General features: G+C 43.1%; 1 protein-coding gene and 1 non-coding gene across 2 annotated transcripts; both read right to left on the reverse strand.

Annotated features, from left to right (window-relative positions):
- Positions 1-10821: 10821 nt before the first annotated feature.
- Positions 10822-50671, reverse strand: LOC147611227 (2-cysteine peroxiredoxin, chloroplastic-like). The gene is made up of 8 exons (XM_086785358.1): positions 50489-50671; positions 50274-50333; positions 46984-47065; positions 46740-46819; positions 46311-46436; positions 14372-14485; positions 14018-14084; positions 10822-10868 (listed from the first exon to the last, which is right to left on the reverse strand). Exons 1-8 carry the CDS (start codon positions 50669-50671, stop codon positions 10822-10824), a joined length of 759 nt encoding a protein of 252 aa, XP_086641484.1.
- Positions 11077-11202, reverse strand: LOC147611228 (small nucleolar RNA SNORA11). Its single transcript, XR_015263993.1, has one exon. It is a non-coding gene; the product is annotated as a small nucleolar RNA SNORA11 (small nucleolar RNA).
- Positions 50672-72089: the final 21418 nt, after the last annotated feature.

Raw genomic sequence — 72089 nt, forward strand, 5'->3', positions numbered from 1 at the left:
CCTGGCATCCTCAAATGTCTACACACAGGTTATCTCTGACTTCCCATTTAGCTGTTCAAACAGTTTGGGCATTTACTGTTAATTTGGCATTCAAATTACTGTGCATAAGTTATCCCAATTTCATCAAGTGTACTATCACACTCGAATTATTCCTTTTTTTTTTCAATAAAGGCATTTTTAATATTGAAGAAAAACGAGACAAGTTACAAAAGCTGGCATCACAAAGCCAATTACAGGCCGAGATTACTCACTATCCTAGGCAATCAGCAAAGAGCAATGATCCTCTGGGTCTCTATCCTAGAATCTACAGGTATTGGAGCTTCAGCACATAGCTTAGATCCACGTTTATAAGATATTCTCTCTTCTCTTGAAGCTGAAGAATCTTGACCTTATCTGAGACATTCTTAGGAGTGCTTCCAATAGGGCCTACCAGTTTTGAAATTTTGGCCTCAATGTCAGTGATCTTCCTCAAGTAGAACCTCTCCCCTGCAATAATAAGGAGACTTTTGAGGGAGGAGGTATTGCGGGTATCACTGTTGTGTAGGGCCGCTAGTCTTTCAATCCAGAAGAACCAGAGGATCTCTGTTCTTAAAACTGTCCATAGTTCAGTAGAGCAACCAATGGTTTCCCCAATGAGCAGATGCTTCCAGGATAAGCAAGTTTTCCCCCAACTGGCCACATACTCATTGAGTTTCTTTACCATTGGTTCTATGTTAGGGCACAGTAGAAAAATGTGAACATCATCTTCTTCTTTGAGGCATCTGGCACATGATCCATTTCCCTTGCCAAAGACTAGAGCTTTTTTCTGTGTCCAAATGGCCCTGTACATGATAAGCCAAGCAAGACAAGCTTTCTTAGGTTCCACATGTATGCCCCAAAGTGATTTGAAGAGGAAATACCACTGGCTCCTGTCTTTGAGGATATTCCATCTTTGATTTAGAATACAATGGATTGGAGGGGTATTCCACCTGGGAGGAATAGGCCAGATACTTGTTTGGTTAATCCACTGGAAAGCCTTCAGCTTAGGGGGGTCTTCAATTGTCATTAACCACCAGTCTTCTCGATGCCATAGCATCAGCCTTTTGCCAATAATGTCTAGTTGAGAATCTGAGAGGTTGTACTTAGCAATGAGATCAGCCCTTGATAGCCAGGTTTTCTTATCCCAGTCCCAAAGGTTACTCCATGTCTTAATGCCACCTAAATGAAGCTTCAGTGCCTCTTCCACATCTTGAGTATCAACTTGAGGCAAGTCAAGAGCAGGCCACCAGATGGAATCGATGGGGTGGATGCCCAGCGTGTCCTTGTAGTCTGGGGATGGCATCAGCTGGGCTTTTACTTTAAACCAAGCCTTCCATAGAGAGATCAATAGCTCTGATCCTTTAGGGGTTATCTGATACTTGCTTCCCAAAATGGTTAGAAAAGGGAGCTGTTTCCATCTGTAATGACCTTTAAGAGCAAACAGATGGTTTTTCCTATTAAGAAGCCAAGCCCAATTCTCATCCGGGGACATTAAGCCTCTCAGAATCCATTTGGCTGCCATTCTGTCAGCCATATTTTCAATGTCCAGGATACCCAGCCCTCCAAGCTCAGTGGGAAGGCAGCAGAATTCCCATTTTACTTTGGCCACTTTCTTCACCCACGGGTCTCCTCCCCAGAGAAAGTTCCTGCAACAGGAGATGAAGCTTTTCAAATCTTCTTCAGGAGGTCTCCAACAGCTCAGGAAGTAGATAATTGTGGGGATAATAAAATGGTTCAGCACCATCTTCCTCCCTGCCATGTTAAGTTGCCTATTCTGCCATTTTTTTAACTTGATCTCTATTTTTTGCATGATCCATTGCCATTTTTTCTTAAGGGAAACTCTGAACCCCATGGGTATACCTAAGATCCTAACTATTTCCCCATCTTGGATGACCTTGCAACCCTCTAGAAGCAGCCAGTTAGGCGGGGGCTGTATACTAGTTCTGATACCAGTCTTGTTATGGTTGATAACTGAACCTGAGGCCTTACAATAGGTTTGCAGACAATCCCAGAAGGCCCCTATACTGCTCTCCTCATTATCAACAAGTGCATTGGTGTCATCCGCAAACATTTCAGTGCAAACCTGCTTACTATTGCCAAGCAGAATACCTTTCATTTCTCCTTTGTTGATTCTGTCTTGGACAAGCCAATTAAGTCCATCCGCAGCTATGGCATAAAGGAGGGGGGCCAAAGGACATCCTTGTCTGATTGATCTAGTCAGATGAAAAGCTTGAGTGAGGTCCCCATTGACGCATACCCGAGCTGTTGCATTACCAAGCAGTGTCTTTACCATACTGCAGAACCTTGAGCCACAGCCCATGTGTCTCAATGCATCTATCATATATCCCCAGTTCAGTCTGTCATAAGCTTTGTCAAAGTCAATTTTGAAGAAGATGTAATCTTGTTCTGATTCTTCAGCGAATTCCATAGCTTCCCAGAGCGTAATGATAGTGTCTAGGATATATCTACCCTTGATAAATCCTTTCTGTTCCTTACAAATCCAATCATTCATGTGATCTTTCAGCCTTAGAGCCAACACTTTGGCAAAAATTTTATATGCACAGTTTAGGAGCGTAATTGGTCTCCAATTGGTGATAACATCCTTATCATCCTTCTTATGTATCAGCTTAATGATGCCAGCATTGATGGTTCGGGGGAGGGCTTCAAAGAGAAGGGCTTCTTTCCAAATTTCTGACAGAGGCTCTATCAAAGTGTTTTTGAAGGCTTTGAAAAATTCCGCTGGAAGACCATCATTTCCAGGGGATTTTTTGTCTTTAAGCATGTCAATAGCCCTGGATATCTCTTCTTTTGTGATTGGTTGGTCAAGCCACTGAGCTTGTTGTTCTGGCACTGTTTTAATTCTACACTGCTCTATGAGCTTAGTTGAGGCAGTTTGCTCCGCTTGATTTGTCGTAGATTCCGAAAAGAGACTTTGGAAGTGTTGGGCTATCCAAGCTTTATTCTCCTCATTGGAGCGCAATTGGATGCCTGAACTGTCTTTCAAAAGGGGAATGGTCTCTGCTGCATGTTTCACTTTTAGCATTTGAAACATTTCTTTGGATGGTCTGTCAGCTTTACCAGCCCACCACTCTCTGAAAAACAAGGCACTGTCCTCTAGTTCTTTGTCTTCTATTTTATGGAGGTGAGCTCTTGTGACCCTCAGGGCAGTCTGAGCAGAGACATCACCAAGGTTGACCCTGTTCTCAAGTTTTTCAATCTCATCTAGACACTCTTTTTTCTTCTTCTCTCTTATCTTTTTGACTCCTTTCCTAGCACAAATGAGCAAGGATTGTGTGGACTTCACTGCCAAAGACCATGCCTTAGCGGGGGTCAATCCTAAGCTAAAGAAATGATCCCATATTCTCTTCACTTCTGCTTGTACCATGGGGAGTTTAAAGAGGGAAGGGTCCGTATGGAACCACTTGCAGCACTTTTTCTCATCAACTTTCTCCAGAGACGCTAGAATGGGATAGTGATCTGACAGGCAAGTGTCAAAAATGGCTTTGCATTCCACAGTAACAAACATTTTGCACACTTCCTGACTGACATAGCATCTATCAATTCTAGCCTTCCTTAATAGATCACCTGTTCCATAGTTTTGCCAAGTAAATTGTCCTGGTATTCCTATGTCAACTAGGTTGAGCTGTTCCTTGCATTTGCTCCAAGCAAGTTTTTCCGCACCTGAGATAAGCTTCCCCAATTTATTGAATCTATCTTCCTCTAGTTCTACCATATTCAGATCTCCTATCAGAATGACAGGTCCATCATACTCCTGCATGACTGAATTCCAGATGCGAGCTCTTTGAGTCTGCGGGCAGTTTGCATACATGCCTATCAGAACAAAATCCTCAAGTTCAAACGCCACCCATTGGTCAAGAGGGTCGACTTGGATATCCCTGATCTGGTTCTCCCATCTAGGGTGCAACCCACAAGCTACCCCTCCAGAGCCTTGAGGGTGAGCGGTATAAATCCATATGAGATTTTTATCTATTGCATTCAGTCTTTGGATGAGATTATCTCCACTGACTTTAATCTCCGTCAGCACTACAGCATCGACATCACCATGTTGTTTCAACCATGCCTTAACTTTTTTCCCTTTATTAGGGTCTGTAAGACCTTTGACATTCAAAGACAATATCTTCATGGAGGGGGGGCTTGGTTTTGTTTCCTCTGTCTTCTATTCTTATTTGCATCTTTGGGGGAACCCTCCATTTGTACATGGTTTCTTTTGAGATCTATGGATATGTCCATGGCATTGTCTGAGGTAGAGGTTTGTCTTTGTTGCTGCTCCTTCGTTTTCTCTTGCATGGAGTCATCCTCTTCTTGATTTTGGGTATCTTCCAGATTAGCCATCTCAGAGGCCAAACGGTCCAGATTGAGCTGATTAACTGGAATTGAATCAATAAATTCCTCATCTGAGTCTGAAAGATCAGGTTTGTCCAGAAGGGAATAGAAGTTAGCTTTGGGATTTGATGAGTTGTTCTTCTTCTGTTTGAAGGTCTTTCGTTTAGGGGGTGGAATAAATCCATCGCTCTTACCCTTCCCTATCTGGGAGTCACTACCGGAAGGGTTTTCAAAGGTGGACAGGTTACCAGTTGAAGTAGAGGCTGCGTTAGCTTGCACATCCTCCATAGCTGAGACCTTTTGTAAGGCAACTCCGAGGTTGGACTGTTTTTCCTTCTGAACTACATTTCTTTGTGGAGCATTGCTCTTAGATGGAGCTTTTGAGGGACATTCTTTGATGACATGCCCTTTCATTCCACAATGGAAGCATGCATTCGGGAGATGCTTATAAAGAACTTTTTGCTCTATACTGAATTCTCCACAATTGATAGAGATGGACTCCTTTAAGGGCTTGTCCAGGTCTATCTCAACCAGCACTTGAGGGTGCCAAGATGGGTTGATAAATGACTTCGGTCTGTGACCAAGAACCCTTCCAAGGGAGCCTGCAATTCTGTCAGTCCATGGGTACATGTGGTAAGGCAGATCCGGAAGCTCAATCCAAACCGGGCAAGTGGAGAGCTTAGGCCCACTTGCTGAGAACTCTTTTGTCCACCTGAAAAAGCAAAAGGGTGCATTCCTGTACATCCATTGGCCTGCTCCCAGAATTTTGAGAGCCATTGATCTATTTTTGAATAGGAAAAGGTAGTACCCTTTAGGTAGGATTTGGACAGCTTCAATTTCTATGTCCAATGGCCTCCACGTATCTTCCATCCATTTTTTAAAGTGGTCCACCGGAGGTCTAGGGCCGAATAGTAGGCCAATAAGACATCTTCCTGAGTAGTCCGCCTCCACATCCCGAAGTAGATCTAGAGGGAGATCAACTTTTACAGTAGTGGAGCCTACGTTGGTGAGGTGATTGGTATCTTGCTCCATGATATCCTCAGGGAGTATTTGAGTTTCCTTGTGAACATTTGCTTCTCCTAGCTGGCTGTTGAGGACGTGTATTTGGCGATGGGCTTCCTCTAGCTGGAGTCTCAGATCCATTTCAGTGACATTCGTCCATGGCCCTTTATCTTTGGAGCTGAGCGGGGGCCACGACCCTATTGGTTTCCTTAAATATTCTCCAGATGAGAAGGCTTGGACCAGCCCTGCTACTGAGCCTTCCATGTCTCTGAGAGTCAGAGTGGGTCTCGGCCCCGTCTGATCCTTGATCAACGACATATGGGACTCCTTATCCACTTCCAGCCCGAGCTAGACCCAAATGAAAGAAACATGCAATAAAAACAGACACAGCAAAGGACAGGGAAAACCGCAGTTTGCAAAAACCTTGATTGCTGCACAGCGGTCGTACCAAAGGAGAACTCCTTTGAGCCAGACACCTTTGAGCTCAGCGATCGATCCAATCTCCCTAAACCTGCTTGACGGCTTGCATAAAGAGGGCGTCTCCTCAGAGAACTTCAGCAGCTTGAGGGCGTCTCCTCAGAGAGCTTGAGGGCGTCGAGTGAGCTCCCCTACCTTCCCTCTCCTCTTGCCAATGAAGGCAGACCGCCCACCAAGCTTAGCGATGCCCACAGCAACGTTTGCTGGCGCTCCACCGGGGGCCTTCTTGAAGTCCGGAGCAGCCGCAAGAGAAAGCCCACCAATCGTCGGAACAAAATCAAACAGCAGCTCCCCAAACGATGCCACCAACGGATCTCTCCCCTCCGGCAGATCGCGATCGAAGAGCTTGCTTTCACTTGCGCATTGTTTGCACAACCACTCGAATTATTCCTGCTGTTTCAAGGACACAACTGTCATAACTGTGCGGCATTTACTCACAATGCATTCTCCGTCTTACACAGTCACCAGTAGATTGAGACTTATCACTTTTTTTTTTTTCCTGCGTCACTATGAATCAGTTTGCAGTCTTCTTTTCATTTAATGTTGACAACAGTGCATCACGCTACTGTATTTTATCAGGGCGGCCAAATGCCCGTCGCTTTTTCTTAATCAATATTTCTTTTCAGGCCTCTGTCGCGAATTTTCACAGTTCACCACTTCTGCTGTCTTCGCATCTCCACACGAGTACAGCCAACATAGACTTCGCAGCCGTTTTAATTCATCCTTTATCAGGAATTTCTGAATACCGACATCGTTAGTTACTTCTCTGTTTATTCCCCTGTATCGCGACTGCACTCGCGATTCACTTCTGATGTATAAGTGAGCATAAGGTTATATCTGCCCGGTCGTAGTATTTCTAGCCCATCGCGCAATAGAAACAGTTGCGCCTGCCACTTTGGTAGGGGAACAAAGATACTTGCGTAAGCCTCAAGCCATAATTAATTGATCGCAAGGACTTCAGCAAGCTTTCCACATCGCGACGTTAACTGCGGCGGAACATTCTTTAGCATCTGTCGCGTCCGTCCTCAATTTGGGACTCCTTCCCGTCAATTCTTTTCTAGACGACAGTTAGCATTTTTGGGCCTTAAATTTATCCTTGCTTCAGGTCGTTACATAATTTTCCAAAGGGGTATGAAGCTTGGCGTCAAGGATCAGTTCCTTGTTCTTCTGTTATTCACAGATTCAGCGTCGCGTTTATTTTACGCCGCTTTTCCCTTGACTAATAGCACTAAGGCTGCAATCAATTTACCACTTATTCGACGATCGCGATTACAATTTTCCTCTCTCTCAACTGTTCGTCAGTTTTCTTCAAGGCATCTGCCCCCAGTAACAAATTCGTGTCCTACGCCTGCATCCTGCTGGGCATATTACTTCTGCACAAATTTTTTTTCCATCGATGTCAAACAGAGTCTTTGCTCAGGGCGCTTCCAAGACCGTCATGATTCGGGGGAACCATGAGGCTGAGCTCTGATACCACTAAAACCATAAAGTCCATTCCAATTCTTGATTACACAGGCAGAAATTATCAGAGATAGCAGCACGACTCAATTTTTTTTTTTCATTTCCTGCTCTTTTTCATGGCTTCCTGCATTTCATACATGTGAGAACTGGGCCACACACCAACTAGGATCCAGGGCAACTGCTTTCCTGGATCCCCCCTTGCAGGTTTGATATTATTATTGCAAGAAAAGTAACTTACAATTTTCTGTAGAAGCAGCTGTAACTAAAATCTAAGAACTGAGAACTAACTAGCTGTAACTAAAATCTAAGAACTGAGAACTAACTAGAATCATTTCAAGAGGTGAGACTTATCCCAACCCTCTAAAAATAGTAACTGGCCATGTGCCTACACAATAGTCGCTATCTGCTAGGTACAAGCCACCTAGCTAGCTGCCGCACACACATTGGAAGCTACTTGCGCGCGCTCGGTCATATGAGCCTTGGCAAGCCGGTGCGAGGGTCCCGCTCTTTAAAATCCTTTTTAATTTCACCCTGGGTACCTGTAACAATACTAATGGCACCATCCAAGCGCACATTAATTGTTAGCCTTGCATGCATCATTAAAAATAATAAACTTGACTAATCCTAGTCACAGTGGGCGTCCCCACACACATATATGTGTACACATAATAATATATACTTGGTTGATCCAAAGTCAACCTACTTTGACCAAGGTCAAACCTCTTTGGCTGAGGTCAAAGACCTTTGACCGAGGTCAATTCCTTTGACCGAAGTCACACCGAGTTTCTCGATGATTTAACATCAATCCCTTGGGCCGGTTCCCATTAACTTTTCCGGATTTCTGGATTTAACCACTTGAGTCGGGCCCCATTCTTGTTCTTCTGGATTTCCTAGAATTTCAACCACTAGGGTCCAGTCCCCCCTTTTTATTTTCCTCTCCGGATTTCTGGAATCAAACCACTTGGGTCCGGGTCCCATTCCTTTTTCTTCTGGATTTTCTGGAATTTAATCCACTTGGGTCCAATGCCCCACTCTGGGAATCCTCCAAATCATTTTTAAACTTTGACTGGGTCACTTTGACTTTGACCGGGTCACTAGCACATTAAATGTGCTTGTTGGAAATCCTCCCCTTTTAATACTTAGAATCCTTTAAGTCTTTCGGAATCCTCCGAGTTCTCTGACTTTAATTAAATCATTAATTAAAAGTCAACATTACTTCGACCATTAAAAATATCCTTTGACTAAAGTCAAACTTAGTCAAAACTTGGTCAAACCACTTTATTAACCTTGGGATATCAATAAATGGTGACAGCATGCATGCACAAGTGCTCTCGGAATTCCTGTGCTAACAAGAGCTGATTTCCTGAGTCCGGTTGAACATTAGTTGCTCCCGGAATTCCTATTTACACAAGAGTCCACAATATTCACGCGGGAATAAATTCAATTACTTTAGAGTTTAAAAGTACACAATAAAAAATCACATCCCTATGACAGTTGGAGTAGACCTATCCTAGTTAAGCTTCTTGTTAGAGGCTTGACTTTGGGAGATCATCCATGGAAGCAATTTCTTCTTCATGGTATCCACCAGTGTACTCCTTCAGCGGCGGGCTAGTGGACATGGAGCATCAGTTGGATCTTCTTGGCGGATTATCATTGTGAGCCTTCTTCACCTTTAGTGAAAAGGCTCATTCAGATCTTGGATCTCTTCCACCAGTCTCTTATTCGTGCAGTGCCTTCCTCTGTGGAGGAGATTGCCCGTTAGCCTATCTTTCACAACACTTTGATTCGGTATCAAGGTGTGGTTTTAGGAGGTGAGCAGAGATCCAAATTAGCACAGTGGCATTCTCACGGCTTATGCTCTATTGGTGATTGGTTCAAGGGAGAACATGAGATTACAAAGGAGGATATTATTGGTAGATTTGGACCTCTGCCATAGACTTCAGATTATGAGAGCCATTCTCCAATTATGGAGAGAGAGACTTATGGAGGTTCAAGTGGATCCTCCTACCCCAGTTTGGTCAGAATGCATCATGAGGTCGGCATTTGTTGTGAAGTGAGACTGGTTCTTGCACCTTTGATTTATTTTTATGTAGATACATCTCACAGACTGCCCCCTTCATAACCTCTACATTTCTAGGACCATCAGGATTTGGCATGGTAAAGGATCATAGTCCTAGACTATTTAGGGAAAGTTTGGTCCCTTGATCCTTCTTGTCTTGTTGTTACTGAGAAGCCTAGATGGAGGTTATGGATTTATCAAGGTAGACCTCTCTCTCAGTTGCACTGGGACCTAGGTGAGTGATCATAGCCAGCTCCTTAGGGTGTAGACTTGTCAGTTCCCTTCTTTTAGTACTCGACGGTTACATGATTCAACAGAGGAGTGTTTACCATCAGCCTACTGATTTTCATCATTGTCGGGCTTAGGGGATCACAGAGCAGCTCTTGGTTTTCTTCTGAACTCATTTTTGGGGACTTCAGGAAAGTTTCCTACTCTCTTGCTCACAATTCATAGAGGGATTCCAGTTGGCTCTTGGCATCACTAGATGGGCAAACCCTCACTATGTTTGAGGAGTAAGCTCGCAGAAGAGTCCTACAAACATTGTTTGTAGAGCTATCACAATGCAGGACCGGTATTTTTAGATTGTTTTCATTCGTCTCATCCGACTCCTTTATCATGACCCCGGGTGCATCTTTATGGGGCAGAGCCTCTAGAGCCTTTTCCTTATATGAGGCCGAGCCTAGGGATGGGGGTTTCTTCATGCAGAGACACTTGAGACGTGGTCCCACAGAGTTGAGCATTATGGATTGCAAGATTTATTTCAGATTCCCGTCCTAGCACTGGATTCTCTACCTTCTTTGGCTGGATCAGCCTGGGAGGTGATTTCTAGTATTACATTGTAATGTCGTTGAACTGATTCATGTGCCATACAATGCCTCCCAATGTGTTCCAGACATGTTACGATCTTGAGATTGCAGTACCAGTTACTGTCTTCCTAAATCAAATACACCAGCTAACAGTCACTGCAACACCGTAATAAGAATACTGCTCCGTCCACTTATCCCAGGGTGAATGCAACCACATTGTCAAGTAGCTGAATATAGATGTTTGTGCACTGCGTTTCTGTCCGCACTCCGGAGATGCAGGGCAGATTCAGCCATAATGAAGGCTGGCACCTACCTTAATGATGTTGTTGAAACTATTGGATCACCTAGCTCGCTTGCAGCAAGCTTAGTGGTTATCGCTGGTTACAGAGTTATAGCTTATGTGGAACGAAGAATATATTTTTCAACTAGATTGTTCATGTCTTCACAACCTTCTTTGTAAGCCTGATATGTTTTGGCATTTGTAACAATCACTTCAAAATTTACAAAAAATCATGTACACAACATTGTAGCAATTGGTAGGAAACATTCATCAACTTCATGTCAACCAAAAACACCAACAATTCTTGTTTTGTCTTCATACCCCATACACTTGGCAATGTTTTGAGTCAAGTAAACATAACAAAAATATATTCCCTAATAATATATTTTGCTAAGCTTGGGGTCAGAAGTCATTGATCTGTCTCCAGCATAGTCACATGGGAACGCCGTTCCACTGGTGCGGAACGGGGGAACGTGGAGGAAGCCACCTTGGGAACGGTGGAACGTGGAGCAACGTTTTTTTTATTTTTTTTCCCTGATTCGCGAAACGGCAGCGTTAACGATTTTTTTTTCCCCAGATTTGGCAGCCGGCAGCGTATCCGTTTTTTTTTTTAATAAAACAGGTGCCCAACATTTTGGGCACCCTTTAAAAAAGGCCCAAAATTTGGGCCTTTGGGCCTTTTTCAAAGGGTGCCCAACGTTTGGGCCTTTTTTAAAGGGTGCCCAACGTTTTGGGCACCCTTTAAAAAAGGCCCAAAATTTGGGCCTTTTTTAAAGGGTGCCCAAAACGTTGGGCACCCGTTTTATTTAAAAAAAAAACGGATACCTGCGTTGAGCGCCGCCGCCGACCCCTAAAAAAAAAACAAAACAAAAAACGAAAAGATTATGCAACGTTAAAAAAAAACGTTGAAAGACGACCTGCAGGCTGCCCTGCAACGTTCAAAAAAAAAACGTCAATATCAACGTTAAAAAAAAAACGTACCTTTCTGAGAACTTATAAAATCCTGCACAGTGCAGCTGCAAGTACAGTGTGCATAGCCAAGTACAATCTCTCTCTCTCATAGCCAAGTACAATCTCTCTCTCTCTCTCTCTCTCTCATATAATGCCTCCTAAGGGAACCAAGACAGCTTTCTCTCTCTCATAGCCAAGTACAATCTCTCTCTCATAGCCAAGTACAATCTCTCTCTCTCTCTCTCTCTCTCTCTCTCTCTCTCTCATATAATGCCTCCTAAGGGAACCAAGAGAGCCAAGAAGAACGAAGCATGGTCATGGTGGGATGAGGTGGATATTCTTGAGGCCAATCAAGGCGGAGGAGCTAGGAAGTGGAAATGTCGCTATTGTGGCAGCACCAAACATGGGGGAGTCAACCGAGTTCGAGGTCACCTAATCCATGAGCCGGGACAAGAAATCCAACCATGCTTGTCAATCTCAGCTGAGAAAAAGAGAGAGCTAGAAGCTAGGCATAATGAAGTGATTTTTCGTGCTCCTCCTCCAAGAGCTATGGCTGCGAACCCATCATTCTTTACAACTCCTTCAAGCAACTTCTCCACATCCGTAGGCTCTTCTTCCGTGCATCAACCGCCACCCCCCAAAGGCACGCAAAGAACTCTTGCGGGTTCTTGGAATCCACGCAAACGAGAAGCCGTGGATGCAGCTATTGCAAGGTTCTTCTACCATGACCACATTGCTTTCAATGTGGCAAGGTCCCCTTATTTTCGGGAAATGGTTCGTCTCATTGCTGAATTTGGACCAACCTACACTCCCCCTTCTTCGGAGAGCCTTCGAACCACGCTTTTGGCAAAGGAAAAGGAAGCTGTTGAGCAAGCCATGCAAAACGTCAAGGAAGGGTGGCAACGCAACGGTGTCTCCATCATTAGTGATGGATGGAGTGATAGCCAATCTCGCTCCATCCATGGCATCATCGCATACTCTCGAGGGAACACATTTTTTGTGTCTTCCCATGATGCCTCTCCAACGGGCAAGTATGCCGACGTCATCGTGGAGGAATGGGCAGAGGCAATTGAGCAAGTGGGTCGTCCTCAAGATGTGATCCAGGTCATTGGTGATGGGGAGGCCTCAAATCGAGCTGCAAGCGACCTTCTTTTGGCAAGGTATCCACACATCACATTCACTCCATGCATTGCACATGGCTTGAATAATCTTCTGAAAGACATTGATGGTCTTTCATGGGTAGCACCATGCATAGCAAAGGGAAAAGACATAGTTTCATTCATCACTCGGCACACATTTAGCCTCTCCGAGTTTAGGAAAAGATCCCCAAACTTGGATCTTAAAAAATATTCGGAAACTCGTTTTGCATTTATTATGCTAGAGAGGCTAGTTGCACTCCATAACATTCTCAAGCAGCTTGTAGTGAGTGATGAGTGGAGCACGTGGCCCACTGCCCGTAGCACACAAGGAACAACTTGTACACCCACATCATGGATGCTCCTTTGTGGGTGAAGATTGAGCATGTTGTCAACATTACGAAGCCCATTATCTACATGCTGCGTATGGTGGATGGGAAAAAACCTTGCATTGGCAAAGTTTATGAGGGCATGGACAAGATGGTGGAGCGTATCCTTTCTTTGGAGCCCGACACAACAAAGAAGGCAGAACTTCAAAGTTTGTGTCAAGCAAGGTGGGACCGATATCACTCACCAATGCATGCAGCTGCATTTGTGATTGATCCAGAGTTTCAAGGCAAAGGCCAGGAATCGGATGAAGAAGTCACAAATGGCTGGGACAAAATCCTTGCCAGATTGGTGCCTGATGCTATGATGAGAAGCAAGATTAGAATTGATTTGGAAAAGTACAGAGCAAAGACAGGTAATTTTGGTTCAGCAGATGCCCAACAAGATAGGACACTTATGGGAGGTGCTCTTTGGTGGGAGAACTACGGATCGGGTACTCCAGAGCTACAACGGCTTGCAATGCGCATTCTCAGTCAGAATGCAAGTTCTTCTCCAATTGAGCAACTATGGAGTGTTTTTAGCCATGTTGCCTCGAAGAAGAGAAATCGGCTACTCACTACCAGAACAAATGACCTTGTGTATGTGTCAGCCAACTTGCGACTATTAGCCCAGGTTGCTAGTGGTGACTTTGACCATGAGAGCTTCATAGATATGGAGCCACAGTCTGAGTCGGATGATGACGACCCTCCACCTCCACCTCCACAACCTCCACCTGCATCGATGCATGATGCATCTATGGATGATCTAGCTGACATCTTTGCACCTATTTGATATCACCTAGGACTTTAGGTTTCTTTGTTCTTAGCTATCTAGCTTTCACTATGTGGCTGTACATTGTACAAGCTATTGTACTTCTGGTTTTCTAAATATGAACAAGGTCATTGAGTTTGCTATCAAATTCTTGTCTCTTTTTGTCTACTTTCAATTGTATATTTGTCTCTTTTTGCCTCCCCTGCTTTTAATTGTATATTTGTCTACTCATGTGTATTGAAATATGATAACGTGTCGTTCCGGATCCCGTTCCGGATTGCAAGGGGTCCCGTTCCCGTTCCGGATTGGCCCCTCGTTCCCATATCCGTTCCCGTTCCCTGGTGACTATGGTCTCCAGGCTTCCAACCAGCAGGGCAGACCTGATCGGGGTATTGCTGCACATACTGGATTGCCTGAACACAGCAGAGCCAGCTCAAAATATACAAATCTCACTAAGGAAGAACAATGACTGTCAGTTATTAAAAATGGCACAAGGGACACTGAAGTTTTTTTAAAGATCTATATAAGCCAGCATACACATTATGGAACGCTATAACAAAGAAGTAAAGTAGATCAACTGACCATCATCCGTCCTAAAAAAGGTATAGTTTTGAATGAAACAGAACTCTCACACACCATTTCCTGTAAAACACATTTACAAAATATAAAGTGGAAAGTATCTTCAACCTCCAATACTCACTTGTAGAGTCCTCAAAGTTTCATCCACACTCCTTCCAAATGCTAAGTTATTGACAGTTACATATTGAATGATTCCAGACTTGTCGATTATGAACAAGCCCCTCAAAGCAACACCCTGTCACATCAAATAAATCTACGCAATAAATACCAGTATTACACTCAGTTAATCACATCCTTGCATTCCTGAAATTACCCATTCATTTCCCATAATTACATTTCAGAAATGCTGATTCCTTGGAAATGGGAACAAGAACCCTTATGAAATACCACTGTATCATACACGATACCCTAGATGACATCAAAATAAGTTTTGTTTCCCAAAATGAGGCTCTCCTAAAAAAGGGAGTCTTAATACAGACATAGATGGAAACTTTGCAGATGGAATGCCTTTGTGATTACATGCACATGTAGCTTTTACACTGATGCACAGTTGGGTTATTTATTCATGTTCATTTTACTAGAGTCTAGGAGGTGGTGTCATTGGATGTTTTGTCATTTTGGGACCCTTCATTCTCCGTCCTTCTCCTTGTCGGCCAGCCACTGGTACAGAAGTCTGAAACTAGGCACTTGCAGAAAGTGCAACATCAAATCTGCAAAATGTCATTATGGCTGCATCGCCAGTTTATGGCACTTTCAAACAAGTCTGATCATGACCTGCCATTTTCCAAGTTGCAGATCTTGATGCTACATGAGTGCTACAGCTTGCTGCTGCTTGCCTAGATTCTGCTTCACATATGCTTTAACTCTTTACTTATTCAGCTATACCTGCAGCAGTTCTCTCCTTGCCTCTGGACACATATCTGAACTTGCTTGCAGCAAATCCCCCTTCTTTCTCCATGCCTAATCCAGTTCCCCCTCTCAGTATGATCTCCAGCAGATCTGAGCCTTCTTCCATGCAGCATTCCAGCTTTTCCACGCAGCAGATCTCAGCCTCATTTTCCCTCAGTTTGCACCCTCCTACACAGTGCTTTCACCTGCAGATGTCAGTTCCCTTTACAGCAAGCATCACTCCTTATCTGGAGTGCAAGAGGATGAGGTAACTGTACTGAGATGTGACAGTCAGAGTTACATGGCCATTGCTAAAAATCCAGTGTTTCATGTACACACGAAACATATAGAAATCCAATATCACTATGTGCATGAGTTGATCGAGGATGGGATAGTGAAAATGGTCTACCGTCCAACAGAGTAGAATGGAGCAGACATCTTCACCAAGGCACTCGAGAAGGATCAGCTTCAAGCTTATCTTTAGAGACTTGGCATTGGGCCGAGAAAGTAGTTCACCTACGGGTGGACATTCAGGGGGGGGGGGTGCTAGATATGCTCAATGCCCCACCCTCGTGACATACCTCGAGTGGTTCATGGTGCTTAAAGTTGTAAGGCCCCCGTTATGAGGAGAAGCTAGGTGTGAGCCCGTACATTGGATGGATCTTGACTTGCATGTCAAATGAGGCCTACCATGAGACTGTTGATGGTAGAAAGGTGACCTACGTGGATCTAGCCTATGGGTTAGGTAGGGCAAGTAAGCTGGTAGCACAACGAGGCACATGGTCTCAATATGTGTGGAGCCCCTTGCTCTCATTGGGGTTGGGAAGCCAACTAGCGGGGGTTTGGGAGCAGGAGCCCCTGAGGCGAAGGTATAATAATGTTCCTTGAATATTCTATGGGCGATTAGTCTGTCCGGCTAGTCGGTCCCCACCAACCACCGCCTTTGCCGACCTTAGGCTATAAAGAGGCCACCTCCCTAGTCCTCTGGTATTAAGTGATCCAACGAATAGCCCTTCATCTAGCATCTGACTAGATCGCCATCTAAGCTCCACTGTGGAAGCACACGGGTGAAGGGAGGCATCATTTGTATTACTTTGAGTAATGAAAGAAAATCATGTTCTCCCCAGTTTGCCGAGTACTCTTTATTCTTTGTTCAGTTTCTATTCCGCTAGGCCGTGTATTTTTGACAATACTAGTATATTTGTCTCTCACAAAGACCTACTAGTTTTTAATACCATTTTCTCCACGTGCACAATTATTTTCATCTATGATGCACAAATTATATTTGTCTATGTACTTAAACTTTGTTGGGTCGGCTGCTGCTGCTCGCCCAGGATCGATGCAGGATTTGTAGGACCTTTGGGCACTTTGCCAGGGATTGCCCACAGAAGAAGAAGAGGCCAAGAGCACCTCCAATTCCTGTTGCTAGGCCGACACATCCTCCCACTTCTAGGTGGGTTCGTGTCAAAGTGGTCCCTCCACCTCCTGTTCATCAAGAGGGGCCACACCCTTTTTCTTCCACTAGTCTTGTTGGACTTGAGGACTCTCGTGTTTCAGATGCAACTGGCACTCTTTTGGTACATGTTTAGGCTGCTGACCCGCCTCTTGTTTCGGGTATAGCAGCTGACCCAGGTGGTCCTGTGTCGAGTGCAACTAGTGGTTTTCTGGTACATCTTCACGCTGCTCAGCCTGTTACTACTGTGGCCTTCCCACAACATTAGATTTTTTCGTCTCCTTCTACTCATGCAAGGATCTTGCGCATGCTGGCTATTGGGTTGTTGGTCAGAAACTCCTTTTCACCCTTGGCTGAGCTAGAGGGTGAGGAGATTACCCCTCCTCACATGGAGAAACATTTGTGGGTATTCCTATGGACAGGGTGGCTCCTTAGGGAATAGGGACTCTTTCTCCAAAGTATCCTACTCTCTAATAGGTTTACAACAGGAAACATGTATCCTCCCACTGAGGGTTTTCGTCCACAAGGTCGGGTAAGGGGTTGCATGCTTCCTCATCCCATTGATGAGGGTTGCCAGTTGGGCCTAGGCGGTATTCCTCACCACTGTCATAGGCAATTGATTCTGAATCAACTTCATGCAAGTGTTTATGGAGGAACCATTGATATTTTGTTCTTGCAAGAGCACAAATTGGATCTCAGAGATTGTGCATAGTCTGGAAAGATACTTTCTGGTTGTACTTATTGGTCTCCAGCTTTTGGCACGAGGGGAGGTACTTGCGTTTCATTGTCAAATGCTCCACCCCTTCTTGGTGGGTCATGGTATTATCATTCCATCCAGAGTGCAATGGATTATTCTATTGACTAGGGGTCGTAAAATTGGTTTCCTTAACATTTATGCCCCCAACAATAGAGGTGCTTGTGTCCTTTGGAAGGAACTCCTTTCTTGGGCCCCTATTGCAAATTCCTGGATTATTGAAGGTGACTTCAATATGGTGGAGTTGCCTTTAGACATGAAGGGAGGCAGAGAAGGTGGTATTCATTCTCTTCAGAGGGCAGCCTAGGATACATTTCTCTTTCACTTCAGTGGCATAGATGCTTGGTTAGAGGATGCCTTTATCATTGTATTCTTGGTCAAACAGGAGGCAACAGGGACCCATTCATGCATGCATACACAGATTTTATGTTGGTGATTGGGCACTTGATAGAGGTGGGCCGGTGTTTATTGCCCTTGGTGTTTCCACCTTTGATCATCTCCCTGTGGTTCTAGTCATTTCAGATCCTCCACGAAGAAGAGGACACTCTTCTCGAAATGCCATGTCTTGTGGTGGACTCGGAGAAGAAGGGGGATCCCCTCCATTCCCTAAGAAAGCTGGATCTCCTACAAGTGGCAGCCCGGGAACCCCCTTGCATGCCAGCCCAAATGGCCATGCAACCTGTCCAAATACTCGTCAAAATGTAATAAGGGTGGACTTGGGAGCCATCTAGTGCCTTAGCGCATGTAGCTTTTTTTCAGGAAACAAGTAATATACTCAATTCAAAAAATCAATTATGTACAATTGATGGGAGAGCAATGACTCTATCCCTAGGCTCATCCATATCAGCAAACAACCATGGGGGTGGACTGAAGTGCCATATCATCCCGTGGGCAATAAAATGAAAAAATAATGAGCAATCCCAGGTCCTCATAAAAGAGATCAATCTATCTCTAACAGCAATAAAGGAACCTGTACATTGCTCCCCTCGATAGTGAATATCATGTTAGCCCAAATAGAAGCGAGTATATCTGCAACTGTGGTATGGTGACCTCCCAGCACATGCAAACATCTCGAACACCAAATCCGCCACAATGCAATACTAGAGATGACCTCCCAGGCTGAACCTACCGATAATGAAGGCGAAAAATCTTAAACTAGGATGGGAATCTAAAAAAGATTCTACGAATCCATGGTGCTCAACTCTAAAGGACTACGTCTCACATGTCTCTGCATGAAAAAGCCCTGTCACCTAGCTCAGCCTCATACAATGCAAAGGCACACAGGCTCCACCCCAAAGAGATGCTCCCCAAGTTATAATGAAGGACTCGGATGAAACAAAAGAGAACAATCTGAAAATGGCAGTCCATACCGCCAGGGCATTGTGACAACTCCAAAGACAATGCTTGCAGGACTCCTCTACGAGCCTGCATCTCAAGCGCAACGAGGGTCTGTCCATCTGATGAAGCCAAGTACCAACTGGAGTCCCTCTAGGAATAGTGAGCCAAAGAAAGTAGGATACTTTCCTAGCACGACTAATCGCTGATAAGTGACTCTGGAAGGAATTCAATAACTGCTCTCTCACCCCCTAACCTCTCCAATGCCAAACAACACAGGGCTGATGATGAATACTCCTCTGCTGAATCCTACAACCCCCCCTCGTCCAATACTGAAAGAGACAATACCATGTGCACCTTGAGGAGCCGGCCATGAATTCTCTCCTGGATCCCAGAGTAATTGGGAAAGTGGTCTACCCTAAAAAATCCACAGCCTCCATCTCCGCTCCTCCGTAACAACAAGATGGGAGGGGTCAACGGACCAGACCTTCCCTAAACAGTCAATGAACTTCATCCTCTACCAAACCAAATCCTGTTGGTAATGTGGTTACTATGAAGGGGAAACCTGTGAGACGTGTCAACTGGAAAAAATATAAAGGAGTAGGGCCTAGCCCAACCCCAGAGCAAATGCCAGCCTCGTTAAACAACCTACCCAAACTAGAGAAGGAGGATCCTCATGAAGCTCTGTAAGTCTCTCTCTCCATAACTGGGGAATGGCTCTCATAATCTAAAGTCTATACACAACAACAAGAGGTAGAGGTCCATATGAGTCAGTAATGACCTCCTCTAAAAGCTCATGTCTGCCCCTAAACCAATCACCAACAGAACATATGCTCTGCGAGTGCCACTGAGCAAGTCTGAATCTTTGCTCACCCCCCAAAACCACAACCTGATAACGATAGGTGTTCTCATATAAAGGTTGACAAGCAATCTCCTCTACAGATGAAGGAATTGCTCGGATGAGAGATAGTGGCCAAAGATATCCCAAATCTGAATGAGCCACTTCACAAAAGGTGAAGTGGGATTAACATGAAAATCCGCCAAAAAGATCCAGGAGATGCTCTCAGACCACTGGTTTGCTGCGCTGAAGGAGTGCACTGCTGAATAACATGGAGAAGAAATTGCTTCCATGGGTGGTCTCCACAGGAGTCAAGCCTCTGACAAGAAGCTTAACTAGGAGAGCTCTGCTCTGACATTTAGGATCCAAGATTCCCAGTCCTCCCTACTATGATGTGGGAAGAGTGATCGTGTCACAAGAAACTCTAGCTCTAGTATCTGCTGAGCCATCACCACCACTCCAAAGGAAGTTCCCAAGAAGTCTCTTTACCTGTCTGATACTATCTACATGGAAGCACCAACACAAAGCTACATACCACACAGTGGCTCACAAGACTTGGTTGAGAACGCTCTACCAGCTAGAGAAAGCCTTGCCGTACTCCAATACAAGCTTCTTTTTTATTCTCAAAGACACGAGCAAATTGCGGAGAGGTAGATACATAAATGCCAACCTAAAATCCCAAATATCTGAAGTACCTATGGGAGCCTAGACAAAACCTCTGTCTAAACCCCAAACCAGTGTATCCTCCTGTGTACACATCCAAAAACCTTTAGACTTATTCCAATTAACAAGCCCACATGAAGCCAGTCAAAACTTACCAATAGATGAGGAATCCAAAGTCAAGCTGTGCTAGTCACCTCTGATTGTCAATGAAGTATAGTTTGCAAACTCAGTATCTAGAAGCTCATGATCTTGTTTAAGAGGGAGGGAAAGGCCCAAGGTGCCCTAATTGGTGGCCTGCAAGAAATATCCCATAGCCTGAGCCACAAAAAGGAAAAGATAAGGTGCAAGAGGACAGCCATGCTGAATTGATCTAGAAAGCTGAAACACAGGACCTCTACCTTCACATAGAACCATCCTGCTGGCTGAATGACTATATAGAGATGGTACCCATAAAATCCACCGATCACTGAACTCCAATATCCTCATGGTACCTTCTAGGAAACTCCATTCCACTTTGTCATAGGCCTTCTTAAAGTTGAGAAGGAGCATTGCAATGTCCTGTTGACTCCCCGAGCCCAATAAGTAGCCTACCAGGGCAAGGAACATTATCCAAGATACTCCTATCCTAAACAAAGCCAATCTAAGTGATTCTAATAATGTCCCATAGGAAAGGTCTCAAGCGGAGAGCCAATGTCTTTGCTAAAATTTTATAAGTTGTTCGAAGAAGAGTGATGAGTCTCCAATTCTTGAGAAGATTCTTGTCTCCCCCTTTTGGGATGAGACAAATGAGACTAGTGCATAAGGACTCCCCCAAGGAACCTAATTGGAGAGCCTCCTGAAAAGAGAGAAGAAGATGAGAGCGAATAATATCCCAAAGAGAAGTGAAGAAAATGGAGATAAACCATCCTCTCCTAGGCGTCTGTCAGTAGGAAGCTCCTACAAGGCATCCGAAAGCTCCTATGGAGTGAGGGGGCAATCCAACATAACACTCATCCTCTCTGTGACTATTTGTCGGATGTGTCTCCAAACAATCAACCACATCCATTGTAACTGGGCCTACAGTATAAACATAAGACAACGAAGATCTGACTAAATCACCCCTAAGATATCAACACGTCTTCGTAAACTATCAGAGGAGTATCTTTGACCAATGCCCTGAAAAAATCTCTAGAGCATCTGTCTCCTCTCTGCACCCAGAAGGTCTGCTGAGAGTAAAATCTGAGCCCTCCTGCCCTGCAATCCTCAAGACTCTCTTGGGCTGCAGTAACCTGACCTCTGATAAAAAGGGAGTCCGGAAAACTCTGCACAAGGCCCTGCAAGGCAGCGACCTCTGCCTTGACAACTCTCTCTCTCTCAATCTATGCTTTTCTTTCTCTTGCTTTTCTTTTAACTGACATGCACCGCTCACTCTTTGAAGAGCTCTCTACAACCATGGCACCCAACGCCCCACCAAAGGAAGATCCTCAGAAGCCAAGCACCCTGAAGAAACTGAACAAACTATGCATCCAGACATAGAAAATTCGGGACTTTAATAGAGCTTGGACTCCCCAATCTAGAGGTGGGCCAGATCTCCAACAAAGCTGGAGCATGATAAGAAAAAACATATCTTGGAATGATTTCCACATGACCGCCTCTAGCTTGGCCCCATTGACCAACATAAAATTTGTCCAACCCTAGAGCAAGAGAGCCATGATGAGAGCCTGACAAAGAGAACTGTAAGCTGTCAGATACATGAGAGAAATCATCTAATCTGTAAGCATCCAGGAGGCCTGCATGTAATGAGAGTCTATCCCACTCGACTCTCTATCTGATAAGCCTCCCTCTGTCTGACCTGATTTGTCTTCAGAGAATTCAACCACATTGAAATCCCTTCCAACTATACGAGTATCTACTTGAGGGAGAGACTCTTTGAGCTGGGTCCAAAAAACCCCCCTCTAACCAGGAGAAGTAGGAGCATAAACATTGAGAACACCAACTGTGGTATTCTCAACCTGAAGAATGACAAAGATTGCTCTACTCTCCACTAGGGATCCCTCCTAAAGAATGTCTGAAACCCACCTGGCTAAAACTGAAATGCAAACTCCTCCCCTAGTACCATCCTTTGGGTTCCAGACTGACTTGCTTTGGCCCACCAATCAATCAATGGCGTCTCTGAAACCCACTTGGCTGAAATTGTAATGCAAACTCCTCCCCTAGTACCACCTTTTGGGCTCCAGACTGACCTGCTCTGGCCACCAATCAAAGAACGGCATCTATCAATCCTTTCCTGAGAAAGCTTGTGTTCCTAAATACGTACAAAGTTAGGTTGGGAACCCAAGGATATCGGACGAAGAGAATCTCTAAGCAGCCACAAGTGAGACTCCCGCCCTGTGGCCCTCAGAATCTATGAAAAACCTTTTTCCATTGAGACCCCTTACATTCCATGATAGAAAAGACAACCTAGTCATGGAATGATTGAGAGGAAGAGCCAGAGGCTACAACATGAGCATCCATTTGGGGCTGTGATGACCATAAAACAGACTTGACTGAAGGCCACAACTGAGAGCAATGAAATACAATGGCATCCTCCAGAGGAAATGAACAGCGGCGAGAATGAAGTCCCTTAAAATTAAACCAACTGAAACAACGGTCCACCGACATATTGCCATAGAGTGCAAAGAACATAAACAACAAAGCCCTGCCATTGCCCTGAGTGAGTCTCCAAAGGCATGAATGAAGCTGAGAATCAACCAAGCTATGGACAATCAAGTACGTGTCATACAAAGCAACTACTTCGCAATCTCTCTGTCAATCAAGCCGGCCGACCACAACTCATAGCTGTGAGAGCAAAAGTTTCCTGAAGGGAAAGAAAGGAGACCCTCTCAAGTTGCAACCGTGGAGCCGAGTTACTGCTCTATCTCACCTAACTGCATGCAGAAAACCGGAACCAACTCCAAACGAGATTAACTCTCCACAAATCCAAGATCAAGGGCCGACCAAAAAAGAGACAGATCCCTCTCTGCATATCTCCTAAAAGCACTGAAGGGGGTGGCCTCCCGAAGAGAAACTCTATAAAGAAGAACCTTCTCTGGAGGGAAAGAATCCTCAATGAGGCTGGAGATCAAAGTGATGGACTCTAAAATCCCTCTCTTGGAATAAGTGAATAAGCGCTCTCAAGATCTGGCAGAGCCCCCTCCCTCCTAGAGAGAGCTAAGCGGAAACACTCATAGGGTGAGGGAGAGAGGAGAGAGACAGGTTTGGTGTGTGCTCAATCACCCTAATCTTCTAAGTCTATCATTATATATATGATGGGTATGTATTGTACATAGGGGTTTTAATAGGCAGAGGCCTTTACCTCCAACAACCTCCCACTTAAAGGCCAATGTGCCTCTGAGCGAGAACAATCAATAGACATACTATCCAATACCCATCATATCTCTGAGACATGCAAACCTCTTAGATGGTAGATCCTTGTCAGAAGTTCTATAGGATTGTCATCCGTAGGCACCTTGACAAGCTCAAGCCACTTGTCCTCAAGTACCTTTTTGATGAAATGATACTTGACCTCAATGTGCTTGGTCTTCGCATGAAAGACCGGATTCTGTGCTAGCTGTATAGCACTCATACTGTCACTATGCAACAATGGAGTACCAACTGTGACTCCAAAATCTCCCACTAGCCGACTAAGCCAAATAGCTTCCTTGCAAGTCTTTGTGGCTGCAACATACTCAACCTCTATGGTAGAGAGTGAAACACACTCTGTGCACGTGACATCCATGACACTGCACCTCCAACAAAAGTAAAGACATAGCCGAAAGTAGACTTTAACGTGCATGAATTGCATAATCTGCATCTGTATATCCCAATACACATGCATCTCGCCTACCAAAGCATATGCACATCTCTTGCATACCTCGCAAGTAACGCATCATATCCTTCACTACCTCCCAATGCTTCTTGCCTGGATTTGCCATATACCTGCTAACAACTCCCACTGCAAATACAATGTCGGGCCTTGTAGCTATCATAGCATACATTAGTTTGTCAATGGCTGATGCATAAGGAACCTTAGCCATCTTGGCCTTCTCACCATTTGACTTCGGAGTATCTTTCTGGCTGAGTTTCACATACGGAGGTAGAGGAGTACTCAATGCCTTCCCCCCACCATATTAAAATACTCAAGCACTTTGTGGACATACTCTTTCTAGGATAACCATAAGAGTCCTTGTTTTTTGTCATGCGTAATATGCATGCCCAAAATGTGTCCTGCATCTCCGAAGTCCTTCATGTCAAATGCCTCATGCAACTTGGCATGAATGCCATCTAGCTCATAGCTATTCCTACTAGCAAGCAGCATATCATCCACATTAAGAGTATAACCAGGCTGCCATCTACGGCCTTCTTGGTGTAAAGACAGTGATTTGACTCACCCTGCCTGAAGCATTGAGATCTCATGAATGCATCAAACTTGTGATACTATTCCCTCGGTGCCTGCTTAGGCTCTTCTTAAGCTTGCATACCAACTTCTCTCTACCTTTTTGCACAAAACCCTCAGGCTGCTGCCTGTAGATGTCCTCATGTAAGTCACCATGAAGAAAAGTAGTTTTGACATCCATCTACTTCAACTCCATGTGCTCTTTCGCCACCAAGCCAAGCACACATCTGAGTGGTCATCAACACAACTGGCGAGGATTTCATCAAAGTCCACACCCCTTTCTTGCTTGAATCCCTTGGCAACTAACCACGCCTTATACTTAGGCACTTTATCATCTATGACTTTCATCTTGAACACCCACTTGCATGGAAGCGCATGCTTCTCTCTTGGCAAAGAAACAAGATCCCATGTGTCATTCTTCTTAAGTGAATATATCTCCGACTGCATAGCAAGCTCCCACTTGCGCTTGTCATCACGAAGCACAGCTTCCTTATAGCATCACGGTTCTTCACTTTCAGTCAACATAACATAGTCTGCGCTCGCCTGGCACAAATCTATCTGGCGGCCTCGACATTCTAGTCGACCTTCTCAAAGGCATGTCAACTTGCTGTCCATTATGCATATTAGCCATATCCGGCTCATCATATCCACCGACTGATAAACTATCATCTGCCCTTTGTTGTGAACCACTAGGAGTACCTGGTTGTACCATTTGATCATCATTGGATGCATGAATAGCTTGCGTTCTACCATGATGTGATGTAGAATTAACATCCTGAAAGGTGACCCTGTGCATTTCAACATGTTTGATGGGTGTCTTATGCATCTTCTTCTCATTGAAGACCACATCATGGCTGTGTATGATCATTTTGCCTTCTGAATCCCAAAGATGATATCCCATCTCTCTACTTTCACTATAACCCAGAAAGATGCATTTCTTAGATTTTGGATCTAACTTCTTCCAAAGCTCTTTTGGCACGTGCAAATGCCTCAACCCAAATATGCGCAAGTGATTGTAAGAGGGCTTCTTGCCACTCCATGCCTCTTTGGGAACACTACCATTCAAATTCTTATTTGGTAATCTATTAATCACATGCACTGTAGTCTTCAGTGCCTCAGCCCAAAATCCACCTAACAAACTAGAATGAGAAAGTATACACTGCATCCTCTCCTGAAAAGTCTGGTTCATCCTCTCTACAACTCCATTCTGAGCTGGAGTACAAGGAGTAGTAAGCTCCCTCTTTATGCCACGTGTGTAACAGAAATGTTGAAACTCATCAAAGACACTCTCCACCATTATCAATCTGCAAGCATCTAAGCTTTCCATCTGTTTGATTCTCAATCAAAGCCAACCATTTTGTGAAACACACTGAATGCATCGCTCTTACGAGCCATAGGATAAGCCCAAACTTTCCTGATTGCATCATCAATAAATGTGACAAAGTATTCAGTCCTGCCTAATAATCATGCTTGCCACACACATTGTGTTCATAAAATTCATAATCTGAAAAGCTCAAACTCGACACACAACCCAAATGACATAAGATTTTCATTCCATTCTAACCCATATGGCCCAATCGGCAATGCCACAAAGAAGTACTTGGTTGCTCGGTTATACCAATAACATGATCAGAAATACCTGATACATGCAAGGGATACAATGTCCCACGTTTGGCACCTCTAGCCAAAACCATAGAGCCTTTCTGAATCTTCCAACTCTAAGATCCAAAGATGGTCTGATAACCACTATCATCCAATTGACCGACTAAGATGAGACTCTTAGTCAACCTGGGTACATGATGTACATTCTTCAGAGTAAATGATGAACCATTGGCAAATAAGAACTTGATGTCACCCACTCCCATTATGTCAAATGCATAGTTGTTTCCAAGATGAACATAGCCATGCATTCCACTGTCCTAAGTGGTGAACCAATCCCTATGGGGAGTGACATGAAATGAAGCACCGGAATCAAGGATCCAATCTTGTGAATATGCATCATCTGATGTGGCAAGTGCTTCTACAGGTAGACTAGTCATAAACAATATCTCATGGTCACTATTAGTGGTGACCGCATTGATTTCCTTAATCTTTACTTTTCCTTTCATGTCAGTATCTTTTGGTCCATCTTTATTCTTCTTTGCATCCTTTTTCTTTTCCCTTTGCTCTCTTTTCAATGCATAACACTCACGTTTTAGGTACCCCTTCTTGCCACAATGATGGCACTTGATATCATTGCAACTGCGTAACTTGCCTCTATCATAAGACTTTCCTCTAAACTGCCTTCTACCACGATCAACATTTAAAGCTGCATCTTGCTTGCCATGATCTATAGACTTCTTCTTGATCTCTTCTGCAAGCAAGCTTCCAACGACATCATCAAAGATCAGTACTCCGCCAGGTGCAGAGTTACTGATAGCAATGCGGAATGTATCCCATGATAATGGCAATGAACATAGGAGAAAAATTACCTTAATCTCTTTACCAAAGATCAACTTTTGTGCCTAAAGCTAACTAAAATTAATGTTGAATCTATTCACGTATGATGCAATGGTTCCACCCTCTTTCAATCACAGCTCAAATAACCGCTTCATGAGATAGACTTTGTTTGACGCAGTCTCTTTCTCATATGTAGCACATAGCTTGTTCCACAGATCATGCATAGTCTTCTCATTGACCACTGTAAAATAGACTAACTCAGCAAGATGAAGTCTGACAGTAGACTTTGCTAATGCATCCAACTCATTCCATTCATCATATTCCATTCATCATCTTTCATGTCTTCTGGCTTTGTAGTTATCTCCTTCAAGGGCTTTAACTGCTTCTTTTAAATAAGCACATCCTGAATCTTTGTAAACTGTAAGTTTTTGCAATTTTGTGAGCTCTATAACTCTTCGTGCATAACTCAGATGAAAAAACTTGCAAAACAAAGTTTACAGCTTGTCCACTAATCTAGGACTTCTCAGTTAAATAAGCACATCCTGAATCTTTGTAGCACATAGCTTGTTCCACAGATCATGCATAGTCTTCTCATTGACCACTGTAAAATAGACTAACTCAGCAAGATGAAGTCTGACAGTAGACTTTGCTAATGCATCCAACTCATTCCATTCATCATATTCCATTCATCATCTTTCATGTCTTCTGGCTTTGTAGTTATCTCCTTCAAGGGCTTTAACTGCTTCTTTTTCCAAAGTGAGAAGTTCGTGCCGTCGAACTTCTTGATGTTGTATTATATAGTTTGCGCTCTGAATGTGACAAAGACATGACGCACAATACTAATAGAAAAGATCACAAATCCTAGCAAAAGTTAGACAGAGTTTCCCCTGCAAAACCTCAATATATCCACCTCAAACCGAGTGCCAAAATCACTATCCAAGTGTCCAATCACAAATTCATAGACCATTGCAGCATGTACTGACTGCACTCTGACAAAATTCTCATGTCACACATGCATGTGCTGACATCCATTGGCATGTATCACTGTCAAACTGATATATCTCTGCAATTCACAAATATAAACCTATAGAACTAGGAAGAGAGAGCCGAGCTCTGTGACGAGGGAGTGAAAGGCCCACGGGGTCGATTGTATGTTATGAATGCAAGGAGCTTGGAAAAAGAATGTCAGAGGAGATCAAACTCTATGTAAAATATGACTTTTTGCAATTTTGCAGACCTGATAACTTTTTGTGCGTAGCTCGGATAAAAAAACTTTCAAGAGCAAAGTTGTAGCAAGTCCACTAATCTCAAACTTTTCTATTCAAATCAAAGGCCAATTCCACACAAGAAAAACGAAATTCAGTCCCAAAACAGGCTGTTCTGTCATGCAAATAGTAGCAACAGTAATTTTTCTTTGTAAACTGTAAGTTTTTGCAATTTTGTGAGCTCTATAACTCTTCGTGCATAACTCAGATGAAAAAACTTGCAAAACAAAGTTTACAGCTTGTCCACTAATCTAGGACTTCTCAGTTCAGCCAAACGCTCAATTCCACACAGGTGGAGAGATAATTAGTCCCAAAAATGACAATTTAGTCATGAAAAAAAAAAAAGCATAAAATTCTACCAAGTTCTTGCAATAACCACAATTCCCTTTCAGAATGCAAATGTAACACATGTAATAGTACTCCACTGTATATAATCCTCAGTTTCAACCAAATAAAGGCTCAAAGGCATCAAAACTGAAGAAAATTCTTGCTCAATAGGCATTCGAATCAGAGTTCTTGCAAAAGTTCTCTCCCACTTCAAAATAGCTTTCAAATGAATGAAAGAAGCTCAAATAGCATGAAACCATGAAGCAACAACCTCTAGTACTCGGAGCAACAGGATCCCTTCAGAAAGTAACTCGTTTTTGCTTCCAAAGGCCAAAAAACAGCAAACTACAAGATGGAATCACATTATAGCAGGTTATTTTTGCTTCCAAGGGGATAATAGATGACTTCCCCCTCTCAAAACAAGTAACAAATTGTCTGGGAAGATGGAGGCAAGCTGTTGTATATACACCAAATAGTAAAAACGACCAAGTGTATGTCAAAATACAGCTCCCACGGGCAGTAGCAAGCTCTGACAAGTTGGGCAAAAGAAGGAGGAAACTTCCCAGGCAAAAAATGAGCGTTTGGAAGTAAGGAGATGGTTGGAGATTGTTGCTATAGCCCAAAAACAAGATCTATTCTCTTTGTTTCGAAGCTCTAGAGAAGGAGAAACACTCCCACATGCTTCCACAGCAGTAGGAAAGCAGTGGGCAACAAGAAAGCAAGGAACAATGGCTTTGACACTAGTTGAGAGAGAGCTAAGTAGAAACACTCATGGGGTAAGGGAGAGAGGAGAGACACATGTTTGGTGCGTGCTCAGTCACCCTAATCTTCTGAGTCTATCATTATATATATGATGGGTATGTATTGTATATAGGGGTTTTAATAGGCATAGGCCTTTACTCCCAACACCTCCTACACAGCAAAACAATATCTAACTATCTCCTATGCAATATACTCCTAGCCATCAGGAAACATAACTGCACTAGGGGAAGGAGAAGTGGGCAAAGAAATCGGATCCTAAAAGGGACAAAGATTGGCCACAAAGGAGTGGCAAAACCATCAAGCTGTAGGCATGACTCAGTCTGTCCTCTGTCTAAGCCCGGCTCAAGGAAATATTGTTGATCCTCCAAGGTGGACGGCGTGACAACTGAGTCGGTAGTCAGGGCAACCTCCTGCATAAAAGAGAACGTAGGGTCCTCCTACATAAAAGAGAACGTAGGATAAAAGGAGACATCCAAAGGAACAACATTCTCATGAGGCACAACCCTGTCAATAGCCTCATGAAAAGCATCCACAATGAAGCCATCCTGCAGAACAAATGAGACGCTATGAGGAACAATATCCACGTGAGGCAAACCCCCAACTTGGGTCTCTTGAAATGCATCTCTATCCATCTAAACAAGCAGTAAACCGAAGTCACTACCCTCTTGACGGACTCCCTCTAAGCCTACGGAAGTCTCAAGAGGGGGTCGCCTCCTGCACAACGGATGAATCCGATGACGTCTCTGCCAATGAACTGTTGATGTCTCTGTCTAAGCATCTGTCTCATCCTGACTTGCCTAGAAAAAATGAGCTCTCCAAGAGGGCTATCTACTATAAGGCAGTGGGAGCCCTCCTGGATTGTGGCTCGAATCTGAAATGAAACCTTTGAAGGGATGGCTGAAGTGATTGGAACCGCTGGAGCGACAGAAGCCTCAAAAGAAACAACAGAGGGAATTGGTGACTGAGAAGGTGGTTGAGGAGGAGCCTTCCCTGGCTCTGACTGATGGTCAGGACAATCTCCAATGAAGTGACCTCGTCTCTGGCAAAAGAGGCACTGATCTAGAAGGCCCTCATAAGAGACCTTCTGAAGTACCACAATCCCTCCTCTTGAAGATCGAACAACTTAAGGAGATCCTCACTCTAGGGACTTCTGTGCCCACAAGAGAGTGAGCATAAGAATGTGGAGGATCTGGAATAATAGTGTAAGATTCCTCCCCCCAACCCCTTTTTGATGTCTAGTATATTCCCCTGTAATCAATTCTTTTTCTGAAATATAAGAGATCTTGTTTGTGACTGTTTTAACCTAGAGAGAGAAAATATGCTAGAGAGAGAATATTCAGATTATGAATATTTTTGGATAGAAAATTAACTCATCTTATTAAAATAAGTTCCCCTGAAATAGAAATTCAAAAAGAATTTTCCAATGTGCAATTGGAATTAAATGGAAATAAGTATAAAGAACCTTAGTCTAAGGGTCTAGATTTTCAGAAATTTTTAGATTATGGTCCAATTAAGGTTCCTATGGGCCAATAGCATCAATCCATGTGTAGGGAGGAGATAAATCCAATTCGTAAAAGAAGATACCCAAAAATGAGTAAATGCTCACATAAGATGAAGAGTTGAAAATGTACAAGGTTTATTAGTAAATAAACACATATGTAAGGAAGGGGAGTTCTTTAAAGGAGGTGCATATTTCACATAAGATGAAGAGTTGAAAATGTACAAGGTTTATTAGTAAATAAACACATATGTAAGGAAGGGGAGTTCTTTAAAGGAGGTGCATATTTCACATAAGATGAAGAGTTGAAAATGTACAAGGCTTATTAGTAAAAAAACTATGACACATATGTAAGGAAGAGGAGTTCTTTAAAGGAGGTGCATATTTCACATAAGATGAAGAGTTGAAAATGTACAAGGTTTATTAGTAAAAAAACTATGAACAATAAAATTTTGACACATATGTAAGGAAGGGGAATTCTTTAAAGGAGGTGCATATTTCACATGCTTGAATGAGTTTTAAACTCAAAAATAATGTGATATTTTTATCTCTCATCTCTCTTGAACCAAACCAAATCAAAATGGAACCAAACCGAATCAAAAAGTAACCAAACTAGGTCCAAATCTAGTCCAAATTCAACCAAACTGACTTGGAAAATTCTAGAATCAGTTTGTTTGGTTAGGAGCTCAAATCTTCCTATAAATAGAAGCCTCCCCTTGTTGAAAAAAATATAGTGTCTTATGCTTTGTCACTCTACTCCACCTAAGTCAAATTAGATAGTGTCTTATGCTTTGTCACTCTACTCCACCTAAGCCAAAATATATAGTGTCTTATGCCTTGTTACTCTACTCCACCTAAGCCAAAATATAGAGTGTCTTATGCATTATTACTCTATTCTACCTAAGCCAAGAGTTGTGAATTCTTTAATAATTCACTAGTTTTTTGATACTTCTCTCTTTCTTCAATCCCCATTGGTGGCTTCATCAACATACTAAACCAATTGATTGGTTGGGGGCCTCTACCGTGAATAAAGAATCAAGCAAATTATAAGGTAAGTATATTGAATTTTGATCTTTCTATAATTTCTCAATGATTCTCTCTTCTCAACCCCTCTCAAGCTTGAGAAGTTTAATTGGTATGGTTTTTTTAAATGCTATTGAAGTTAATTGGTGAATAGTAGTGAAGAGTTACATAATTTAATAAATGCTATAGAAGTTAAATTCTATTTATGTTTAAATTCTAATGGTTTTTATGTAATTTCTCTCTCTCACTCAAGAAATGGTCATACTCATGAACCATTCTCAATCCAAATGAAGCTTTTCATAAAGCCTTTCCTTAATCCAAGATTAAGCTATGCTTGAGGCCAAATTAATGGCTTTTTGCTATGCTTTTAGTTTATGCACATTGATGATTCAATCCATTATGGATTGATGACCCAATTAGAGACCATTCTAATTGTTTTCTTAATGATCCAATTAGAGACCATTATGGATTGATGATCCAATTAGAGACCATTATGGATTGATGATCCAATTAGAGACCATTCTAATTATTTCTTTAATAATGAGCTTTATCCCTTAGAAAAAAATTGAGATTTATCAGTCATAGTAGCGGAGCTATGGCAAAATTTTTATAGAAATTACGCATAAAATAAATTCATTCAAAGTATAAAAAGAGGAATTCCTACCATATTCTAGGAACTATCATCCTAGATTAATTAAAAGAATTTTATTATGCATGGAGATGTAGATGTTGCATGTAGATGTAGATGTATGGATGTGAGTGTGAATGTGGAGGTGGATGTATGCATGGGACGTGGATGTATGCATGTAGAAATAGATGTGTAGATGAGGATGTAAATGGAGATGTGGATGGATGCATGTAGATGTAGAGGTATAGATGTAGATGTGAATGGAGATGTGGATGTATACATGTAGATGTAGATGTATAGATGTAGATGTGGATGTGGAGGTGGATGGATGCATGTAGATGTAGATGTATAGATGTAGATGGGAATGGAGATATGGATGTATGCATGTAGATGTAGTTGTGAATGGAGATGTATATGTATGCATGTAGATGTAGATGTATAGATGTAGATGTGGATGTGGATGGGGATGTATGCATGTAGATGTAGGTGTATAGACGTAGATATGGATGTAGAGGTGGATGTATGCATGTAGATGTAGATGTATAGAGGTGAATGTGAATGTGGATGTGGATGTATGCATGTAGATGTAGATGTGTAGATGAGGATGTAAATGGAGATGTGGATGGATGCATGTAGATGTAGAGGTATAGATGTAGATGTGAATGGAGATGTGGATGTATACATGTAGATGTAGATGTATAGATGTAGATGTGGATGTGGAGGTGGATGGATGCATGTAGATGTAGATGTATAGATGTAGATGGGAATGGAGATATGGATGTATGCATGTAGATGTAGTTGTGAATGGAGATGTATATGTATACATGTAGATGTAGATGTATAGATGTAGATGTGGATGTGGATGGGGATGTATGCATGTAGATGTAGGTGTATAGACGTAGATATGGATGTAGAGGTGGATGTATGCATGTAGATGTAGATGTATAGAGGTGAATGTGAATGTGGATGTGGATGTATGCATAGGGATGTAGATGTATGCATGTAGATGTGAATGTACGCATATAGTTGTGGATGTATGGATGTGAATATACGATTATGATGTGAGGGAATCTGAAGTGATGAGAAGGAAATGATGTGATGGGATGAGTATACATATAAATGGAATATGGAATAAGTAATGTAGATTGAGGAGGGATAATGTGGAAAAATGAAAGTTAAAATAGAAATTGTATTGTAAACTGTTTGTAAATGCTGTTTGTAAATGCTGTCTGTAAATGATTGTTTTATGTCAAGAATGCTGGGGGGAGCATTTTGACCGTCTTGTGATTAAGGTCGTGATGAGAAAGTTGCAACTGCTGACGGGGAGTCAATGAAGGACGTCTCGCGTAGCAAGGTCGGCCGAGGTCTTGACCAGCCTCGGTGCGATTAAAATGGTGAGCTTCCGGTACGGTGGATGAGGGGCCAAGGAAGCGACCTATGCGTGAAGCGCTAGGTTACCTGCGAAGGATCCTAGAGGGTGCTGACCATACGGTGCTCGGGCTCTGGGTTGCCTAGGATACCCACGCGTGCGTCGAGGAAGATATTGGAACAGAGTTGGAGTTGTTTTCTGAAATCGAGCATGGATCTGGTTGATTGACCTTGCTGGTCTTCAATGGATGAGTCCATGGCTCCTTATATGGATCTGTTGGTTGATCTTGCTGATCTTCAACGAGAGTCCATCTTGTTAAGTGATTATATTGCCAAGTATTATGGGCTAGGAACTATCGAAACGGCTCCTGAGCGTTCTAGTTGCCAATGATGCCATAGATACTCTGATGAAGGAATGATGGGAAATTAAGAATCAACTGGATAAATTGGAAGATGGTGATCAATGATACTATGGTTTTATTAAAGGATTGTTTTAAACTAGTTGAATCTGGTTGAAAAAGGCAATTTCATATTGGGTGTGTGAGTGGTGTGACTAGTTTTATTTTGCATGAACATCCGGCTAGGGGGCCTTGGAACTCTTTTCCTTGGTACCCGGGACAAAACCTAACCAAATTTTTAATTGGATCCCATCACTACAATGGTTGGGCGGTTGGCTAACCCATGGGATTGGATGGGGTTAGGCTGGACTGATGGATCCGTAAATCGAGACTCAAACTTTTGTTTTTACGATAGAAAAAAAAAAAATCTCGGACAGAAACTGTTCTATGGATAGGAATCAACGGCTGTGCCTCTTGAATGGGGAAAAAAGCGTTGATCCCAATGATCCAAGTGCAAATTTCTTCCTTGAACTGACTAAGTATCTTATAGATGTAATCGGATCATCTCGATCAGAAATGATCTTGACTACGTTAGAGTAAAAAGTTATCCTGGTGGAATCGCCCGTGCTTTCCGGTAGAGGAAGTTTTTCCGGGTTCGGTTTTGGAACAACCGACGGATTAGTCTCTTATCCGGATATCCGTGGGCGAGGCCCCGAGTGTGGGACCCCTGTCCCGCGCGAGAAGCGCTACTTCCGCTGCCAGTACCCTGAATCCGTTGCTCGGTGGGAACAGGGATCTTACAAATAGTACCTGCCTCTCTAGCCAGATTCTCTACTGCCGTCTGAGTAGAAGTGATCTCAGCTGGAAGGCCTAGAAATAGCATCCAAAAGTAAACCTACCTTGGTCCCAAAGAGGAAGTAGAAAACCCCCTCCGCCAAGGCCACAAGTGGATAAGTCTACTTTGATACTGCAAAAGGGACCTCAAAGAGCTCTACGAGCCTGATCTGCTGACTCCAAACCGAAGGAGAAATAACCCTTACTCAGCAGTCTGAAAGAGGTGACCGTGACTCCCAAAGAAGCCATATTGGTATAACCCAGTTACAGAGTTGTTCACCTTTGGCTGGTAAGAACAATCAAATGGGGTGAACGAAGACCTTCCTCTATCTGGACAATCATTTGCTCAATGTACAAAGGGAAAGAGACAAAAACCTTGGCTTCCTTTGGGTGGGCTATGGGAGTGACATTAATGTCCTCCACGGTCTCAGCTTCCGCTACTATTAGGATGCAAGCTACTCCAACCAAAAAAGAACTCAAAAAACCTTTGTCTCAAGCACGAAGCAACTCAAGAAAAGTGCACAACTGTCCTGCAAGAACCACCTCACGCTGCCCCTCCATAGAGAAGAACAAAAGGCACACTGCTGCAGCTAATGTCCTCGCCCCCCCCCCCCAAAAAAAACAGCAACCTCTGAGGCGAACCGATGCAAGAGTAACCAGCCATAAAAAGGATTAAGAAGAGGTGCACAGAAAATGCAGGAGACCTGCAAATAGGAGCTGGAAAGTCGCACAGGAGGGCCAAGAGAGGGGGCAAAGAGAGGGCTGAAGAGACCCCACACAGGAGCAGCAGCAATGCGCACAAAAAAGGACAGGGGGCGCTGGAAGTGACGCGCAAAGGAACCCAAGGGAGGTGCGCACAAAGACGTAAGCAGGGTGGCGGGCTGAGGCTCGAGCAAAGGGGAGGGGAGCAGCTCACATCGAGGCCTTTTCTTTGTGAGCTCCCTAGATTTTCAGCCCATTGGGTATCGGGCAATAAGAAGGAAGGTTATTAGAGATTTGACTTGATCCGCATGTAGCTTTCCAAATATGCCCGGTTGTAATGCTTGCCAAAATCTCCGAAGAGGTATCCACCGAGGCCACAACCCTCCTAAATGGGGAATCTGCAAATCTGCATCATCTTGCCTCCATATTGATAGTGCCCAAGAAAGGTCATGCCTCTCATAAAAGGCCTGAGGTCGAGAGAGAGAGCCAGGACACTTAACCCCAAGTCATAAAGAAGGGGGAATGAACAAAATAGCTCAAGATTCTGGCAATCCCTTTCCAAATAATCCTTGCATGTTTGCAATCCCATAAATAATGCTGAATGGACTCCATTGCAAACAAGCATAAAAGACAAGTAGCATCTTTCCCAAACCTGGACCTCCAGAGCTTCACTGCAATCTTTTCATACGATAGCTAATTTGTTTTATTGTAAATTTGAGCATAATATATTCTCAGGTTTATGAGTAAAATGTTGGGTCAATGTTAATAGTCAAGAGATCAATTTGGGTATTTCAAGGTTGATTGAGTAAGTCGATTCAGTTACATTCTAGAAAATCATAGATGATGCCATAGGTGTGTGGAATCAAGTCTATGAGTGAATCATTTGGTTGATTAAGAACATAAAAGTAGTGTTGGCTAGATCGACGTGCACATAGTTTGAGATTGATTGATCAAGTTCCTCAATAGGTTAAAAACTTTTTGATGGTTTTGGATTTTTAAAGGAAATCGGTGAGGGACTTAATTTTCCTATTTGTAGGAAGATCATGACATAAGGGGAGGTATGGTTTCATCAAGATAGGGATTGAGAAAGGATTGATCACCTTGACTAAGGGAGTTTTATATGGCTGGGTCTATCGTAGTGGTATAGGATTCTAGGATATCCAAAATGTAGAATTTTCTGATGTGTACATATCACCGAAGATGGATCAGTAACCTAGAGTGGGTAAGGGTAGGAGATAGATAAGTAAAGTTCATGAAAGACCAAGGCCTTGAGCAGAAGTGGGAAACCAAACTAGTTGAAGTCACCAAGATGAGGATTGACTTTTGCGATTCCTTTGAGAGCCATGCAAGATGATACCTGTTCCATTGATTTAGGCCCCTCATACTCTTTATAAGGATGCTTATTGATTATACCTTGATTGAATAGAATGTTCCAAATTGTTATGTTGAAATCATCGTATAGTGTTGTGACCAGGGGTTGAATTCTATGTCACACTACACTCTTAAATAGGTACAATGAATCTGCTTTATAGGGATGGAAAAATCTTATTTCTCTATGCATCCCGCGATTAGTCAGATAGTAGAAAGCACAATGCTATCTAAGTGGTGGTAGACAATTTAAGGACAGCTGGAATGGCACATTGGATATTGGGCAACATTTCAGCTTGCATGGTTGGTGTGGTTTACAATTTATCCTCAAGTTTATTAGGCAACATGAGGATACATTGGTAAAAATGATTCTTGTATATCCTGAAGGGACCATATGATTGGTCGGTTTTATACAGTTGGTATGGCTATTTCCACATTCTTTAACATTAAAGGACTAACAGGTAGGGCAACTCATGGCAGATATTCTTTTAAAATGTTGAAGATTGAGCAAGTTGGAACCTGATAGGATGAGTATCCCTAGGGAAACTGCCCAAGATGAGGATACTCATATATATTTGTTTAAAAAAGGTTCTGAGATCTAAAAGGGAATATATATCTAGATGAATCCAAGAACATCCCCAAATTCACCATACAAGAAAGTGCAGTTTATAGCCTCAGAGTAGTTACCCACAAGGCAATAAACCATCATGCATACTTGCTACTATTACATCCCCACTAAAGTCATCAATGCCCAATTTCAAGGAACATTCAGCCATTATGAAGCGTAGTATTTAGGTAGAAGGTTAATCAAACATTTGTCCATAAACTCTTCATCCGCAGCTGCTCGCGCACCTGCCCTTTGCCCTCTGCCCGTGCACCTCCTCTCTTACATCCATGTCGCTTTGTCATCCTCTCTCCACCACACACACCTGCCCATCTACTGCACCTTCCCTCTCCGCCAGCATTCCCTGCCTTGTCTCTCCTGTTCGTTGGCTGTCACATCATCTCTTGCACACCATGTGTAGCTGCTGGTCGGCAAGGTCTGCTTGTGCTTTCGTGCTTGAGGCGGTCTGATTAAGCATGTGAGGCTTCTCCCCTTCCAGTTTACTTTCCTCTCCTTCTTCCCTCCTTTTCAACTTTCCTCTTGCCAGCACTTGGGTTTTCCTTGAATGGCAGCACCCAGCCAGAACCGGAGTCCTGTTAGAGGATGGCTCTATCAATGAGTCCATCATCATGAGGCGTGGCATCTTTTCTCTTAAGTTCACCAAAGACGACACTACAAGACATCTTTTGGCGCACTCTCCCATTCTAGTGGGAGATGAGGTGATGACCTTGGTGCCTTCGTATTGAAGCTTCTCTGCCTCCACTTTTGATGTGCGTCATCAAATTCCTAACTTCTTGGTCATGCTTCTTTTTCCAAGCTTGCCAGTAGAGCTCAAGCATAGGGTAGCAGATTTCGTGCCCATTTTGGCATGGTACTCTCAGATTCTTTTGCAAACGCGGTGGTGAATGCAGGGTGCCTTGAGTTTGGGTGGCAATAGAGGACCCCCTAGCATTACCGACTGATTTAGAGATTGTCACAGACTTGAGGAGTGTGTATCAAAGGATGATTGTCACTGGTTAGCCCAACCAATGTCTACGTTGTCATAGCTTTGGCCATTAGGCGAGGGGTTTGCCCACAATTCGCCAGGAGTGAGCCCCCAATTGCCCCTCCAGCGGTTGTTGTCGACACTTCGGCTAAAGTCCTGACAAAGGAGCCCCCACGGGCGGAGGGGTAGTGGATTGAGGTCAAAAGCAAGTTGAGCAAAGGAAAATGCCTGAAAGGTAAGGCTCAAACTATAGACAAGAAGCAAACACCAATGGCAAGCAGGGTAAGCAAAATAGAAGACAATAGACATATACGGTCATGGAGGAGCCCCTCCACCTCAGCACCCCCCCCCCCCCCACTGCTACCCCTTCACTCTTAGCTCCGACCGACACTTCCTCTGCGCCTAGCGCAGCCACTCCAATTCCTTTGGTCTTGCCGTCCTTACCTCCATAGGTTAGCTTCGTATATGCCTCTTCACCCCCGCCCCCCCCAGCCTCCATAGGTCCCCCCCGTTTCTCCCTCTCCTCCTCCACAACTCCTTCATTCCCTTGGAGAAGTGCCTCCCTCCCCAGTCAAGTGATGACAAACAACTCTTCTCGGGGCAGCCAGGGAGAGCAATGGAGAGTGAGGTTTCTTCCCAAAGAGTTCTTTCGGCTTGGCCCTTGGGAGTATCTCAAGATAGCTGATCGAGGCTTCTTCCTTGCCATGCTGGCTATCTCAATGTTTATAGTTTGTCGCTTTGTTGATACTTGGATCACACTATTAACTCCACCAAATGGTCCCTCGACTCAATCTCACCTCTGCAGCACAGGAGAGGAGTAGCTTGAGGACTTGGCTTATGATTACATCATGGACTAGATTGCCCACCACATGGAGTTGGATAGGTGAGACCAGGGTGGATCTGCTACTATCCCACTTCGCGGTTAGTGAAGACATCTACCACATTATCCTCAATAGGAAAATAATGAAGTGCAATGTAGCCGTCATCAATACAACCTGAAATGAAATGATAGTGGTTCTCAATATGCTTCAAGTGAGCATGAAACACCGAATTATGAGCAATGGCTATGCATGACAAACTACTACAACAAATGGATGTGGGAACATCCTCCTGCGAATGATGAAGGTCATACATGAATTTCCTAAACCACATGCACTCTGTTGTGGCTGCATTTGGTGCCTTATATTCCACTTCATTGGATGAGAGGGATTTTTTGGGCTGTTTCTTACTTTGCCATGAAATGGAAGTGCTGCCCATAAAGAAACTGTGTGCAAAAGTTGATCTTCTTTCATCACAATGTCCTGCCCAATCTAAATCTGTATACCCATGAAGATGTACATCATCTTCTGTAGCATAATTCAAACCTAAGTGTGATAGTAGGAGATTGCATGAATTGTGATAGCAAGCCTGTGGCATAAGAAAGATCCGGTCTGGTAGAGCACAAATAGATGAGATTGCTAACCAGCTCCTTGTATAGTGTGCCATCAAACTTCTCTGTAGTATCATACCGCTAAGTTTGAGTCCCTTCTCCATAAGAGTACACACGGGTTTGTTGTCCTGCATCTTAAATTGCTTAATTATAGTCAAGGCATACTTGGATTGAGCAACCGAAATGCTTATCAGCCGTTTGCCAAAACTCAAGTCCCAAACAATAGTATACTGGAGGAGTTTCCTGGTCACCACTTCTAAGAGATCAACTTTCTTAGGGAATGGAAGGGTTCCCCCTTTTGCTCTGAGTCCACCACAGGGTTGACATGGCATTTGCAACCTCGGTCTTGGTTATTTACTCCTACCCTTTGAGGAGTCCTTAGACCATTTTGGGTCCTTTCTTTGTAATTCCAATGGGAGCCCTTTCCTTTCGGATCTCTTTCATACTTAATAGAATCCTTTTTCTTGGGAAAAAAAACAATAGTGTAACATCCCAATATCAGTCATCTCAAACTCTGAGAATAGCATGGTCTTGATGGCTGCAATTTGCTCTGCATCATTGCATGCGAGTATAATATCATCCCAATATAAAATGAGGATGACTACGTAGCCATGTTCCTGCAAAACATACAAGTTGGACTCTGTTGGAGTATTGCAAAACTGATGTGACAATAGACATGCATGTATGGTGGTGATACCAAGCACGTGGTGCATGCTTCAACCCATATAATGCTTTACACATACTTATGTTCCTTGCAACACAAAAACCTAGAGGTTGCTTCATGTATACCTCCTCTTTGAGGTCCTCTTTGAGGTATCCATTCAAGAATACCCCTCTTGACATCAAACCGATACACTAATTAACCATATGAGGCAGCCATGGCCACAACAGTCCTGATAGTAGTCATCTTGGCTACAGGAGCAAATGTCTCTTCCCTTCTGCTTGTGAATAACCCCGGGCAACCAAGCTAGCCTTATATTTTTCCACTTCACCATTGGCATGATATTTCACCTTGTGTACCCACTTTGTGCCAATGATAGATCTGCCAATTGGTAAATCAACTAGGTCACATGTTGCACTGCCAATTGGTAAATCAACTAGGTCACATGTTGCATTCTTTTGAATTGAATTCATCTTTGATTTCATGGCATCCATCCACAAAGGATTACCTTATGCTTGAAGAAAATTAGCAGGCTCCTCTGGAACTTCCATCAATGCGGTCATCAATGCATAGTTGACTTCATGAAGTCTTTTAGTGGCACCCCGCATCCTACTAAGAGTTGGCTGCAGTGTTCGAAAAAAATAATTTTGCCAAAAAGTTAAAAACCTTCATTAGAAATTTGGGAAATTATTAATTGAAGAATTTCTCAAATTTTGGAGGTTTTCCTTCTAAAATTTCCCAAATTTTGCAGGTTTTTGTACCTTCAAGTTAAAAATTTGAAGGTAATTTTCAGAAGTTGCAGGTGCAAATTACACTAAACCTGGGTTTTTTTCGAACACTGGTTGGCTGTTCACCAACATCCTAGAGGGTGGGTCTGGTCCATCTGGGAACTGAAATCACTAATTTTTCTACTAATATAGCAGGCTGAGACTTTGGCCTTCTTTGATAGGTGATAACCAATCATTCAACCACACCATCTTCGGCTATGTGGGCATCTCTTGCTGTCCTGAATTTACTGTTTGTGGCTGCAGCACATCGCCCTCTTGTGACTCATCCATAGGCCCACTAAAATCAATGACAGTAAGAGGAGTAGTGGGACCTAAATCTTAAATATCTTTCAAATCTTTGAAGCTTTCAGCTTCATTGAATACCACATCTGTACTAATAATGATCTTCCGTGTGACTGGATTCCATATCCTATAGCCTCTGCTTGCATGGCTGTATCCAACAAAGTCGTGACCTTCACAAACCCTCTGTCATAATCCTACCTCGCGCGCCGCCCTGGTCGGCAGTTCACCACGCTGCCCAGCTCCCCTCCTGTTTTTTCCTTACACCTACTCTCCGCATCACGTCTCACGTTGTAGCCTCCTCTCCCTAGTGTAGCACGATGGCTGGCTGCCCTTCTTGCTCGGGACCCCCTGTGTGCCTTGCCTCTATTTGAAGCCTTTCCAGCACTGGTTTGCCTGTCGGAGGCTTCTCTCTCGTGGCTAGTTTGCTTCCTCGGGCTGGTCATCTACACTCCTCTCCATCTTGGAGTAGGAAGCACTCGAGGTGGGGGTGTCTGTGCATTCGGTTGTTTCAAGCCACTTGTGGCTCAGGCATTGCACTATCTCTTTGGAGGGGGCTTGCTCCCTTGCCCTGTTGGATCTCCATCCTTGTTCTCCAACAGCAATGATGGGACTATCTTCCAGGAAGCCGCTCATCTCTACGAAGGTCTTTCCACAGGTAGCCAGGAGGCTTCATGTGCGGCATCTATGGAATTCATATTTCTCTATGTTACCCCCCTCTCTGGTGGCTTTACCCTATTGAGTCGAGGCGCTTTAGTTGGTTTGAGACAGGAGGCTGATTGGCGGAGCTGGCTATCGGTGTTCCCTTGCCAAGCTGTGGCTGCTTCCTTTAGCGGTTTTCAGTTGGTTTGAGACAGGAGGCTGATTGGCGGAGCTGGCTATCGGTGTTCCCTTGCCAAGCTGTGGCTGCTTCCTTTAGCGGTTTTCACCATGGGAGGTGCTTCGGGCAGATTTCGGCTGACGAGAGCTCGATGGGATGAGGATTCCTAGCATACTCTAGATCTAGTTCAATGTTTGGATTGTTTTCCCTTGGCTCAACCCTCTTCTGCCATTCTTGAAGGCAGCCCACCAAGGTTGAGGTATGCGTCTGCTTTGTGGTATAGGCTAGGGATGGCTGGTCTTGGCAATGGGTCTCCTTTCAAGGTTCCATTGAGCTTAGGCATACCTTGCACCATGTTGTGCTTCTGCAAGTTACGATTGTTTGTGCGCCCAAACCATGCATGCCAAAGAGATGTCGGATTTGTAACACTGGCTGCCATTGCTTGAGCTAAAATGGGTTCAGCATCAAGTGTAAACACACCAATCTGCATATGTGCATGTAGCAACCACTGCAATACCTTTGGTTGGATCCTTGATCCTACATTGCAAATCCTGAAACTCAACTAGCATGTGTTGTTGAACCGCAAGTGTTGGCATGGAAATAAGATTCCTCTGAAGTCCTGGCACATGCCACACATTGCGAATAAATTGTGCTTTTCCATTGGGCAATATCACCAATGCTAGATACCTCTTGCCTTGTGTCATTGGCAGTTGTCACAAATCTGCCCATAGATGGGGAAAATTCCTCAAACCACTCCCTACGCTGGGAGTCGTGTGTTTGGTGGCCCCACTGTCAATACATCATGCATCTTGCAGTACAACTATGGCTTCACCACTTGTTGCATGTGTCTCATCAACCTCCTGCATAGCAACCATTGCTTGACCACTTGTATCACGCATGTCCTGAGCATTCTTTGGCATCTCATGTGGCTGTTTTTCAGTTAGAGGCATTCCCCCCCTACACAGCAACTCTTCCTCAACCAAAAACACAATCTTTGTCATCTTTAACAATATGTGCTTGCTCATGAGATGGCTGAACATCACTAGAGGCTGTAGCAACAGTAGCCTTATTGAGCAAATCAGCATACTTTTCCTTTAGCTGGCTCTCTCCTTGATGCATTTCCTCCCTTTGGCTGCCATTTACCAAGCATCTTTTGTGACTGCTCTACTGCTATGGAAGCCTTTGGCTAGCTTGTTATTCATTTTCTTTCCTTTCCAAATAATCCTTGCATGCCTGCAATCCCATAAACAATGCTAAATAGACTAAGTGCAGACAAGCATACAGGACAAGTAGCATTTGCCCCAAATCTAGACCTCCAGAGCTTCACTTCCATGAATGGAAAGCCAAAAAAACATAGTCCCCTTTCTATTCCTGTGAAACCTCCAGAGCCTCCTCAAAAAAAATTTTAAAATATCATCAGAAATCTGAAAATTCTCTTAGTAAGGAGCTCTAGAGGGGTTCCAACACATGTTCGAAAGCTGAAGTCTCTTGGCATTACTAACCATGAACTGGAAGAAGGGAATAGTCTTCTCCCAATGCTTTGCATCAATCCCCCACTCCCCTAAATCACACTGTAATTTTTTTAATGGAGAAATCCCATAAAGCCAAAGTCTCCAAGAACTCAAGGCAAAGGGGGTCATGATCTAAGTATCACCCTGAGTCTGAACCATCCTCAGCAAAACCTACAATCCTGACTTGCTGGAGAAGAACCTCCAAAAAGCATCCTCCGTAGATCTGGACAATCTGCCATCAGACTGCACATCAAACACCAAGGCATCCTCATGTGAACGTATGTAAATAAACCTCCCATGGCTCCAGGGAAATTCAATGGACAGAATCATGTTGGATGGTGAGTTTGTCTACACCATATTCAATTTGATTTGATTGGTCATGGTCGGTTTTCTGTTAGGGAAAGATTACATCGTTTGGCTTGGGCTGGGAGTTAGTGCTCTTGTCAGCTACATAGCGGATCATAGATAGTCCTGCAATTGTGGACAGGTTTTGGTGGTATGGGACGCCAAGGCTGATTAGCATAGATTTGTAGGAATCATGGCTTTAGCACATGGACTGGAGGAGATTCAATGCAGAGATTGATTGGGTAATGGGTTTGCAAGCCTCCATTCAATGGATAGAATCATGGTTAGATGGTGAGTTTGCTTGTTGCACCCATTTTTTATTTGATTTGATCAATCATGATTGGCTTTGTATCAGGTAAAGATTTGATGGTGTAACTTGGACCAAGAGTCTGTACTCCTACCATCTACACGACAAATCACAAATAGTCTTGCCGAAGGTTCCTCGTGAATAGGTTCTAGTGGTATGGAAAGCTAAGGCTATTTGTGGAAGTCAGAGCTTTACCCCATGGCTCAAGAGAGATTCAATGGATAGAATCATGGTTGACGGTAAGTTTGCTTGTTACACCCGTATTTGATTTGACTAATCATGCTTGGCTTTGTGTTGGGAAAAGATTTTGCTTGGATCAAGAGTCAGTACTCTTGCAACCCCATTGTGGATCATATGTAGTCTTGCCGAAGGTCCGTCATGGACAAGTTCTAGTGGTATGGGATGGTATGGCTAACTGGTAAGAATTTGTGGGAATGGGAGATTTAGTGGATAAAATCATGGTTGGGAAATGAGACAGCTCTAGGACTAGCTCCAGGACCAGCAGAGTATTGAGAAAATCTATAAGAAATGCTCAGCTGTTTACTTCAGCTTTGGCCCACAGCTTGGGGGAGGGGAGTCTTGATGGATAGAATCATGGTTGGGTGGTGAGTCCGGCTCCATGACCAACGAAGTATTGAACAAGTCTATCTATCATGCTCAACTATTCACTTCATCTTACATGCAAGAACACTTAAGGTACAGCATGATAATATGGTGTCACAGCTTGGGGGAGCTTCGATGGATAGAATCATGGTTTGCGTGGTGAGTCACACCAGGACCAATGAGTAGTGAACACGCCTATTGATTATGCTCAACTATTCACTTCATCTTACATGCAAGAACACTTGAGGTCATCATGGTAATATGGTGTTACGTAGTTGTTCCAGGAGAACAAACTGTATACAAAGACACCTAGAGCTGCCCATACCAACATCGGATTAATCAATCAGGCAGACATATATGCTTGAATCACTACAAACGTGCCACAAAATATTTCAACTTTAAGCATGCATCATCACTAATGCATTATTCAGGTGTTTTCATTAAACTTCACGACTGATGGAACAAGGTTTTTTCAAATTTTCAGCCTGTCTGCTGGAATAACAGCACTGACAGAGATTGAACTCACTTCTCCCAATTGAGTATCTAGAGACTCACTGCTATGCCAAACTAACAATGCACCCATGCTGAACAATTCTGAGAATGTGAATTTTTAATCTGTGAGTTCAAAAAAGAACAGGCTCAACATTGAAAGTTGTTTTGAAATTACGCCAATTTAGCCTTCAGACAAAAATGATATTTCTGAATGGCACAAACACTCACCAGTTCACCAAAAGTCTTTATTGAATAGGTATCTCATTATATAAACACTAGTAGTTTCTTACTGATTTCTTACTACCTTCACATTGGGATCTGTACAAGTAATTGACTTACTTGATCACGAATCAAAACATTATAAGCCCTTGATATACTTTTTGTTAAGTCAGATGCCAAAGGATAACGGAGATCACCAAGGCCACCAGACTTCCTATCTATCTGTACCCAAGCGAGGTGCGAAAACTGCATTGGTTAACAGAAATAACAGCCACTCAATTTTTCTTTTGGAATCACTGCATACACAGCTTCATGTGCACATCTAGTTGATCTTTAACTATATTGTAGAGATTATATTCTTCAGTATTCACTGCATGCTAATTACATTTGCAAATACCGCACTTCAACATGCACTTTTTTTTTTCTCATCAAACTTGATAACCACAGCACATTTGTCATTCAGTAAGACAACTCATATTGGAATGAGAATTAAACATATAGATAGTGGATCCACTTACGAAAACAGTAAAGGATTCAAAAGAGGCTTACAACACTGTCTGTAGATACACCAATTATGGTAGTGTCTAATTTCTCGAATTCTGAATAATGATCACTAAAAGCTGTGATCTCTGAAAACAATTTTTGCAAGCCAAAGGTAAGGCATCAGCACAACTCTCCTGACCTAGTGCCATATTCAAATGACAAACAATCAAGACTGAAATCGATGTTGGAAATTGAAACCCACATTGATATATCTGTAGTCATCAATTCATAAAAAGGGGGAAATACGCACCTGTGGGACACACAAATGTGAAATCCAAGGGATAGAAAAAGAGAACAATGTATCTCTTTCCAAAAAAATCCGAAAGCCTGACCTGTAACATGTAAAAACCCCTTTTCCCTTATTGACGATTCATTCATGATTATAGAATTCCTGAATAATTATTCATACAAAAGGGATAACCTCATTGGGAAGAAGCTATTAAACAATCATACAACCAAGGGGAATACTCATGTGGCGAGTTAATATGCGATAATTCTTTCTATCTTTAGTTTAATTTTGCCCTATCAGCTACCCTTTTATTATTTCCATCTCCTATGACATTGTCTCTTGGATGAAGAGATTGGCTTCACCTTAAGCGCTGGTATGACTAAGCTTGCCTACCTCTCCAGAGACTTGAAAGAAACTCAATATGCATACATTTGTATGAATGCATGCTCTTGTTTTTGTGAGTGTGGAGTGTATTTTTGTGAGATATTGATACAAAAGTTCCACACCCACTACCGAGCAATGGTGACATTAGTGGGGATGTCATAGTATAGCCAATCCCTACCATGTATGATGGGCTTTATTCTTTTTTGTCTTGTTGATGATTACGACAAGGTTATAAACTGCACTTTTTTATGTGATGAATTTGGGCATGTTCCTGGATTCATCTAGGTAAATATATAAAAGTGACCGACAACAAAAGGAAGGCTTAATAGTTCCTTTGCAAATGAAATCAAAGTGGGGGGGGGGGGGGGGGGGGGGGGAGAAAGATTTATTAACATCTGCAAGAGGCCAACTAGCCTATGAGACCAAAACGAGAGAGAGAGAGAGAGAGAGAGAGAGAGAGAGATTTTAAATCGCTCTTTAGATGCCTAGAAGGCATATAGGACAAAAGATACATAGAGAGAGAGAGAGAGAGAGAGAGAGAGAGAGAGAGATTTTTAAACGCCTTTAGACACCTATAAGGCATATCGGACAAAAGATACATATCAAAGTGCAGTCACAATCCACTTCAGGGTGCCAATGCACAAAAACAAAACACGACTACCAAGAGAGAAGCAGAAGTAGAAGTAGAATATATTAATGTCCTCGGGGGGCCAAAAATGACCCCTCTCAAAAGAGGTCAGGAGGTCTCGAGCTCCTAACGATACATAAAGAGATGGATAACGAAAGGTCCCATAGCTGCTGGTGGGGTAGTAGAGAGTACCGGTAGTACTCTATGTGATTGCTCAAAAGAGAGCTAAAATCTGCTCCGATGTGTGCATATCAGGGGCATTGCATAGCTATATCTTCCTCAGTCTCTACAACTTGTAGGTCACATAACTGACAAAGTCAAGCATGTTATGGTAAATCCTGCCAGCCACCTCTCTCTATCGCAAGTGTATGTGATCTGTGTAGGCTACTCTATGGGCTATCCATAGGTGCCACTTATTCCTTTTGGTATGTGCCTTGTAGGTCTAGTTATTATCAGTTAGGACCTATGGTACAATTAGTTCATGTACCGTTTATGACACCTAGTAGTGTTGTGACACCCTACTCTAGCGTTTCATCATTTTGGATCTGGTCTTTGTATTTTCCATCACTTCAGAAATCTACTACAACAGCTCGCTTCCTTCCTTGCTCCCGCCTCTGTTGCTTCTGTTGTCCACTCCACCTAGCAATGGTATCAGAGCAGGCGTGGATCCTAGTTCCTATCATTTCCGACTTCGTGGTCTACTCGGAGATCCATTTCTTGCTTGGTCTTCTTCTCTCGTGGGCTGCCCAAATTAGGTGGCCTATTTGTCTTGTTCCTTGGAGCAATTTCAGAGAACTTCATCGCCGGAAAATCCTTCCTAGGTCCTCTCTTAAGTTGGGCAACACTCTTTCCAGGGATTCCTTGCTGTTTTTTCGAGTTTTGGAGCTTCTAGAGCCACATATCTGTTGCAATAAGCTGGGTGACCTTGATTCTGAGCCATTTAGGCTGGGCGACACCAGTTCTAGGCATTCTCAGGCAGAGCGACACTTCTACACAATCTTGCAAGGTTGGGTGACCTCATTTGCAGGCTGCACTTGCTGTTTTATTGCTTGAATCAGCTTCCTAGAGCCATTTCTCAGTGCACCCTCATTTGTGCCTTTGGATTTGGTTTTTCAAGTACCTTCTTTCAGTGGACAACGATGCACTGTGGTAGTGATCTTGTATCAGTTGGTTTTATGCTTTGAAAAGCCTTGAGGCTTCCACATACAGTAGTTGATATTTGCAGTTGAGAGCTTGGTTCTCATAATCTTTCCTTTGTCACTTTTGATTTGTGCATTTGCCTGCATAATGGCCAATGCCAAGGACGATATCTTTAGATTCTTTGGTGCTAAGGATAAGCTGGATGGGGTTAACTACCCCATGTGGTCCTTCATGATGAAACATGTTCTTGTGGCTAAGAATTTGTGGAACATTGTTTTTGGCAGTGAGCCTAGGCCCTGTCAGGGCTTCTACTTCTTCATCTGGTGATGTTACTTCTGATTCCTCTGCTAGAGAGGCGTTTATGTCTCCAACGCAAGAGAAAATACAGTGGGATGGCCGTGATGCCACGAATTTGTGCAACCATGGCACTTAGTCTTCATGTATCTTGAGACGTTTCGAGGATACTTCAACCCATACCATTAAGGGGGGTTTGTAGGCTACTCGATGGGCTATCCATAGGGGCCACTTATTCCTTAGTATGTGTAAAGCTCAAAAAAACCAATTCTCTCTCTTGGATTCACTGTCAAAATACAGTCACAGGTGAAGGCATCTCATTTGCCACCCAGCCACCTCAAGGATGCATGAGAAGTCCACTCCTACGTAATCTCTATCTTTCTTTTCTTTTTCATGCTCATCCAAGAGCCCACAATTCCCTAGATAGTTCTCTTGCCATATGTCATCATTTTAGGCCTCTACCTTAGTGCACCATTTTACCCCTCTCTTGGGCACATTTAAAATTCATTTGCCCCTTGGCAATTTGCACAGTTCCGGTGCACCTAGGCCCAAGCACTTGGAACTACCTAGTCGATGCCTATTCACCCACATCTAGGACCTTGGCATTTACTTCCTTTGACCATTTATTTTTTCGCACATAAAATATTACAAATATTAGTCCTCTAAGGCAAAATGCCCACCGATGTTTCTGAGGTCATGTCATCTCGACTTGAGCATAACATTCCTTCCCTCTTCAAGCATCAGCATCCTCGATGATGAAGTCTGGGAATGCTCTCCGCAACTGATATACGGATTCCCAGGTAGCGTCAGATAAAGGTAAACCATGCCATGCAACCAACATCGTGGGTATCTTCCGATTGCGTACTTGCATTACTCCTCGGTCCAAGATTCTTGTTGGTTTGCGTCTTGCATTATCCTCTATCTCCTGAAATAAAACAATGCCCTCAATAAGTGAGTCACCAGGATGCAAAAACTTCTTTAAACGAGAAACATGAAACACAGGATGCACCCTACACCCTTGTGGCAATTCCAACTTATAAGCAACTTTGCCTGTTCTTTTCAGAATTATCCATGGCCCACAATATCAGGTGATAACTTAGCACACTCTCCTGAAATCAAAGACTTCGAGTGTGAAGGAACTTTGAGAAAAACTTTTTCTCCTTTCTCAAATTCTTTGAAAGATCTATTTGCATCCGCATAAGATTTTGCTCTATCCATAGCTTGTCGGATGTTATCTTTCGCAAGTGCTAGCATCTTCCGCATCTGGACTACATAGTCTGCGGCACTAGGCACTTTTTGGGATACTCCAACCGTAGTTGGATTAGCTGGTCTATAACCATAATTTAACTCGAATGGACTCATTCCAGTCCCGACGAATGCTTTCTATCATTGTAGGCAAACTCCAACAATGGCAACCACTTGTTCCATGTATGTTGCCTCAATGACACATATGACCTCAGCATATCCTCTAAGGTGTGGTTGACTCTCTCCGTCTGACCATCCGTTTCAGGATGATCCCCACTACTCATGCCCAACTCAGTCTTTAGTGCATCAAATACCGCAGTCCAAAAATGACTGGTAAAACGAGTATCTCTGTCTAACACTATGGATCTGGGTAATCCATGCAGACAAAAAACATGAGAAATAAACAAATCCGCCACTTGCGGGGCACTAACAGATTCTCTAGTTGGAATGAAGTGAGCCATCTTGGTAAGACGGTCAACCACCACAAGTATGGCATCATAACCACCTTGTGTCGTAGGCAGATCCACAATAAAGTCCATGGAAATGCTCTCCCATCTGCCTGATGGTATCTCCAAGGGCTGCAAAAAGCCAGGTGACTTCACCCGCTCTGCTTTGCTTACCTGACACGCAAAACACCGTGTCACATATTCATGAATATGATTTTTCATTCTTGGCCAAAAGAAATCTCGCTTCACGAGATCATGTCTTTTCAACACTTGGGTGTCCTGCACATGGGCTATCATGGCACTCACGAATAACCCTCTGCCGGAGGTTATTCTGATTAGGTACAACTACCTTGCCATTTCTCTTTAGCATACCATCTTCTATGGTATATCTTGCATATACTTGGCCTTTCCTAGATGCCAGGTCATCTATTTTCCCGAGAATAATCTCATTAGCCTTAGGCCAAAGGCTCTCGACAAACTCGTCCCCTTTCTGAGCTTCCTTTATCTCGGTCATTAGAGCACTCTCTAATGCCATGAAACTCATATTATGGACTATGCGCGACAACGCATCAACCACCTTATTCTCCTTTCCTCTTTGGTACCGAATCTTCATATTAAACTCCTGCATGAGCTCTGCCCACCTAGCTTGGCGGCCACTCAAATCAAGTTGTTTACAAAAATGCTTTAAAGTATCGTGGTCCACATCCACGTGAAATTCTGCACCATATAAATAGTGCCTCCATGCCTTTAGAGCATGCACAACAGCGTACAACTCTTTCTCATGAGTTGGCCAATTACGCTGAGAGGGAGAAAGCTTCTTGCTTTCGAAGGCTACTGGCCTTCCCTCTTGGAGAAGAACCGCTCCTACCGCAATGCCACTTGCATCGGTCTCTAGGAAAAACGGTTTCTGGGGATCAACAATTTTCAGCACTGGTCCTATGACCACTGCGTTCTTTATAGCACTAAAACTTTCTTGCTGATTCTTTCCCCACATAAAAGGTACTTTGTCTGAGGTCAACTCAGTCAAAGGCGATACTATCTCAGAATATCCTTTGATATGTCTTCGATAGAACTGTGCAAATCCTAAGAATGCTCGCAATGCGGTTACATTCAAAGGAGCTGGCCATTCCAAAATAGTGGTAACTTTCTTCGAATCCATCTCAACACAATCAGGGGTAATAATGAATCCAAGATATACCAACTTTGTTAAACATAACTCAGGTTTCGTTTTATTCGCAAATAGAATGGCTTTTCTTAATACTGTGAACACTTCTTTTAAATGTTCACGATGCTCAGCAATGCTTTTGCTGTACACAAGAATATCGTCAATAAAATGTACTACAAACTTCCCAATAAATGGGCGTAGTAAATCATTCATGAGCATGACGAATGTAGCTGGAGCATTAGTAAGCCCAAACGGCATTACTAAAAACTCATAATGTCCAAATCGACTTCTGAAAGCAGTCTTTTGAACATTTTAGACTCTTATCCGGATTTGATGGTAGCCACTTTTAAGATCAATCTTACTAAACACTTTGGCTCCATACAAAGCATCTAGCAAATCATCAATCCGAGCCATCGGATACCGGTGCTTAACAGTTATATTGTTCAGTCCTCTGAAATCTATACAGAGACGGAATGTATTATCTTTCTTTCTCTTTAATATCACCGGCGAAGCAAAAGGTGAGAAACTGGGTTGAATCTGCCCCAGCTTGAGGTATTCTTCCAGTTGTCTTCTTACCTCAGCTTCTTCTGTAAAGCTTAATCTATAGGGTGGTCTATTTACAGGTTCTGCCCCCGGGATAAGCTCAATTTTATGCTGAACATTCTGTTCTGGAGGTAAGCCATAAGGTAACTCATCCCTAAGACAATCCGAGAACTCCTCAGATATCTCTTTGGCTAACTCAGCCAATTCCCCATCTTGGGTAGCTTCAGTGCTAGTCGATGCATCATCAATCAACTCTACCGATGCTATACACAAACACAGAAACTCTTTCAGAGTCTTCCGAATTTCCATGGCTGAGACTAATGGTCCTCGAGGTAAATCCTTTTCACCTCGCAACACATATTCTACCCCGTTCATCTTGAACTGGTAAATATGCCTTTTCCAATCAATGGCTGGATTTTTCCAAAAATGCCAAGCCATACCCAGGGCTATATCCGCGTGAGCAAGCCTAGTCAACTCAAAGTCTAGCTTCTCAACATAGTCCTGAATTCGAAGTTCCAACTGGGTAACCCTGCGGTCCCATACTTCAGTTGAACTTCCATCCGCCATCTTGACCGTATAAGCATAGTCAGACGGACTAGTTTTCAGCTTGAGCCTCTTAATAAGTTTCGAGTTAATTACATTGTGAGTTGACACGGAGTCAAACAACACAATCACCTCATGATTGGCCACATGCCCTTTCATTTAATTAACTCAGGCTCTTTGAAAACTGTATACCCCGTTGCTGCGGGCTTTGATAGGATGTTATCGGGTGCATCGCTTACTAGCTTATGACGATACGCTTGGTTCTTTAGATCTCTGTATCGTGATTTTCTTCCTGCCTGCGACCCCTTTTCTCACGCTTCTGATTCTTGACAGCCACAGTTGAATTTTAATGTATGTCGCAATTCACTTCTGTCAGCCGCCTACGATACAAGTTCTAGATGACGATTGTCAGACTCCCGCACCGCGCATAACCAACGACCGTTTCCGTCCACGCTACAACCTGCGACAGTTTATCCCCTTTCCAAATCGTTGTATCCCGATCCTATCTTGACAGGCGCAATGGAGATATGCGCGTCGCGATTCCTTTCCATCAGTCAATGGAGATATGCACGTCGTGATTCTGCATTTCAACTTCCTGTTGCTGCCTGTCGCGACTCAACCCAGACAAGCGCAATTCAGTTCCGTCCCACAAAACGTTACAATTCCTTTCCTGATCTCTTCCCGTCGCTCTGATACCAAAATGTAAAGCTCAAAAAAACCAATTCTCTCTCTTGGATTCACTGTCAAAACACAGTCACAGGTGAAGGCATCTCATTTTCCACTCAGCCACCTCAAGGATGCATGAGAAGTCCACTCGTACGTAATCTCTATCTTTCTTTTCTTTTTCATGCTCATCCAAGAGCCCACAATTCCCTAGATAGTTCTCTTGCCATATGTCATCATTTTAGGCCTCTACCTTAGTGCACCATTTTACCCCTCTCTTGGGCACATTTAAAATTCATTTGCCCCTTGGCAATTTGCACAGTTCAGGTGCACCTAGGCCCAAGCACTTGGAACTACCTAGTCGATGCCAATTCACCCACATCTAGGACCTTGGCATTTACTTCCTTTGACCATTTTTTTTTCCGCACATAAAATATTACAAATATTAGTCCTCTAAGGTAAAATGCCCACCGATGTTTTCGAGGTCATGTCATATCGACTTGAGCATAACAGTATGTGCCTTGTAGGTTTAGTTATTATCATTTAGGACCTATAGTACAGTTAGTACCTGTACCTTTTATGACACCTAGCGTCCTACTCTAGGGTTTCATCATATAGGGTATAGTCTTTGTATTTTGCATCACTTCAGCAATCTACCTTCACCAACTCGCTTCCTTCCTTGCTCCCGCCTCCGTTGCTTCCATTGTCCACTCCATCCAACAATCTGGTACGAAACCACGCTAGGTTTCTGCGATAGACAAGAGGGATGGGTGTACGTATATATGGTTGAGCAGAGACATCCTCCTTTGTATACACAAACCAACAAGAGGGGGTTATGTGAGCTTGCTACTACTCAATCTTCACTCTCTTTTCTCATGTCAACCATCAAGCATGCAGTGAGTCTAGTAGAGAGATCTGGAAATTATGCATATCAACTCTTTTTGGTGGCATAGTCAAATACTCTCCCACATTCCATCTGTTAAACTAGTTCTGAATATCTACACACCATCCTGTGCACAAAACTTTGCTTTTATAATTCTTCTATAGCTTCATGCTAGCCACCCATACCTTGTGTGGTAGTCTACCATCATGCATTTGTTGGACCTGAACAATGTATTGCATCACTTGTATCAAGGCATGGAACTCAATGGGCTGCCTTCCCATTTCCATAAGCAACATTGAGTATAACGTAGTAACTTTCACACCTAAATGGCGATGTATAAAGGCTTTTTACGTTTTTTCAAGATCATTCCATGTAGATTGTGAAATGCTACCTCCCCATACTTCCACACCATAAAGCATAGTCTGCAATATGTATGGATCAAAAATCATGCAATGGATCTTCTAATTCCAAGTGTTAGTGCATCTGCAATCATTTTCAAATTGGTAGTATTTTCCCCATCATGTATCAAAACGCCTTTGCACACATTGCCAACACTTATGACCAATCGGTATATCAATCCCAAAATATTTGAAAGTACTCAATTGACACAGAGGGTTTTCCAATGGGTGTGTTCTGACTGTCATTATCTTGGTCTTACCCACATTTACTTGCAGCCCACTTTCAATGCAAAAGTCTTGAAAGTTCTCAGGAGTCTACCCATGCTCGATGCGTCATAAGCTAAAAGTACATAATCATCATCATAAAGCGATAGCAAAATGGTAAACAACCCAATCTTGGGTCTCCCATGTTACTCTGAAATGTGCTTGACAAACCATTTGTCTGCTTGAGGCAGCATAATACCTTTTCATATATCCTGCAAATCACTACACGAAGTTCTGGAGGGACTCCCAGTGTATTCATCCTCTCCCATAAACCACCTCGAGGTACCGTGTCAAAAGCTTTTTTGACATCAAGAAAGGAGCAGTAAAGAGTTTGTCCCTTCAATCGGATTTCATCCCTTAGGATCTGCAATGTGACGAAGTGGTCTATTGTACAATGTTATTTTCTGAAACCAGCTTGTCCTAAGGCATGCTTGTGATGTTCTTCTGCCCATGTACTTATTTTGGTTTCCAACACTGAGCTAAAGAGTTTTGCAAGTGTAGAACTAACCATGATTGTGCGGTAATTTGTCAAAGAATTGCAGTCCTTTCCTTTAAACAGTGGTTGGACCCAATTCTCTAGCCACTCAATAGGGAGACCATGCATGAAAGCTTATTCCAAGATGTGTGACATCAATGCCTTTGCTTCTCCTGTCCATTTGAGGAGTTTTGCACATATATGCATACTACCATATGCTTTTCTATTGGCCATTTTTTTCATCCCAACCTCATTATCATTTATGCTGAAGGGTTGTCAAATTCAGTCATTGCAACATCACAAATCATTTCCTTCTCATCTTTGTGATTGTAAAGTTCAGTAACATAGGCTATCATTTCTTGTTCCGATATACTGCTCACAACATATTTTCTTTCGCCCTTCACCTGTATCCAACCCTTTCTTGGATTTTTGATAAATGCAAGTACACCAATTTGTTCTTTAGCAAGAATATAATAACATTTCTTCCTTCAAATGAGGGCATTGTATCGTTTCTCCTTTTGTAGACACGAATCCTCATGTGCCGTCTCTTTGAGCTCTTTGCATAGATTTTTGCATTCTTCATCAAACCATTTCTTGCATGGCAGCCCTTTGAAGTGTTTTTTCCCATGAGATAACTGCCCAAATGTCTCCGTGGCAACATCCATAATAGCATCTTTTAGTGCTGCCCAAGTAATGGATGGTGCCCCTTCTAAACACATGTCAAGGCTGGCTGCGTATGCCTTCTTTTTGCCTGGGTCAATATGGAAACTAAAGCTGCATGTTGTGTTTTCTTTTACCTTTGCAGGGCCGCTCACATCTAGGGTGACCCAAAATTGAAGATGGTCCGACTTAAGGAGTTTTACTAATCTTGAAACTCTTCACTAATGGTATAGCATCTATGTGTGCCAGAGCATACTCGAGTACATTGCATTCACGACTCGAAGAGTAACATGTCATTGCCTATATGCCCATAAAAAGGCGCATCCCATTGAGTATAGGCATATCCATCCCATTGAGTATAGGCATATCCATACCATTCACCATACATCTTAGCGCCTTGCCATGAGAATTTATCACATCATCTGCTGAAAATCTATACCACAATGGATCTATCTTAAGTGCCTCACCTTTGTCCATCTCATCATGTACTGTGGGCTGGAATTGCATGTTACCAAATTGTGCATTTAGATACCCCAAAACAATGACTTTTCCATCCTCTCATAAAGCTGCAATATCAAGGCATAATTCCCCAAAAACATCATTTGGATCAATTCCATTTCTGAGGAGTGATTCATGATGTGGTATACAACAACCTGCAATGTAAATAGGAAAAGCATCCTACTTAATCTTATCCATAGGAATCTTTTATGCATATCTGTCTTATGAAGGCTGACTATGACTGCTAAATGATCTTGGAAGATGCATGCCACTCCTCCTTGTCCACGTTTCCCTACATCTTTATGATGGATGATGTGCACCACATATCCTGGAATGTCTGGGATATGACAAACCTCACTCTCCCATTTCTCTGCCAAAAAAACAATATGTGCATCATGTATTAAGGCATTCAGATTGATACCCTTATTCCCAGAGAAACCTCTACAATGCCAAAACATAACCTTCAAAGGTGTGCATGTCCCATGGGTCGCATATTCCTATGCATTGATATATGTATCCTTTCTGTGTTGTGTCTATGCTTGGTGTTTCCAACATTCTCATATTGCTTTCTGTGTTGCCTCTTATTGTTTAGGCATGCGGTCTTCACTGACATAAAAAGGGGTAGCTTTGAGATATACTCTGCCGCTATCCAGTATAACACTTCATTTTGCATCTAACAAAGTGCATACAACAGCTCTCTTATTCCCCACACCTTCTTTTTGCTTCCAGCCCTGTGTGCTCCAAACACTGTGACATCCGGCATGGCAAAGGGCTCAACAAAAAAACTCACTTTTGCAAGTAAGAGAGGAGTTTCCTGTGTTTTTTCAGGCAGCCCCCAAATGACAATGTTCTGAGCCCAGTTTTCTCGTTCTTGTTGCTCTCTAGAATCTTCCTGTTGTGTTGGATTCACGTGTGGTGTTTTGGCTGGAACACCAGGAGCAGTAAGCATATCTGCATGCAGATTTTTTTAGGTAATCTCCACCCATGTCTGGGAAACTTCCTTTGTTCTACATATTGCCTTTGTGGTTTCCTGCAATTTTGTTTCTAGTTTCTATAGCTGGTGGACACCTTCTTGCAGGCTGCTAGCTAACTTTGTCTTGCAAATGTATGATTGTCTTCTTGAGTTGCAGGTTCTGTACTTTGTAGATTCTGGACTAACTCCATCAACATGTTGATCTTTTTGTGTGTTTTCATAGAGTATGTCCTGGTCTTGGTAAAAGGAGTCGTCAGATTCTTCTTGATAATCATTGCTTTCAGGGGGGTCTCCCATCAGCATTTCCCTCGTCTTTTTGCACATGCTCCTGCGTGTACACTTTGCTACACAGATTACTTTGTCGTCTCCTATGTGTGGTGCTGTCTACTTGCTCCACGACTCACAAGGATCGTCCTTTTTCATGCTGCCTTGTGTGTGTTACTGCCATGAAACAATTTTTTGTGCTGTAAGCAAAGTGTTATGTGCACACGACCTTCGGCATCTCTAGCATGGGCAGCAAAAGCCTCTGGGATGTTGGGCGCCTACTTGTCAGCAGCGAAAAGTTGAACGGGAGGTGCACGTGAAATGCGTGAGGATGTGGATGCGATGAGATGAGACGCGCGGGTGCTGGGTGTTAGAAAGAAAGAACGTTTATTAGAGTCTTCAGGAGACCATGAAAGGTCTAGGAGACTAAAGAAAACTATGATAAAATGGCCTTCATTACATAAGTTTAAGACTGAGAGTCTTTGGGTTTGGATTTGAAATCTCTAAGGAGTGCTCTCTTTGTAGACAGCCCATTGTCCTTCCTTACAAGCTTCTTTCACTTTTACTAGTTTTGTAGCTTTCATCTTGAGTTAAGTTAGGGTGAGTACTTCTAAAATCCATATCTTCGTATCTCTTAACTTGTTGGTTTGCTTGAGAATTTTGTTTCTTACTGATTTATCTTGAACTTTAATCTCCAAAGAGGCAAGACGAGCCTTGGTCTCTCGCAGTTTTTGTTGTTGGTAATAGACTTGTTCCTGCAAGTCTAATCCATTCAGTTTGCTGCATTGTCGATGATAAGTTAAATCCTAAGGAGGGGGGTTGGAGTGAAGCCTGCAATGGCAGCAAAAGACAGTTTCCTTATATTCAATGTTGAGGTAGAAGTGGGGTTTTTGTTATTCATGGCATGTATAATTGTAAAACCCCCTTGTTGTCTCTAACACCCCAGACTGAGCCCAAGACAAAACCAAACTAACTAAGTGATATCCAAAGCGAGTGCGGTAGATGTGTATACCCTAGGGGCACAATAAAACCCTCGGGCGAGGCCTGAAGGCAATGAGTACGGTAGAAATCAAGCTTAACTGGGAGCTTGGATGAAGCAAGCAAGTCCTAAAAGTATACAGCTGCAGTAGGTCCTCCCATATAATCTCATTGACCTCATGATTAGTAGGACTAATATAGGTATCTAGGGCGTCGAGGTTGTACTAGAAGGGCGGTAGCTGATCAATGTCTGGGCCCCTACGTAAGAGCCAGCTGCAAATGCAACTATACCAACATCTCTAGTCTCCCTTAGTAGAGAGCCATAGAGGAGGCTAGAGCCAACCATGGTAGACGAAGTCAAGGCTGTATTGGAAGGGGGGTGGCCGATCAATGTTTAGGCCCATACGTAAGAACCAGCTGCAGATTTTGCTATACCAACATCTCTAGTCTCCCTTAGCGGACAGAGCCATAGAGGAGGCTAGAGCCAACCATGGTAGACGAAGTCGACCGGCGAATGAAGAGCCAAACTCTCGAACCCTGTGTAGATAGGTAATAACTTGGAAAAGCACATCGAATTGTAGTGACGATGCCCTAAACTCAGCAAGTACTATTTGGTGAGGAACAGAGGGCTTGTTGCCGATCATACATGCAAGCATAATGACCTGGAGCCTCTCTACTCTCATCCAATCAGTATTTGAAAGGTCGAGCCCCAAACATGAACTGCCACACATACTTGTTGGACGAACCAAAGAGTCGAAAAGGAGAGACTTGGTCTGTGGATCCTGAAAATGAGATTGAAAGCACTCTCTCCAGTCCCGCAAGTGCCGCAGATACCCTGCCTATATGGGCCTTCATAATTGGCCGCATAGTGAATATCGGGCTTGGAAAGAGAACCTAAGTAAGTCTAAGATCCCATAATCTCCAATGGGGCACTACCAAAAATAAATTGCTCTCGATGCATAGCAGACCACAAAGTATTGAAGATCATAACTTTGGTTTTCCCAAGGTTGACCTTCAAATCATGGGTTATCACAGAAGGCCTAGAGTGCATCCAAATGTCGCTGGAGACCTGCTGCAGAAGACAAGAGTAGCACATCATCATTTGCATATAGGAGAATCTAGATGGTGGCCTCTGCAAGGGAGCAACCTATACCTTCTAGTGTTGTGATGGCAGTCTCTAGCTCCTCAATGTAGAAGCCAAACAAAGTTGGTGATAACAAACAACCATGCTTGACCCCTGTAGTACTCCTGATCTGATATGTCTATCTAATGCCAATGCGGACTCGACCTGTAACCCACTCATAAAGAGCCACGACTGCCCAAATGACCTCCTGTCCATACTCAACTCCTATAGCCATCTAATGAGGTGAGCCCACAAGACGATATGAAATGCTTTGCAGACATTCACATAGCAACAGTATACCCTCTGTCTCCAATGCCTCGCATTCTCCATGATGCCTCTAAGAGTGAGTATGTCCATCTGCTCTGAGTCTCGTGCCTCTACACAAGCACTCACCTCGCCATCAAGCACTCATGCATAGATCTTGGACATAACATTCCCAGTCATGGTGGTCTTGGAGTTACTTGGGTCTATAGGTCTCTTGCTTTGTGGATGAGAGTGATAATGTTAAGAATCCAGGTACAAGGGAAGCCTTTGCAGATAGCTGCATTGAATAGCTTTGCTAAAATCAAGGCCATGAATTTAATGTCATATGCAAAGAACTCAATGCATAACCCCTCATGATCTTAGCATGGCCATTATGAAGCTTGAGAGATGTGCAGGTAACCATCTCCCTTGTGTGTGCAGAGTGTACAGGATGTAAGGCAGGGAATGGTGGAAAGGTTGAGTGAAGGCTGATGTGGGATATCATAGAGAGTGTGTGCATAAGAGTACCAGAGTGGTGTGTCCGTGAGAAAGAAAGAAGGAAAGAAAGAGGATTGGGTGAGCGCTGCTCTAGGAACTACTAGAAGTCCTTGAAGTTTCTACTAAATAGAATGTTTAGTAGCGCCTCCTCGTTTTGCCGAATGAAAGCCTGTTTTCTACTACACGAACTAGGCGGTGGTAATCCCATATCAACCCAAGTATTCAGCTTGGTTACAAGCAGTGTTCGAAAAAAACCCGGGTATAGTGTAATTTGCACTTGCAGATTTTTAAAACTACCTTCAAATTTGAAACTTAAGGGTATAAAAACCTGCGGATTTTGAGGGGTTGTAGAACAAAAACCTTCAAAATTTGAAAATTTTCTTTATAAATAATTTCACAATTTTTAGATGAAGGTTTTTTACTTTTTAGGAAAATAGTTTTTTTCGAACACTGGTTACAAGTTAGAGTGTGCTGTGCATGGCTTTACACATTGTCGTACCAATTGTTACAAGGGGTTGGACCAATAGGGAGTAGACGAGGGGACCATGTAGTATGAGGGAGTTCTATTAACATTTGGAAAAGGCCAAAAAGTCTACAAAACCAAAACTGTTACAATATGTCCATTGAGTGAGTTAGTCATGGAAAAATATACATAAATAGAACAGCTTGAGCTGAAAGAAAGAAAGAAACAAAAAGAAACCACTTATTGTGAGAATTTCCATGCCTGTCTTTGAATGTGACGTGAGATATTGGTCTTTACAATCCTTGAAGAGTCAAGTGACCTTTGGGAGTTGATAGGAGTCTCAGACCTGACATCATCTATGACGTCATCGATGCAGCCCATGAGTTACGTACATGGATGCTTTTCTCTATCCAATGCACTCGATTCTTGCAGCTCTCCTTCCATTTCTCATCGTTGTTCTTCTCCATCCATCATAGCATTCCCTCTTCCCGCTACTTCAGTTGGTATCAAGGCAACTTTGCCACACCTAGCCAAGGTGAAGATCTATTGCGTCGGTGCTGGTTACAATGTTGGGAATGCTGCGAACTTGCCTTACTAGGAGAGTGCGGTTTGAATGATCGTGGATATGTCAAAATCAAGCAAGATTGTGGCAAGCAAATCGACTGTTCGTGAAGATTCTACTCCCTCGCCAATATTCCTTTCTTCCATCTTGTTGTTAACACAATCCTATGATCCCGCTACTTGTACCTAAGAAAGCTGTCACCAACTTGTAATCAATTTATTGATTAATAAAGTTTGACCAAGTTTGACTTCAGTCAATGCATGAAATGTATGGTAAAAGTGGGCTGATTCCAGTCAAGGATTTGACTTGGGAATCCGAGAGCCCAGTGGGTTGTTTAATTAAGGATTTAATTAATCAACTAGAAGAGAAATATATGGACAAGGTCAAAGTATTGGCCTAGTCAAGCAGGACTTGGAGGATTCCGAGTCAAGGGGAACCGGAATCCCTGTGGACTAAGTCCAAAGAACCGGAAGAACATGGGACTACCGGCCCACAGGATTGACATTGGTCATGCCTGAAACGCGGAAGAATATGGGAACCGGCCCAAGGGTTGTACTTCGGTCAACCAGGAATCCGGCGTTGACTTCGGTCAAAGGACATTGATCATGAGGATTCAGATCAATGAGGGTTGGATTGACAGTATATGTTTTATGTTGTGTGTACACACATGTGGTCAGTGGGGACGCCCACACGTGACTAGGATTAGTCAAGGAAAAGAATTGTTTTATTTGCATGCAAACGAATGGCGAACGTTTAACGGGTGCCATGATTGGTGCTAGCTTAAATGTGCAGGTACCAGGAAGGGTTGGATTACCCTCTTGTACATGGAAGCTGCCGACGACATTTAGGTGCCAGGCGACGGCGCCTAGCTAGGGGCAGCGCACCCCTAGGGCCGAGACTAGTTAGGAACGGCTTTAATTTTAAAAGCCTAGCCTTTGAAGATAGACTTTGACTAAAGTTGAGCAATAGAGAATTGCCATGTAATATCATTCTAAATGTAAAGTCTATTGTGACTTACCCTCACATAGAGAACTCTCCCTGTGCATTATGGATGATCCTACTCTCCCACAGGCAGCCTTGTATCTGAACTGAACTTTGAAGTGGAATAAAAACCTTCGGGGGGTCCAGCCAGCGCGCTGCTCTGGGCCTCAGTCGGGTGTTGAGAGAGGGAGAGAAAAATCTACATTTCAACGGTACTATCAATTCAGCAGACTGTTTCTATAGCTTGCAGTTATGGATGCTTGTGCTCACAACGATGTTGCAGAGATTTCTCAGGTGCAGATATAATTGGGGCAATGATGGTGGTAGATTAGAAAGCAGGTAATACATGGGAAAGCCCCGTCCCTCGTCTTACAGTGGTATCAGAGCGAGGTCTGCATCCCTTCTGAAAGATGGATAGATCAATTGTAAAAGTACCTGCTCAGTGAAGCCTGCAAATGCTGTGAGCAAGAAGGGCAAGCATGAAATGCTAAGGGCAGATGCACACACAGTGAGAATTACAGTGAACAGCAAAGTGTGATGGAAGAGTTGCCCAGGAATACATCCACGAATCTGTAAATACAGAGACAGTGATGCCTGAAACTGTTAAAACTATGAACAGTCAATGATTACTGTTGGAAGTGCCCTGATAGACGCCTGAGAATTGCCTAGAAGTCGACTGCCTAAGCCTGTGAATACAGAAACTGTTGCTTGAAAAGAATCGTGCTCAGATTCTCTCAGGCGATGTAACAAAAGTTTGAAGACAAATTATAATCTGTTCAAGATAAAGGCAGCGAAAATTCCTTCCGGCAAAAATGGAAAATCGCGATACAGCGATGACCTGAAGAAGATAATGGTCGCGAATGAGCAAACGGAGGTGATAGACTCAAATACCAATAACAACGGTGGAATACGATCGACAGATATCTGTGAAACGAAACATTCTTGAAACTGAAATTGCGACTGTCGAAATTGTGGAAGGAAGAAAGCCCCAAATACATTCTAGAAACAGTCGTATCAATCGAATCGCCGGCCGGGAGGACAGACGTTTGGGGGAAAGGTCAGATCCACCAGTCGCAAAGTGACTAGTCGCGAATTTGACCGGAAATGACTGTCGAAATCAGGCGGAAGTTTAATATGGAGTAAAATTCAACGTTCGCGGTATCAATTACGTGCAGATAGTTCCAATCAGTTAACCTTTGAAAAAGGGGAAAATCAACAGCGTGAGGCGTAGAATCACGTCACCCGCCGAAAATCCTGAATCAGGAAAAGGCAGCCGACTCGGACCAAGACACGAATAGAAATGGAATGCCACACGAGTCACGCAAGGCAGTAATTAACTGCCGTCAGGTGGGAAACAGCTAGACTGGCCGATAAGAATTTGGTGAAGAATCCTGATCACAGTCGAGATACGACCCCACATGATTTGAAGAACTTCTAAATCACGTGTTGATTACTCCAACAGGCAACTACCGCTTGTTGAAAGCGACCTGCTGATCAGGAGCAGACATGTCTAAGGCAGAATAATGGTAACCACGAATAGGCTCAGCGCTCCAAGCCAAAAGAAAGAAGAAAATCGCGATACCTCTATCCAACGACCTGGTTCAGAAGTCAGCCGGGTGATCCATATAAATCTGCTGATTATTGACTGAGAGAAAAACCCCTGGTGATCGAGTTGCTTATTCGCACCATTGCCTGCTTGAGCTATACAATATACTTTGAGTACAAAAAAAAAAGAGAACAAGGAGAAAAGCTACCTTTTGAAAGGGTGATTATAAAAAAAATATAAAAGTCAGGAATCACTGTCAGGAAGCTATCTTTGGTCAACTTAGTCCTTACCTGAATGTACCTGCTGGTACGGTGTATTGCCTGCACAAAGAAGCAACAAAAATAGTACTGTAAAATCAGTCAAAAGGAAACAGTAATTGCATTACTACTGAAGGAGTATTATCCTTGTGTTACAGTTTGTACATGCCTGTACCTAGCGGATAAACAGAGAAAATACAGTTTATCAAAAAGGGGGAAGAAAGAGACAGTTTTGTGAGTCTACACAAAAAGGAACAGTCCTTCAGAAGTACAGTCAAAAAGTACAATTACAGTTAAAGAATGGCTGGAAAAGACAAGGGTAAACAGATGCCTAGTCAAGGTGCTCCTGCTGCACCAGAGGTGGACCTGCAGATGCCAATGGAACTGGAACAAACAGTTAAAGAAATGATGCAACAGATGGAAACCTTCAAGAGGGATCCGAGGTTACAACACCTGTTTGTCCAAGGAGAGGCTTCTAGTACAGCCTATGATGTGCCCAGGCCACCTGTGCAAGTGGAAGCATAGCCTGAATCCAGCAGAAAAAGGAAAAGAAGGTCCCGTGCTCGGACCAAGAGGAGGAGGCAACAACAGGAACCATCCACTACCTCTTCATCCTCTACATCCAGCTCAGAATCTTCTTCTTCTGATAACTCTCAGGAGCCATCGAGAAGAGAGAAGACAAGTAAAAAGAAAAAATCTGACAAGCCCAGAGAATTCAAGGAGGGTGGAAAATCCGTCAGGTTTATCACCTTCAATGGTAGATATGGGCAAGCGGAGAAAGCCGTTCAATTTGTTAGACAATTTGATGCAGCATTCGGAAGTGAAAACTTCCTGGAATCATCCAAGCTGAGAATGGTTAGCCTGCATCTTATTGGGATAGCAAGTGCTTGGTGGGAAGCCCTGACGCAGGATGGTACTGCACCAAAGCACTGGAAGGGGTTTAAAAAGGCCTTCTTCAAGGAGTTCCTGCCCAAGGAGTTCAAAAGCCACGTAATGAATGCTTGGGACAGTCTGCACATGGAAGCAGGGGAGTCCGTGGATGACTACAACCAGAGGTTTTGGGACTACTACCTGCAGGTCTTGCCATTCCGGAAAATATCCTGCAAGACTCGGATGGAGAAGTACAAGGCCGGTCTGACCCCGAAAATTCAGACCCAAGTGAATACCCAACGAATAAAGGGTATTCAAAATCTGATACATGCTGCTACAGTGGCCAGTCTAATGTATATGCAAGACCCCTCCACTTTGATGTCACTGCAAGCAGGTATGCCGACAAGAAGGAAGCCTGAACCCTACAGGCAAGAAAGGAGGGAATTTCCTGAACGGAGAGAATTCCCTAAAGGGGGCAAGAAAGGGTTTCAACCTCAGAAGCCGAGGGGAAAACCGTTACAGCCCAGAGGATTAAAGTTTAAATCCAAATTCAGTCCTGAACAGATAGATATCTTCAGGAAAGAGGGCAAGTGTTTCCGGTGCGGGGAACCAGGACATGTGGCTGCCAGATGCCCAGACAGGCCTTCGACATCGAAGGGGAAAGAGCCAGAGAAGCCACAACAGCCACCTAGACCGCGAGCTGCAGGGATCCCTGATGTTTTGGGATGCAGCCAGGATCCAGAGGAACGGGAGATGTGTCTGGCTTGGGGAAAGATCCGTGACCAGCCAACACTGATCTTCTTTGACCAAGGGGCTTCCGACAATTTTATCTCAGAAGACTTGGCCATTCGTTTAGGGATCAAGGTGGAAGAATTGGGCAGGGCCCTAGATGCCGATCAGATGTTTCATGGGGACCCAGTGCCAGTCACCCCGCTTATTGGGAAACTACGGCTTCATGTACAAAACTATACAGACTATGAGGATTTCTTTGTTTCACCCCTGAAGCACCATGATGTTGTGCTGGGAATTCCGTGGTTTCACCGCCACAGTGTACAGTTAAGCTTCCCAGACAGGGTGTTTCAGTTTGTACATAGGGGTAGGATGCAGAAAATCATTGCTAAAAGCAGAGGGGAAACTATTCCCGTTGTATCAGATAAATCTTTTAGCAAAGAAATAAAATCTGCAATTCTTGCGTACATGGTTTTTGTCAGGGACACTATCCCAGATATGTCTGCTGATTTTAATGTACAGAATGAAAGCAATTTTCAATTTATAAATAAATTCAAAGATTGTTTCTCAGAGGCACTACCAGAACAGCTACCCCCTGAGAGGCCAGAGGATCACATGATAGATGGATGCTTGGGGACTGTATGGTCTCACGATCCATGTCATATTGCAGTTGCAATTGAGCCCAGGTAGAGGATTTGGATTTTTCAAGGTAGACCTCTCGCGGAGTTGGACTAGGATCTGAGCGAGGGGTCTTGGCTTGCTCTTGATATTGTTGATCCTCCTATTTATTTCTTTCAATGTACTACCATGATTGGGTACAAGATGCAACAAAGACTTACTCATCATGTACCCTTAGTAGCAGTTCAACATTGGCAGTCATAGGGAATACTAGAGCATCATTTGTCAACGTTCTTATCTCATTTTGGGGAATTACTAGAGTGAGGAAAGTTTCATACTTTCTCTGACTCACCCCTGTAAGATCTTCGCTACATCAAATGGGTATACCTTCACTCTATATGAGATGCCAGCTTGCAGAGGAATCTAGCAATCATCGTTTGAGGAGCTGCCATATTGCTAAGGTGATTTGGACACATGTTTTCAGGTTACTTTATATAGTACTTACTTTCGAGCCCTTTACCCTGATGTGCGGAGCAGCTCTTTTGGGTAGAGGGTCTGGTACCTTTGCTATATGCAAGTCAGAGGCTGGTGATCATACCTTTTATATATCTCATATGCATAGGAGAGGCCCTACTGATGATAGAATCATGGAGCCTCAAGATTTGTTCTTAATTCCTATTCCAGCTCAGGACTCTCTTCCCGGATCATCTTGGGAGGTGATCTGTAATGACTCTTAGGAAATGTATTCATGTCATTGAAGGCCATGCATTCACTACTGCAGGTATATTGGCCTCAGTTTGGTATGAGTTGATTACTACCATTTGGGGATATTGGAACATGTGTACAGGGACTTTAGTTGCAGCTCGTGAGAGATTTGTTATTTTTACGAGGACCAGGGATCGTTCTTTATTTTTCTATTTTACTATATTTGTGTTGTTGTGGCATTATCAGCCTCCATAGTTGTTTAGTCACATTGTTGAGGTTAGGGATAGAGTACTTACCCTCCCACCTCTTGTACGAATTTGTTTTGAATTGATTATTGTACAACATTGCCTCAAAAAACAATTCATGAATCACCATCGATAAACTATATGAAGCATGGATAAAAAATTGCGACTCCATGCTTTGTCAAATGTGCTACTGCAGTCACTGTAGCAACAGCAACACCCATACAACGATCATCCTAGAAAATAAACACGAAGATGCATTGCTCACTATGGTAGAATCAACTGCCATACAACAAGTAGAAAATGCATGGGATGAACATCCCTCCACCGGTATATCCCTAGGAATCATCTTTATGTCTGGTACTTGAACACACATGGAGATAGACAATGGTTCTCCTACATGACCTGTTGCAATGACAACTTATGACAAAATTATGCGGTTAGCTAATGAGCCAGATTACCTAAGGCAAGTCTTACAAGTGCATTCATCTCACACACATCTACTATTGAGCAGTATAGAATAATAGTAAATGTGAAGACGACAGCATAAGCCATCACAAACAATGTATTCCATGAAAACTTCCTTCTAGATGACCCACTGATATGTTGGGATCTGAGCGAGACATGTTAGTGAGATATCCAAAACCATGGAAGGTTTGCTCACATTCAAAATCATGCACAACTCAGCGGTTCAGTGACAACACTGAAATCATGGGATATGTACACCCAATTGAGGCTGCAGCATCCAGATTTCATGGCACTCCACTGATATCCCTTCAAATTTATGGCTATCATAGAAACAAAGAATTTTTACTCTGCCTCAAAGAACATGGTACCCGCAGCCACACAGATGCAGTACCAAAAAAGAGAGGCATGAGATGGCTTTGGTAATCTTGAGAGGCTCCAAAATGGAAGACGATCCACCCCCAAAATTCTATTCCATCGCTGAACTGCCCTTGTGGTGACCTATCAATAGAGAGAGCATTATTTCCATACCTATTCCTGTTTGAACATGGCACATATATGACAACCTAAAGATCTGGATCGAGACATTGTAATTTCCATACACATGCATAAGCCTTACCTCTTACTAATGTACCCATTGAAGCAACCAATACACATCACAAATAGCACCTAGATAAGCTGTTTGCAAGATAATTCAAAACCTTCAAGAAGACCAACCAAAACATGATGTAACAAGACGTGTACAAAAATATTTTGACATATAGGTTACCCTACCAAGGTCGCCATCGTGGCATCGACACAATCTAATGTGGTGGTTGATGTATGGGGGTGGATGAGCATGTTTCTCACACTTAACCGATGAAGTCACGCCAATTCATACCTAAAAAGGCCATTGTGTTGACAAAGTAAGTATCATTCCTTGATGATAAGTTTTTTCCAAAATAGAACTACTCTTTTTGTATTGTTGGAAAAATTCAAAATGTGTACATATTACACGGAAGGCTGGTCATGCATTGCTAGTTTCTTTCAAGAGATGCTCTACATAGCTCCAATACTCCTTGTTGTGATTTTTTGACTCATAATCTTTCTTTGTTTTTTTCATAAACACCTGTAAGTCACAATTGACTTTTCTTTTCAAGAACATATAAGAAAGGAATATGAAGAATATACATCCTTAATTGCATTATGTGCAATGTGCAGCATGTGGAGATCTCGGGGCACTATAGTCATAGCCATAAATGCCATAATTTTCATAAAGATCACTAGAGATCTAGTCCGATGTTATTTAGTTTTTCTGAAAGCATTTTGGTGGCTCTAAAACATACAAGGGAGAATACATTGATGTGGTAAAAAGCCTCACCACACTGTGAAACTAAAACACTTTTTTGTAGATCACTATGGTCTTTTTTTGTAAGTCGGAATATATGAGGAGGAATATGTTTTGAGTGGTTTGGTGGTCATTGGATGTATGAACATGGTTGACATACCATGTATTTTGAAGTTTTTTATGCAAAAGGATGTATAGTCTTGTTCTTTTGGAGGGGCGCAAAGGTTGTTTTGGTGGAACATGGTGGATGATTGACTTGGATAGGGTCAAGGGGAGCCAAAGGGGGTCACTAACATTAATGAGGGGGTTGCTTGCTACACAAGGCACCTCATAAATTCGTGATTTTCATGCTGAAAGAGGAGGGAAGGCAAAAAAAACACGAATCTATGTATGGGTTGACGGCAACAATGGCAAAAAGCAAAAAGCAAGTGTGGCATATATGGAGAAAAGCTTTTGTGGCTTTTAGTGGAGCATATATATCAATGGATCACGACCAAATTTAGTATTCTTCTCCTTCGGCACGCATATCTCTCTCTTCCATGCATGGTATTTAGAGCAGGGGGTGCTATACATTTAGGTGGCCAGCCCAATCAAGCAAGGAGAAGCTTTTGGAAGGGCTAAAGCAAGCAAATCTTCTCATATCTTTGGCAATTAAGGCAAGTTTGGAAGAGGAGGAAAGCATGAGCTCAACTATAAAAGACCATGGAGGGACACTCTCATCAGCAAGCCATCAAGGAAGCAAGTCATCACTAATCAGACAAGGAGGTAGTTGGTCACCTTGTGCTCAATAGATCTTTTGTTATCTTCACATTGGTAGTTGATGCTATGAGCTTGCTAGCTCTCTTGTATCTACGTCTCCTTGATCTAGTTGCTTCGGAAGCCCATGTTCTTGCTCTTGAATCTTGAAATCTCTCTCTTCTATGATTGCATAGACTTGATGTTGTTCTAGCACTCCTTTCTGTGCAATATACACTTCTATCTTGCAATTCTTGATTGTAGCAATCTATGGTTAAGCAAAGTTCTCTTTCTTTCTACATGTCACATGTGATGCGCTTTCTTGATTGTTTCTACTCTTCTATGGATGTGAGATCTTTCTATGAGTGATTTCAGCCTTGTATCATTGATGTGGTCTATTGCAAAATATAATCTATGAGTTTTGTTGGCATCGTGGTGGTGTATACCTCGCAAGCATAGTCTATCACGTTCTTGTAAATCAATTACATCTCTTTCTCTTGGATGTCTTATATGCCCTTGGTCCAAGGATTGTGATGTTTTGATTCCGATCGATAGTCTATGCTTCTCTTAAACTTCAATTGAGGAGTGGTTCTATTTGTGTCTTGAGCTTTATGGTGTTGCTTATGTTGAGGGCATAGTGGTGGCTTCTATTTCCTGGGTTGTGGTGAAAACATACATCTCACAATGGTGGCTTCGCTCGGACCGTTGGTGCAATTGAGATAGTTTGGATAGCGAAGAAGCTTTTGGTGTTCTGACAAGACTGCTTTGAGTGCTTGTGGGTATGGCAGCAATGGATCGTCCATTGTATCGTAGAGATTGTGATCCGGCAGAGTGGCTTGCCGATTTCAAGTGGTTCATGTTCACCATCGGCCAACATAATGATCGAGCAAAGTTAATGGATATCCCAATGGTTTTGTAGGGAGAGGACCTTGTTTGGTTCGAGTCATTGGAAGAGGCGGTGAAGGGTGATTGGGACCAACTCAAGCAAGCTTCATGGTTGTGTTTTGCTCCCGAGATAACGACTATTGATATTGAAGCCAAGTTAAAGGCTTTGAAGTAGAATTTGGAGGAAGACTTTCAGATCTTTCTTGGGAGATTTGAGGATTTGTGGCATCAATAGGAGTGGACTACTCGTGTTCGAGCTGGTAACTATTTTAAGTTGATTCACTTTATGGAAGTTTTGCATCCTAAAGTGCATGAGAAAGTGCAGTGTGAGGAGCCAGCCACGTATGAGCATGCAGTGCTAGAACCTCGAAGGAGAAGCCAAAAGATCAAACAGAAGATGGGCTTTTGGGTCAGGGAATTGAAGTGTATGATTT

This window comes from Cibotium barometz, chromosome 48 (genome assembly GCF_041138505.1).
Source record: "Cibotium barometz isolate CiBa-2024 chromosome 48, ASM4113850v1, whole genome shotgun sequence".
In the NCBI taxonomy this organism is placed as follows: domain Eukaryota; kingdom Viridiplantae; phylum Streptophyta; class Polypodiopsida; order Cyatheales; family Cibotiaceae; genus Cibotium; species Cibotium barometz.

Excerpts from the sequence above, each read along its gene's own strand:
- LOC147611227 (XM_086785358.1), bottom strand. The coding sequence starts at position 50,671 with ATGCGGAAGATGCTAGCACTTGCGAAAGATAACATCCGACAAGCTATG. Across the intron at positions 14,486-46,310 it reads ATGTTTTGATTCGTGATCAA|GGTGTTGCTTTGAGGGGCTT; the intron begins GTAAGTCAATTA and ends TTGATGTGACAG. Across the intron at positions 10,869-14,017 it reads TTGGAAGCCTGGAGACCATA|ACAGATCAATGACTTCTGAC; the intron begins GTCACCAGGGAA and ends ACTATGCTGGAG.